General features: G+C 43.9%; 1 protein-coding gene across 1 annotated transcript; it reads left to right on the top strand.

Annotated features, from left to right (window-relative positions):
- Positions 1 to 1,536: 1,536 nt before the first annotated feature.
- LOC122930585 (oocyte zinc finger protein XlCOF7.1-like) lies at positions 1,537 to 32,859 on the top strand. The gene is made up of 7 exons (XM_044284075.1): positions 1,537 to 1,664; positions 6,073 to 6,215; positions 6,299 to 6,451; positions 6,534 to 6,657; positions 6,741 to 6,829; positions 21,733 to 21,835; positions 31,661 to 32,859. Exons 2-7 carry the CDS (start codon positions 6,144 to 6,146, stop codon positions 32,314 to 32,316), a joined length of 1,197 nt encoding a protein of 398 aa, XP_044140010.1. The 5' UTR covers positions 1,537 to 1,664; positions 6,073 to 6,143; the 3' UTR covers positions 32,317 to 32,859.
- Positions 32,860 to 50,541: the final 17,682 nt, after the last annotated feature.

Here is a 50,541-nt window from a genome sequence, read left to right as displayed (position 1 = left end):
ATGCTACGTCCGCTGCTTGAAAAGTTACGAGCGAACAACCTCCAATATGCCTAGCTGTTTCCATTTGGGATCTCGATACTGAAAAATGTTAAACGGGTCATCATAAAAACCTCAGCTGACCTAGAAACCGCGTGGTCCATTCTGGGTATAGAGCCTGTAGAGGTCCCGTCCTGGTCACCGGCAGCGGACTTAGTACGATTACCTCCTTTACCTCAGCAAGAGGACTGGCATACTTTTTCTCGTCCGAAACCACAGAGAACCAAGCGATCATCCTCATCTCATACCAAGTCACCACCTCGCTGATCTCAGGAACTCACTATGTTATGTCTATCCTGAATTGGATTTTGTCGAGTTGAATGCAGCTTAATCGTAGCTGGTGCCGTTCCGGTTTTTATCCACCACGAGTGGGACTGTTCACACTGTTTAGAAGAAGATCTTCTCAGGCGAATTTCCAGATTGCCATTTGTTTGCTTACACTGGATTTGTGTTACCCTTTTCTCCTTTTTCTCTACTCCCCCCCCCCCCCTTAATCTCTCCTTTTGTGTTCTTTTCCAGGTCACAAGCAAGATGTTGCTTACTTCACTATATAGGAGCTCACATGAGCAGGACTCTGAACCAGATTGAGGAATGTTAGAATTTGAGTATATGGATATCCCTTATTATTAGGTCAAAGCAGAGTATTTGGATGTAAAGGGGTTTCGTCTGCCCCATCCCCCCCCCCCCCACGTGTATGCTTAGAACCATTGAGAGCCACCTGCAATATATGTGGTCATAGCTGGTAGATATGAGATGGATGGCTTTAGGATCACGTTTATAATTCCCTTTGGATGGTGCAGACGAAATGTCATGATTATGTCACTCTTAAGTGGGAGATACTGTCTCTTTTTCTGTCTCAGATATCCACTCCCCCCCTCCCCATATCCTACTTTGTTTGCTATGCATTGGTCTCCCCGGTAGCTATACTCATCTGCTTCAGTAACGGATTCGATAGACGATTTTCTAGTTAGTTGATTGCAAGTCTCTAGACAGGTTAATGTATGTGTTTGCAAAAATGTGATGGTTATATGCATATATTATTCTAAACTGGAGGCAAGGCGTTCAAACCACCCCCTCCCCAGCCTCCATTCTCTTCTTACAAGAGACCCATTTTAAGAAAAATAAAATTCCCAAGTTACCATCCAAATACTTCACGAACTGGTATCATTCCTGACATGGCACCTCAGCTTCCAAGGGAGTGTCTATAGCAGTACACAAATCCATTCCTATCAAAATTCTGAAACAGTACACTGACCTAGATGGCAGAATACTGTTTTTGAGAGCTCAGATTACTTACTTTAGCAAATTTGTATGCTCCTAACCACGGCCAGGTTTTCTGGCTTCTAGACACCTTGGACAAACTAAAATTGTTTGCAGACGGGCCGATAATTTTGGGTGGAGACTTGAATGTAACTCTAAACCCCTTGCTAGATTCCTCTACCAATAAGTCTGGCGTGCACTAGCTAGACTATGTTCTAAATTCTCTGAACTTTCTCTTTCAGACATCTGGCGGCTACAGAATCCCTCCGCTCGGGACTACTCCTATTTCTCTTCAGTTCATAATTCGCATCAAAGGTTGGATTACTTGATGGTCCACGCTTCTCTGTTACCATGGGTAACGACCACAGGTATCTCGGTTATAACTATCTCAGATCATGCGCCGGTCCATTTCTCCCTTACCTTAGCTGATGTTGTGCCCACAACATGGAGATGGCGCCTCAATGAGCAGATTTTAGAAAATACTAAAGCATTTCTAGATATACAATCGCAACTTAAGGTTTTCTTCGAATTAAACAAAAATTCAGGCCCAAAGAGTCAAATAATATGGGAATCTCATAAGGCTTTTGTTAGGGGCATATTTATCTCCTGGGGATCTAAATTAAAAAAGGAAATGCAAAAAGTCACAGATGATCTCTTAGAACAGATATCTACCCTAGAGAAAGAAGATAAAAATTCTTGCTCACGTGATACGCAAGAGAAACTGAGGGTTCTAAGAGAAAAGCTCATCACTCATCTACAAAATAAATCTGCCAAGGCTTATCTACATTTTAGACATAAGTTATATGCACATGGAAACAAAGGAGGGAAGCTTATGTCGGCCTTGCTTAAGAAGGAGAGAGCCAAGCAACATATTCATAAAATCAGAGACCACATGGGTAGGACAACTTCGTCTCTCCCAGAGATGGCAGAAGCGTTCCATAAGTATTATTCAGCACTATACAATATAGATAAGGCTGACAATGTACACAGTGAGCAACAGAGGAAAATTCTAACAGATAACTTCCTACAAGACGTCTCCTTGCCAAAACTAGACCAAGCAATGATTAACTCCCTTCTCGCTCCTATCACACGAAAGGAAGTATCTGTGGTCCTCGCCTCCTTCCCCCCGGGCAGAAGCCCGGACCGGATGGACTCCCATTGCTTTATTACAAAAAATTCCAAGATGTACTCATGCCTCACCTTTTAGATCTCTGCTCCTCATTGTTTGGAGGTGATCCATTGCCGAAGCAGACCCAAGAAGCTCATATAACCCTTATAGCAAAGGAAGGGAAGAATCCAGAAGAATGTGGGAGTTATAGACCTATATCACTTCTAAATTTAGATTTGAAAATTTGGGCTAAGCTTCTGTCCCTAAGAATAAAGAAATTGGGTTTTGTCCCGGGGAGGGAGGGGAGGACCAATACGATTAAACTTCTCACCGCGATACATCAAGCACATGCAGAATCTAAATCATTGGTCCTTCTCGGAGTAGATGCCAAGAAGGCCTTTGATAGAGTTAATTGGTTGTTTATGCGCTCTACCCTAATGAAGTTTGGCTTCCCAAATGCCTTCATAGAAGCGATATTTTCGCTATACTCTCAACAATCGGCCTCTCTGCTGGTCAATGACTATTTGTCGCCTCCCTTCGAGATAGCGAACGGTACCAGGCAGGGCTGTCCTCTTTCCCCCACTTTATTTGTACTGGTGATGGAGACATTGCTTCAAAGAGTAAGACAACACTCGTGCATTAAGGGCTTTCCTACTCCTGAAGGGGAACTAAAAGCTTTAGCTTTTGCAGACGACTTATTGTTTCTATTGCCTGAGCCAGAGGTGGGACTGCCCTGTCTGGTAGACCTGTTTGAAGTTTTCAGGGAGGTGTCAAATTTCAAAGTGAATGTCACGAAATCGGAGTTGCTAAATATTTCCCTCACCAAACAAAATCTTAGGAGAGTCAAAGACATCTCGCCTTTTGTGTGGGCCTCTTCTTCCCTCAAATACCTAGGTGTACATATCCCCTCGTCCATACACAAACTATACGATATGAACTTTCGTCCGCTCCTTACGGAAATCCAAAAAATCCTCTCAGACTATGATATTCCTCTGATCTCATGGTTTGGCAGGAAAAAATGTCATTCAAACATATATCCTTCCCAGGGTCTTATATAAGATGCAAATGTTACCGATTGCTTTGCCACAAATCTTCTTTGCCAAATTAAGATCACTGTTCTCAAGCTATATATGGAAGCAGAAATGTCCTCAATTGGCACATGAACTCCTAGTTAGACTTCCGGGGAAAAGGAGGGATAGGTTTGCCAGATGTGCAAACACTATATAAAGCGATTCAATTGAGAAGATGGATCAATTTGACTGGCTTCTCTGAACCGCAGAACATATCCAAGTGGTCTGCGAAAGCTTACAAGGGAGATTTATTATGAGATTTGTGGATTCCCTCCAAAGCATGTAAGAAGTTTAACCCACTTGACAATAACCTACTCTTCAAAGGTGCTTCTGATGTCTGGACATCTTTATCACCCTCTCTAGCTCCTAAGATCTCGCCATTATTGCCTCCTAGCTTGATACCTGTGGTCGCTGGTAGGGACTCTTTGACCTTCAAACCCATGTGGGACCAACTAGCTCATGTAACAGTCTCAAAACTATTCCCGAGCGGAGGGACTCCCAGTTGCACAGAACTACAAGAATTGCTTCCAAACTTCACTCTCACATTTCTGCATATTTCACACTTCAACAGATGTTGCGCGGACTTCCTACAAACCAACTATCCCTTTAGAGAACTCACTGACTTTGAATCAGAACTGTCGTCTACGGTTTCCAGGTTTGGTAAGCTTTCTAAAGTGGTATCGGTAGTGAGAGAGGTAAAAAGCCTGAGCAGCCCTGGGTTCATTTCGGCCTGGGAAAAGGAATTGGGTCTATCTTTCACGGAGATGGAAAGAAATCAAATTCTTCAGAATTACCATGGTTACTCTAGATGTGTACGCTTGCAAGAAACACATTACAAGATTTTAGCTCGCTGGTAAGTTTCTTTGAGCACATGGCCTATCTCCCACAAATCAGTGTTGGAGGTGTAACTCTCAGGTTGGTACACATACCCATATATGGTGGGACTGCATGATCATACGCTCCTTTTGGTCTGAAATTGAACATATAATAAAATAAATTTTGGGTACACAACTAACGTTGACTCCGGCCCTGGTTTTACTTGGGTCTCCTCTGTCGGATGCACGCCCACACCCATCAGCCTTGATTAATCATTTTTTGGCAGCTGCTAAATCTTTAATCCCCTTGAAATGGCTAAATACTGTTCCCCCTTACACCAACGAATGGCTCGAAAAAGTACATCAAATATGTAGGTTTGAGGAGATGTCCAGTAGATCATGTCGCACTCATTATAAGTTTCTCAAAACTTGGGATGCTTGGTTGAAATCATCATACTGTGGTGAAACACGAACAAATCTTCCCCCCTAATACCTGAAGGGATGGGTTCCTGAAGTATATTTACTACCCCCCCCCCCCCTTCCCTTTTCTTTTCTTTTCTTTTCTCATTATATGATGTTATCAGGATATGTACCTCAGTATGCTGTAATACTAGTCATATACTGTATCTTTAATGTGTCATGTTATTCATTGTTATTCATAGCCCCGAATGGGGTGTGTTTGTATTTTGTCATGGCATTGGTGGATAACTTTTCTAGCTATCCAAAACAATAAAAACACAGATGATAAAAAAAAATTATAATTGGTGACAGTGGCCACAGGGTCCCCTCCCCTCCTCCTCTTTGGTGGTGCAGTGTCAGTTCCAATCGGAGCCCCAGCAGTGTAATCCTGGGGCTCCGATCGCTTACTATTGCAGCGAGGACGCTACTGAAGCCCTGCCTGCCATAGTCAGCTCCCTGATGCTGTGTGTACTATGCACAGGGTAGCAGGGAGAGTGTGAGGTCCTCTATTAGGGTGAATAGGAGAGGGGATAAAAAGATCCCAGGTTCTTGTCCTTAAGGGGGAAATAGTAAATAAAAAGTAAAATTTTTTTTAAAAAACACACCTAAATATTAAGTATAAATCACCCCCTTTCCCAAATTTACATATAAAATATTTAAACAATAAATAAATAAATAAACATATCACGGCAAGCGCCGTACCAGGAAAAAAATTTAAACTGCGCAATTCGCCATTTTGTTTTCCCATTTTGTCCCCTCAAAAAATAGGATCAGACTGTTCCATTATGGACTGGACGTTCCATAAAATGCGAAATGCACGCAGCTTTTTTTTGGTGTTTTATTTTTTTTCGCGTGGTGTCGAATGGTATCGAGTATCGCAATACTTTTTTATGGTATCGAAACCGAATCAAAATTTTGGTATCGAAACAACCCCATAGTGCTGGTCCCAGCTCCTGTCCTGTCTCCTCGACCGTCATAGTTCTGGTCCCCAGCTCCTGTACTGTCTCCTCCACCGTCAGAGTGCTGGTCCCAGGCCTCCTGCGTCCTGCCTCCTCCACCATCATAGTGCTGTTCCCCGGCCTCCTGTGTCCTGCCTCCTCCACCATCATAGTGCTGATCCCCGTCTCCTGTGTCCTGTCTCCTCCACCATCATAGTGCTGGTCCCTGGCCTCCTGTGCCCTGTCTCCTCCACAATCATAGTGCTGGTCCCCGGCTATAAATGGAGAGAACACAACATCTACTGTCTCCTCTTATTATCTCCAGTAATTGTATTGTATATGGTATTTTGTGTGATTTTACATCTGCTCATCTTCTCTCCATTCAGGTTTCTAGAATATAGGATACGCTCAGTGAATATCTTCTGTATAAGATACTTCTTTTGATTGACCATCAAGGATGAACAGGGACAAGATGGCAGAGAGTATTATAAATCTCACCCTAGAGATCCTCTTCCAGCTTACTGGAGAGGTAACAGATGAACATGACTGGAGAGGTGAGGGACTCTGGAGATGTATGGAGTGATATTTATTACTGTGTCTCTCCATAACCAGGACTACACAGTAGTGAAGAAGACCTCTAGTGAGCGCTGTCAGGTTCCTGTGTCTAAAGGATGGGAAGGAATCCTAAGCCCAATACATAAGGAAATTGATAGTGAAAATATCCTAGAACTCACCAACAAGATGATTGAGCTGCTGACTGGAGAGGTGACACTGCTGGGAATGCTGGGACATTATATAGGAACGCTATGAAGGGATCTAGGTGATCACTGTATCATTGTATTGTCAGGTTCCTATAAGGTGTCAGGATGTCACCGTCCATTTCTCCATGGAGGAGTGGGAGTATTTAGAAGGACATAGAGATCTGTACAAGGAATTCATGATGGAGGGTCACCGGCCTCTCACATCACCAGGTAATAGACATGACTAAATACACACGTCCTCTCATTATCTGTATGTAAGGAATGAATTCAGTCACTGGATTTGTTTCCTACAGTTAAGGAAGAGAGAAGAACACCAGAGAGATGTCCCAGTCCTCTTCTTCCACTGGATGGTTCAGAACATCATTATGTCCCACAAGATCAGGTAGATGGAGATAAGATTTCATGAAATGTGTGAGGATCTTTTGTTCAGTCTTGTTTTATCCGCCAGTATATATGTTTTATCATTGTATGATGGGAAAGGTGGAGATGGCAGGATTACAGCTGACCATGGACATTGCATGTTGTCTGGATCTTCTCAAAATGTTCTGCCTATGGAGAGTTTTAAGATGGCCCCCTCTGTCAACTGCTGTAGATCTTTTGTGGTTGCAGAAGAGTAGGGCAATTGACATCTGTCATCTTTGGAGAGATAAAAGCGGTGCGGAGAGAAAGAAAAAAAGAGAGGAGCCCTTCGCACCCGTTAAAAAGAAATAAGAAACACGTACTAGGCGCCAAATCACTCGGTCATTAGTCGTACTGAGGATATATTTGGTTCTTATTTGTATATAGAAAAATAATAAAAAGACCTTCACCTGGGTCTAGTGAGAAAGCCAAGGGTTTAAAGAGCGGACCACAACCCTATAGTGGTGATATTGACAAATAGAAATTTTAAAATTAAAATAATAAAATCAGATGCACTCACTTCACAGGGGGGGGGGGGGGGCAGTCACTAGGATAAGCGCAAGACACCTGGGACTATCTTTCCCCCTTTCCGGCCCAGAGGCTGCAGAGGAGGAAAATGCAGAAACACCAGTAAAAAAAGAAGTCAAGAGCCCGGAACATGGAGAGCAGTCCCACATAATCCAGTCATCATCCCCAAGTCATCTAGAAAGGTCTAAAGGCATATTTAATCTATACAAGCACATTTTACAACATAAAGAGATAGCACTACTGAGTAGAGGTCTCTCCTTCTGCCCCATGGATACAATAGCTCCATTTGAATTTTTTGTTGATCTAAATCAATTTATGAGAAAACTCACTCTCAAAAGGCATTTTGCAGGTAAGATCCATGTACAAACTAGAGTGGAAGACAAAATAGAACCCTCCACGCAGAGTTGTCCACCCATTCAATGTGATCTTAAGGGTAAATCCTCTTTTTACCCCTTGGAGAGCAGAGGAGCCCATATAGAATGCTTCTATAATATAGTGCTGGAAGATCTAAAGACTGCACTTAGTGAACAAAAAGGAGACAGCAAAAAAGGCCCCTCTGTTCCCTACCTAAAAAGACCCTGAAAAAACCTAAACCCAAATGAACAGAAAGCACTAAAAAGCCTTAAGGCTAATAAAGAAATTGTTATAAAGAGTGCGGACAAAGGAGGAGGGGTAGTAGTTATGAATTCGGAGTACTACCTGGCAGAATCCCTAAGAATTCTGTCAGACTCTGACTACTACAGACCTTTAAAAGAAGATCCAACAAAACCCTTCAAAAAATCCTTATTTGATCTAATAGACTTAGGATATTCCGGGGGAATCATAGACAAAAAACTGAGCTCTTTCTAAAAACTGCACATCCGTCAATATCTAGGTTTTACTTTCTACCCAAAATCCACAAAAATCTCCAAAACCCACCCGGAAGACCTATCATTTCAGGAGTGGGCTGTTTGACTGCCAATCTTTCTGCCTATGTAGATAGTTATTTACAAAAGTATGTACCTCTACTCCCTTCATATATAAGAGATACATCACATCTCATAGATTCCCTAGAATCCTTTCATTGGGAGGAAAATTATACCTGGGTTACCCTTGATGTTTCAGCTCTGTATAGCAACATCCAACATGCTCTAGGTACTGCTGCTATTTCTCAGACCTTACTTCAGGATCCTCATATGCCAGATCATCAGAAAGAATTCCTTCTTAAATAGAATTTATACTTCAACATAACTATTTTACATTCAATGATAAATTCTATATCCAAACACAGGGAACAGCGATGGGCACGAAGTTTGCCCCATCTTATGCCAATCTTTTTATGGGGGTTTTCGAACAGAGATTTGGCTTGCTGACACATCCACAAATTAAGTTCTATCGTCGATTTATAGACGACATTATCTTCATATGGCAAGGAGACAGCAAGGACCGAGTCCAATTTATTGAGCTTATTAATTCCAACCATTGGAATCTCACATTCACTATGGTACACAATCCAGTGGAGGTGGTGTTCCTTGATCTACATTTAAGCATTAAAAATAATAAAATCATTAGTAAAACCCACTTTAAGAATGTGGATGCGAATAGCTTCCTCGACTATAGGAGCTGCCATCATCCCAAATGGAAGTGTAACATCCCCTACAGCCAAATGAAAAGGATCAGGAGAAATTGTACAGATGATCAAACTATGAAGACTCAGGTTAGGGAACTAAAGGAAAGGTTCAAAGAAAAAGGCTATCCAAAGAAACTTTTAATGGAGTCAAGCAAAAGAGTATACCAAATCTCACAAAAGGAGAGTTTGAAACCCAAACCCAAACTCTCCGCATTGGAAAAAGTAAAAAATAATTATAAGTTTCATGGTTCAAGTTTGATTACTCGCTACAATTCCCAACACTCCCTCGTCAGGCAGACCCTAGTAAAAAATTGGCCAATCCTATTAAAGGATCCGATACTGGGAAAACTGATCCCCCCGACACCTATTTTGATATTCAGAAGGGCCAAAACCCTGAAGAACCTGTTAGCCCCATCATGTCCAAAAATAGAAAGAAGTTCTTCCCATTGCATAAGAACTATCCCAAAAAAAACAAAAAAAACTTCAGGAAATTTCAAATGTAACAACATGAGATGCAAATTCTGCAATATGCTAACAAATGGTACAAAAGAAGTAATCACCCCCTCTAGCAAAGAAGTCTTTAATATTAAACAGAGGTTAGACTGTGGGACAACTGGGTCATTTATCTCCTACGCTGTCCTTGCAACCTCCTCTATGTAGGACGTACCACTCAATCTGCACGAGAAAGGATGAATGAACATCGGTCGAACATTGCGAGGAAGGTCACTACTCACAGTGTATCCAGGCACTTTGCGATGTTCCATGAGGGAGATCCATCAGGTCTAACAGTTACACTATTAGAAAAAGACATGAGATCCTATCAATCTCTATGCTGCAGGGAGATGTACTGGATTTTTCACCTTAACACCATTCGGTCTAAATGAGTCACTTGAATATATAAATTACTGAAGATGATATCTTAACTTCAGAATAAAACAAATATCCAGTTCCATTTATCCTATATGGAGCACAACTCCCCACGGTACTTAGAGTTTACATGTCCCCCCTTTTTTATGTGGATGTGTATGGTGTATATATAGATATATATTAATAAATGTATCTATATATTTGTCCATATTTTTAGTATTAGCATATCTATATACATTGATATTAGTGGTACTGCTATCTACCCCTCTCCCCCCTTGAACTGATCATGTTCCTACTTAGATTTATTTCCTATTTATAACTTTCTATAGTATGGCCCAAAAAATTTCTGAATTTGATATTTCATCACTAATTAATATTTTTTCACCTAATTACTTAAGACTTATTCCCCTACCCAATAACTACTTACTTACTTATGTACTAAAGTTTTTCTTCTCTCCCTTTTTTTCTTTTTTGGGGGGTCATACACCCATTATTATAAAGTAAAACATCTTTCATGAAACCCCTAAGAGCTGAGTATTTTGTAGAAACTGTGAAACGCAAGGTGGAATGCACATATCCACCCCCCTGCTACCATACACAGCCAGTCGGTTGCGTTCCAGGGTGGAACGCATCGCACTTGCACCCTCCCACATTACGGCAGTCTGCTTTTAATCCCCTTCCTCCTGCAACCAGAAGTGGATGGCGTTGCGTTCCACAGTGGAACGCATCGGGATCAATAACTGTCCGGCACACCAAGTGCATGGGAGAACGGAGCCATGCACTTTACCCCTAGAATTTTTCTTTACACACATTACTTCTTCTAGGTCACGTTCCCTGGCATTTACTAAACAACCGGAAGTGAATGGCGATGCGTTCCACAGTCTAACGCATCGCGTCCAGAAGTGTATAGTACCCTTCCAAACGATGCCGTCTAATCAAAAAAATATTATGTAGGATCTTCCCATCACATAAGCTATATAGAATGAAAGGTCATAAATGAAATATAAATCAAATAATCCCAATAAAACGATTCAATTTGATTCATACAAACAGGAAGTAGGAGGTTCTATAGATTCTAGTTGAAACACATGTGCAAATCAGGAGGCCACCTATAAATACTCCACCATAACAACCCATCCCAAGGACTCCATACTGGTCTAGGAATCTACTAAAGCACTCCTGAAGGTACAGATCCATTTATTCCACCTTTTTTCTTTTTATTCTTTGAATATATATATTTTTTATTTTTATTTTTTTTATATATTTTATTAATTTATAATGCAAAAGTTCATATCCATATTACAATTATAATATTATAAAATCCTTCAGTCCGTACATTTGTGATCTACAACATAATCAAAAATAATTTCATACAAGAATCCTTGCTTATGGAAACAGCAAGAATACAAATGGAGATCTCACTTGCTGGGGGAAAAGCGGGATACGTCCGCCATCCACAGCCTAATAAGGCAAAGCAAACACACAAAGCATCCCACTTGGCATATTGCTGTCTATACAGGGGAAAAAGTCCGGGGCCCGCAGCCCGGGCGGCCACCAGGGAGCGAGCGCGCACCCCGTGCACTCTCCCCCGAACACGGGTAGGAAAATTGACAGGATTGACAGCCATGTAACCATTCATACGAGCTCACATTGACCGTACGTAGCGGGCCTACTGCAATCTTTGATTGCAAGCATTCCATAAAACAAGTTTGGGGGTCCAGCAGTCTTCTATCGCAGTGGTAAAAGAACCTCTTACATATTTTACTGCCTCATCCCCATGTAGTTAAATTAAAAGTTTAATGCCCGACTTAACCGTACCTCACATATATCCACACTAGTGTCTCATATATAAAGGGACACAACTCGAGTATCGCTCGGTGATCACCGGTGTTTAGGGAAAATGTAAACATGAACACTACCCAAAAACCGGCTCTGTCCCGCTGAGAGAACACCTCTTGGTACCCATACAACGTGTGTCATATCACTGCCTGCAGTCGAGCCACATGTCTGACAGAGAGAGCCGCGTCCTAGGGCACACCCAGTCACCGGGCTGCCCGATATCCCGGGCCCCGGGTCCCCACCCACACCCGACACAGTACTATGGTTTAATTAAAGATTTTAACCATTATTTAATGCCGGAGGGTCCCGCCATCCCCCAGTATTCCTAGAGATACTCCAGTACCCAAATGTAAATCACCTCCTTTACTACTTATAATTCATATAGAAAAAGCCAGACTAGTAGGATCATCCCCATTCCCACCCCACCAAACCTCCCCCCCCACCTTGCAGTAAAAACAAAAAAGAGAGAAGGAAGAGAAAAAAAAAAAAAAATTAACCCAGATTAATTATTTAGGCTTGTCCCAGTCTGCCCACAATTTGCCCCACTTTAGATAGGATCCTCTTTGTTTACACAAAATCCTCTCATAACTTTTCACTTTCTCAACCAAACCCAACCAATGGTTGCAGTCTGGAGCGGAAGAGCAAAACCATAATCTGGAGATGAGAAGCCTGGCCAAGAACATTACCTTGATCAATAGTTGGCGTTTTGTAGGCTGGTAGTTAACCTCTGATAAATCTCCCAGGACCCATATCCTGGGGAGCAGAGGGACAACGATATTAAGTTTACGAGCCAAGTTAATTTGGACCGATCTCCAATAGCTGCTCACCATTGGGCAGTCCCAAAACAAATGTAGATGATCTGCCTCGGAATCGCCACAGCGTGGGCAGTCAGAGGAGGCTCTAAGTCCTCTCCTATATAACCACATAGGTGTCACATATATTTTGTGCAAAATATTGAATTGTACAACAGTGTGATTAAAATTATGTGAAACGAATTTTAAACTTTCCCCTATATTCTCCCAATCTGGAGGACCCATCTCTAAAAGTAAAGAAGACCAGGATCTTTGTCCTGGAGAAAGAACACCCAAAAAAAATTCTTTCATTAAGTGTCTATAACAATGTGATATTTTAATTCTCGTGACAGCTTTTTTACAGAATAAGTCATGTAGAAATTGCGGAGTATCTATAGAAAAAAGGTGACTATTCAAAGTACTAGAAAGTGCTGACCTCAATTGGAAATATGCATACCAAGCCACCTCTCCCAGGTTTGTTCTTTGCCTTAGCTCCGTCAGGGACAGAATTTGTCCGCCACTGACCACCTGATATAAGTACTGAACGTTCCTAGTCCTCCAGTACTGGCGACAACTCAAGTCCCTTAACTCCAAGAGCTTTGAATTATGCCATAGTGGGGTACAAATAAGTGATGCCTTGACTCCACACCAGCTCCTTATAACCAGCCACGTCTTTATAGCCATTCTGCAAAAGGGTATATACCCAATCTGTGGATTTGATAAGTAATCGGACTCCAGTATGGTAAAAAAATCCGAAAAACCTGAGTCTTTCACCACTCTGTTGCAGAAATGGCTACTTTCCCAATCATTAAAAAAACAAAGTTGAGAGGCCACAAAATAGCCCTTAAAATAAGGGAGGTTAAGGCCTCCCTGATTATAGGGCATAGAAAAATAGAGTGCCTTCAGTCTCACGCGCTTCCTCCCCCATAGTAGATCATTAAGCATCCGCTCTATCAGCCTAAAATACTTGTTTGAATATATAAATTAGAAATTTGTCTAGGTTTGTTCATATATGTTTTTTTCTTATGAATATTTTATGTGTATTTTCACAATCCATTTATATTTGTTTTGGCTATACAGTATTTGTTTTCATATCTCTGCACACATGGATATTTATCTTTTACTAAGTGTCTTATCGGATTTTTATTATATCAACTTATTGATTTTATATATTGTATATTATGAGCAGGCCTGATATATACTATATTTTATACATATATTTTTATGATCTATCTTTTGCGCCCAATGAATGATTTGGGGCAAAGTAATAATAATCTTCCCCATTCGGGTGTTGTATAGATGTGTGTGTATCTGTATACCCTTACACATACACATATATATATATATATATATATTTGATGCTTTTTAATTTATTTATTTATTCAAACACTTCTCTGTTGTAACCAAATTCCTTTATTTCTCCTGAAGAAGAGGGCATCAGACCCTCAAAACGCGTTGAGCCATATATTATTATTAAAATGATTGACCAGAAGCCACGTGTGTAGGCGGCGCTCAATTATTTATACTTCTACATGCGATCCTGGCCGGGGGGGGAAAGATAGTCCCAGGTGTCTTGAGCTTATCCTGGTGACTGCCCCCCGCTGTGAAGTGAGTGCATCTGATTTTATTATTTTCATTTTAAAATTTCTATTTGTCAATATCACCACTATAGGGTTGTGGTCCCCTCTTTAAACCCTTGGCTTTCTCACTTGACCCAGGTGAAAGTTTTTTTTATTATTTTTCTATATACAAATAAGAACCAAATATATCTTCAGTACGACTAATGACTGAGTGATTTGGCGCCTAGTACGTGTTTCTTCTTTCTTTTTAACGGGTGCGAAGGGCTCCTCTCTTTTTTTCTTTCTCTCCGCACTGCTTTTATCTCTCCAAAGGAGGGCAAGGGCAATCCTTGACCCACCGAAACACTTGAGCTGCCTATCCTGATCCATAACTGTGGACGAGCATAACTCCTACACATATATATACATATATACATATATATATATATATATATATATATATATTGTTCTCTGCAGAACTCACCTCCACCCTTTGGCGTCTCTGATAACCTCTACTCCAGTTACCTTTCTCGTGATTCCTGGTCCATCCCTAGGACCGGAGAGTTCCAATTGTACCGTAATCCTCTTTTTTTTGTATTACTATATCTGTCATCTTTCCCAGGGCCATGACTCTGTGGAGCACCCTTCGGGCATTTTGAACCCTCTGGTCTTCTTCCTTTGGCTAACCGGCAGTCTCATAGCTGGACCACTTTACTTAGGCTTTCCATCTGTATCTATCTACAGCTCACCAGCAGTTTGGTGGCTTTAGTGGGTTTCTTGGCCAACACTTTGTCATCACGAATTTTCCAGAAGTTTTCTATTTGGTTTCGATCAGGACTCTGGGTTGACCATTTAATTATTTCAATGTTTTCAAGGAACTGTTTTACCCCTTTTAGTTTGTGACAGGGGGCATTGTCCTGCAGGGCTGATTAAGCGATAAACACAAGGAAGGAACTACACGTCGTCGAAGAAGGTTCTGATAAGCATTTGCATTCACTCTGCCATGTAGCTGCATAAGAGGCCCAATTCTTGCTGCCAAAAATATTTCCCAAACCATGACACTCCCCCCCCCATACTTTTAACTGACTTCTGTACACACTTCCCCAGTTTGATAATGAACATAGGGGGAGATTTACCATCTCCTTTGCGCCTGGAAAGTGGGGTTAAAAAGTCACAACTGCAACTTTCTAAAAAGTTGTCGCATCTCCCCATTTTTGACCATTCTCGCCACTTTTCTGAAAGGTTGTGTGGCAAGGGCAGGGAAGGGGGTGTGGCCAGCAGCTCTGATAAATTTATAGTTTCCTGGTGTAAATGAAGCCAGAAATCTACTGCAGCACTTGCAGTGGTTAAAACAAGCTGTGGTCTTTTAATCCATATGACGTCAATGCAAATAAATGCAACGTTTTGGCTACACTCAAAGGGGTATTCCAGTAGGTGCAAGCTATCCACTATCTCCTCATGAGAACGTGGGTCTCGTACCCCCTGCAAGCCTCTTGCATCTCCCCTTTAATTGACAGTAGCGACCGGTCGCACATGCGTGCGGCCTCTCCATTAATTTCTATGGGAGTTCCCGAGATCTGGAGAAAGCACTCGCCTATCTCCGGAATACCCATAGAAATGAATGGAGCGGGGGGCATGTGAGAGGATGCAGCAGAGCACTCTCCCAGACAAGAATCCGCTAAAAAATCCTGATATCCCTGCATAAAACTAACAAAAAGCTCCCTGAAGCGATCCCCACAGTACCTGGACCTCAGCGGAAATGACCCACCACAGCAAATAGGAGAAGGAGGTAAAGGAGAGCGGGCCCGCGAGAAACAAGAAAGCGGGGGAGTGGGAGTGAGAGCTGCAGAGGTGGCGGCGCGACTAGAACAGTTCGCCTGTGTGGAACCCACTTGTACCTTGGCTGCAAGCAGGGACATAGTGACTGCCGCAGAGCATACACAGGGAGATGGCACTGTACACTGGGTCTACTCCCCCATCGCGGCAAGCTGGCAAGACCCAACTGTTCTGGAGGAGGGAGAGGACACCATCATGGCAGAAGCATCTGCACGGTGTGCCACAGAGGCAGCAAGAACTGAGCCTCAAAGGGGCATTACCAGAACCCACCATCTCAGATATCTTGAAAGCAGTTAACTGCAACTCCTTGCTAACGTCCCTCACCATGCAAGTGGGGAATCTAAGTGAAAATGTATCCTTCCTCAGACATGATATGAAGAAAGTATCTGAAAGAATTAAGGTGGTGGAAGACCGTGTTAGCTGTTTAGAGGACACTGTATCTCCTTTAAAGAAAGAAATGGGGACAATCACTCGAGATGTCTCATATTTGTTGGCTAAAGCAGATGATCTAGAAAATAGACTCAGATGGAACAACCTGAGGCTCATAGGTGTAGAGAAAACTGAGGGCACAAATGCTGTGTAATTTCTAGAGAATGAACAAAGTCTGACTCCCACAGACCACCACGGGTGGACGGGTTTCAGTTGTTGGTGTCAGTCTACACTGATCCTGGCAGGTTGGTTATCTCTGGCCTTAGTTGGGTAGGGAAGGAGTTAATCCTTCACTATGCTTGCTGGGTGTGGTCTGCCCGCTACACCCAGGGCTGTGAATATAGGTTTGATGCTCACTGACTGTGGGGCTGATGAAGTGTGGTCTCCTGTCTCACTGCAGTAAGCTGTATGGGAGGCTGATCGCACGGTCGGGCTGAGCTCTGTAGTCCGCTCGTCTAACAAGGACTGCCCAATTTCTGCAGGCTCAGCGAAGGACCAAAAGAAGGGATCCTGTGGCCGGAGCCAATCCCTTGTCCAGGCCGACACGTGGCCTGTCTAACTTGCACGAACTTGGACAAACCCGCCCCACGACAAGGTGTAGTTCTGACCACGGATGTGAGAGACTGTGTGAACAGGCACCAAGACGCCTGCAATGCTTGGGGATCCTTTGTGGGAGGTGGGGTTTATGGACATTGCTGTTGTGTGAATTGCACAGTTTTGATATGATGCACTGGAGTGAATAAAAGGGCATGGTTTGGACACAAAGCCTGTCTCCTGAGCCTCTATACTGCCACCGCTATCATCTGCCTACCAGAGGAAATCCCCACAGGTTATAAATACTGAAAATGTATATGTGGAAACTCCCACAGTGGTAAATAGGGCTAGGTGGACTGAAGTACAACGGATGTATAGAGATCAACTTGCAAATTTGCAAATCGCAAACGATTTCTCTGGAAACAAAAATATTTTGGATGGTGAGTGTGCGGGACACATGTTGGCCATGATTATTTAAGCCCAGCAGGGTCCTTCTTATGTGGGATGCATCCAAGATAGTGCGGGTAGTCGGGTCTCAGATAGTCAGAGTATTCAATGAATATTACCAACAACTGTATACCACCAGACTACAGAGTACTGGAGACGAGGTTAAAACTTTTCTAGAACCCTTGCGTTTACTGGCTTTAACAGCGGAGCAATGGGATAGTCTGGAAACACCTTTGAGCTTGGAAGAACTAGAAGGAGCAGTAAAAGGGCTTCCTAACGAGAAGGCACCCATGGCGGATGGGTCTCATATAGACCTGTATTGCTTTTGTGTACAGATGTCAAGCTGCTGGCTAAAGTTTTGGCCAACAGATATACTGTTATCCTCAGCTTGATTCATGGCGACCAAACAGGTTTTATGCCTGGTAAGTCAACATTAGACGGTTGCAGCTTAACCTGAAGATGTCTAGAGATACGATCGGACACAGGGCAATCATCTCACTCGATGCTGCGAAGGCTTTCAATAGCGTCGAGTGGATGTTTCTATGGAAGGTAATGGAGGCTATATGTTTTGGGCCTAGATATATGAAGTGGGTCCAACTCTTGTACAATCAATCAAGGGCACGGGTGCATACTAATGAATTACTATCAGAACTGTTTGCCATGGAAAGGGGCGCACGTCAGGGCTGCCTGCTGTCACCGCTGCTCTTTTCGTTGGCCATTGAACCTTTGACCCAAATGGTGCGTAGAGACCCTCAGGTTACAGGTCTTTGGTACGGGAATATAGAAGAAAAAATCGCACTGTACGCCGACGACATGTTGCTGTTTCTTGACAATATCTCAAACTCTGTACCATATGTGATTAGGCTGATTAAGAGTTTTGGCTCTTATTCTGGACTCTCTATCAACTGGGATAAATGTGTTATGTTACCCATAGACCCTATATCACAGAATGTAAGGGATAAAATACTGCTCCTGCGTGTGGATACCTGGGGATAAAAATTTCTTATAGGCCACAAGAATATATCGCTTTAAATCTGAACCCATTAATAGATAGAAGTGCACAAAAAATAAATAGCTGGTGCAAACTGCCTCTCTCAATTATAGGTAGGGCCAATTTGGTGAAAACTGTGCTCATGCCGCAGTTCCTGTATGTACTTCATAACAGGCCAATTTGGATACCAATAAAGTATAAAAAAAAAAACAGGGGTTGTTTAGATCTTTAATTTGGAACAAAAAATCTCCCAGAATTAGGTTAGAAACGTTACAAAGGGGTAAAGATAACGGAGGGCTAGCAATCCCCAATCCGTGGATGTATTTTTTGGCATTGCAAGCTCAACAATTCTAATCGTGGGGGAAGGAAGGTGCTTTTAATTTAGTGGGTATTTTAGTCTCACATTTGGTGGGGGGTAAGCCACCAAATTATATTTTGGAGCTCAGCTCAGATACCTGTCCACCAGACAGTCTCCTGGTTATTCTTTTATTTCGTAAAGTCAGGCAAAACTTTAAAGATATCACAAATATCTCAGGTTGCAATGCGCTCACCCCGTTATGGAATCATAATGGTTTACCTGAGCTTAAAAATTTAGTAGGCTTTGGGATGTGGAGAGATAAAGGAGTAATGTGGTTATCTTCTCAAGGAGGAGTTTAATATTGAGAACTCCAGTTTCTATCAATATCTCCAACTGCGTCATGCCCTGTCGGTGCAGGGGAATGTTGCTGACATCACTATAAAAGTTTCTCTCATAGCGGAACAGATCAGAAGAGGAGGGAATCCTAAATGGCTTATTTCCACTTTTTATAAAGCTTTGCTTTTATTTTATCAGGATTGCTTCCCTCTAAAAGTTAAGGATGCATGGGGTGCAGAAAGGCCCTAGGTTATCACTCTGTGAACCTCAAAGATTATCACAACTTTATTTAGTACATAGAGTATATAGGACACCCATGTTTCTTCATAAGGTGGGACTGTGAGACACTTCTCAATGCCCCAAATGTGGTACTCATGACGCATATATCATACATATGTTCTGGGAGTGTATGGCGTGGGGCCCTTTTTGGCGTGATGTTTTAGATATAATCCTTGAAGTGTATAGTATTAGACTCCAGGATAGTCCTTTAGTTTGTATTTTGGGCCTCCTACAAGATGAAGCAGTGGAAGGCAGTAGCTATTGGTATTGGTAGATTACTATATAATGCCAGAAAACTGATTGCAAAATATTGGATTAGTACTGAAGTGCCTACCAAGGTGGAGTTTATTGCACGTACGAACACGTGAATAGAGATGGAGAGAGGAATATATATCAAGCGAGATGCCTTTAAGAAATTTGAATCTATCTGGGGGCTGTGGATTTCAACGCCAGGGTTACCGTCTAGGCGCCTTCTGCTTATGAGTGAGAGAAATAAAATTCAAATATAAGGAGTTCAGAGGAAAGGGGGGAAAAACATAACACGGTTGTCAACGAAGACATACACTTTTATTGTTACAACCACTGGTACAGTAAAATAAGAGAATGATAAAGGTATAATTACTATGTTAGGTGCAGTTTAAAGGGGCGGGGGGAGATTAAGGTTTGTCTACATTTGTATGTAAATGTACAATTATTTTATATTTCTTTTTAATATGTGCATTATCGGATACCCGAACCGGGTTTGTATACCTCTGATTTACTAAGGCATATATTTGTACTATTTATGTCTAAGTACTACAGGTGAAACTCGAAAAATTAGAATATTGTGCAAAGTTCATTTATTTCCGTAATGCAACTTAAAAGGTGAAACTAACATATGAGATAGACTCATTACATGCAAGCGAGAGATTTCAAGCCTTTATTTGTTATAATTTGGATGATTATGGCTTACAGCTTATGAAACCCCAAAGTCACAATTTTGAGGTACCCTTTGCTCAGGGGGTATGGATTAATTAGCTGACTAGAGTCTGACACTTTGAGCTTAGAATATTGAACCTTTTCACAAAATTCTAATTTTAAGCTGCATTAATGTAATTCCTTTTAATTTGCATTAGGCTACTTTCACACTAGCGTTCGTCGGTCCGCTCGTGAGCTCCGTTTGAAGGGGCTCACGAGCGGACCCGAACGCAGCCGTCCAGCCCTGATGCAGTCTGAATGGAGCGGATCCGCTCAGACTGCATCAGTCTGGCGGCGTTCAGCCTCCGCTCCGCTCGCCTCCGCGCGGACAGCTGAACGCTGGTTGCAGTGTTCGGGTGTCCGCCTGGCCGTGCGGAGGCGTGCGGATCCGTCCAGACTTACAATGTAAGTCAATGGGGACGGATCCGTTTGAAGATGCCACAATATGGCTCAATCTTCAGGCGGATCCGTCCCCCATTGACTTTACATTGAAAGTCTGGACGGATCCGTACGAGGCTATTTTCACACTTAGCTGTTATATGCTAAAATAATGCAGACGGATCCGTTCAGAACAGATCCGATCGAACGCTAGTGTGAAAGTAGCCTTACTGAAATAAATGGACTTTTGCAAGATATTCACATTTTGTGAGTTTCTCCTGTATATATGAAAATAATAACAATAAAAAAGATTTGATTTAAAAAAGAAATGAATGGAGCGGCCGCGCCTTTCATTTTAGGGAGGCAGTAAGGGACTTTCTGGGGGTATGAGGCCCCTGTTCTTGTGATCGTGGACAGGGGATAACGTGTATCTACTGGAATACTCCTTTGAGCCTTCATCAAACATGCTATTGTGGACTATTGTGCTGTATTTTTTCAATAGATCAGATTTATACAGGAGACCTGCAGATATTTGGGTCAGATACCTCCTGCTGTCCGGTCATTTTTAGGCATCTGTCACGGACGTTCCCATGGCAGGTATCAGGAGATCGGAGAGACTGGCAAGTTCACTGTGGAGCTTATTGTGTCTGTGTTTTGGTGAAAGCCACAGCCCTTGCTTCAGGTGTTGCTTGTTGGTAATTTACCTTTCCCATAAGTAGCCGCTTCTCACTCTTGGAGGTGCGGTTCATAGATTTTCTTCCTGTCTTCTAACTAGCTGGTCGGTTGTTCTCTGTGGTTGCTAGTTTTCTACTTTCAGATAAGTCTTGTCTTTTCTTATTGTTTTGTGTTTGTTATATTCCTTGTTGTTTGTATCTGGGCCTGAGACAGGTACTTCCATTCATCTATCTGGGGAGGAATGGGTTGTCTCTGGGCCTAGGTATACAGCATATGAATATTCCTATCTTCAAGGTCTATTCATATTGATAGGTAGTTAGGGCCCGGATTAGGGTTGTTTAGGAGGTGACCTGTTCCTTCCCTAGTTTCCAGGCCCAGTTACTGTTCCCCTTCTCTCCTGTGTTTAGTGTTGAGTTTTTCCCCCACACTGATCGTGACAGCATCATTCTAATTACTGATCTTTTCTGGTCACATAACACATTCTACACGACTTCTCCAACCATCTGGTGACTTCTACAATATTTGTTTCACAGCTCGTGAATCCAGGTGATGATCTGAACAATATTAATCCTACAGAGACCTATGTGAGGGGTGATGAGCAGAGTACAGAGGACATTCCTACAGATACCCGCCATGGTGAGTAGTGACCACTAAGTAAAGCAGAGAAGACCCACAGATTCTACTCATTCACTGGATACTACATTTTTAGGTTCTGTCTTCTGTCAGATTTTTAGCATTATATATAAGTCTGATTCAGCTAAAATGTTTATTAAATATGGAAGAAAATGCAATAGCATTATAGGTGATACATTTTCCAAGCCTTTATAATATGGATGTGTAACACCCCCGAGTGGTGTTGCCACTCCTACACCCTGCTACTGTCCTTAATGGTCTAACATAAAGTTATCTATGCATTATGTTCCAGGTCCTCTCCATAATGTGCATCTATAATAATGTTTGTAACTGTTTATAACCTGTAATATGCCTGGTTCACCAGCAGTTGGCAGCAAACCTGGCAGAGCTGTAACTATGTAGAATTGAGCTAACCATTCCATTATAAACCCCCTCTGTAGAGAAGTGGGCTAGTCCTATTTCCTGCAGGAAGGGTGGGGACCAGTTAGAACTGGTTCTAGTGCTAGTGGTAGTGTGTGTGCTGGTAGGGACTCCATGTTGGAGCTCACCAGATTCTACCACATCCCTTGGCTGAACATAAGCCCGACCAAAGAGTGAAGCACAGCATCATGAAGAAAGCAAAGACACTAATTAGGCTTGTCAGGACAGCAAAGTCAGATGTAGCAGAGTTGAGTTTGCCTGGCATTTTAATGCTAAAGCCTGCTGGAACCAAGATGAAGCCTGAAATCTGTTTTGGAAAAACGTCTACCCAAGTAAAGCTGCCATTGAACTTCATCTCAAGTTCTTACTTATTCGCTCAATTATTCTCTTTTATTTACAGTCATCCTACACCGCTCAAAAGAGGGATTCCGCAGGGGCAGTACTTACGTCTCTGCCGTAACTGTTCTGAGAAAACAAATTTATCAAACAAGCTGATGTACTGAGGGAAAGGTTCTTATCTAGGGGTTACCCAGACCATACACTCAGATCGGCCTTTCAGAGAGCCCTCTCCACTGACCGCACCAAACTACTTACCCCTGGTGATAAGAAGAATGGGGATCAGAAAATACACCTCATCACCACGTTTGATGGTGCGTCAGGACATGTAAAAGAGATCCTCAAAAAGCATTGGCCCATCCTGTTAATGGACCCCGACATCAGGGAGGTCATTAATGACTATCCACAAGTTACTTTCAGGAAGGATAACAGCCTACGGGATCTCTTGGTCCAAAGCCATTACACCCCTGCCCCACAAAAAGGCACTTGGTTGGACTGCGAACCTAAAGGATGCTTCAGAGGCAGCTGTTGTGTTGCATGTAACACGATCCAATGTAGTAAAACTTTTTACAGCACTAACCTAATGAAATCCTTTACAATTAAGCATTTTATTAATTGCAGGACTAAGGGGGTTATTTATAAGATCACTTGTGACTGTAAAAAGGAATACATTGGGAAAACGAAAAGGGAGTTTCGCCGACTCATAGGGGAACACCTGGGAGACATTGCTAACAGTAGAGACACTGCAGTGTTCAGACACGTACATGAGTGTCACTAGGGTAACCCTTAATGCATAAAAGCCATAGGCATTGAGGTGGTTCATCCACCCATACGCAGTGGAGACTGGGACTGCATCCTATTACAGCATGAGGCCCGGTGGACCTATCGCCTACAAACTATGTCTCCATCAGGATTAAATGAGCAGCTTAATTATAGTTGCTTCATCTAATCCCTTAACACCCTGATTCCTTACATTCTTTATATTTACGGTTTCTTATAGTGTATATAGGCTGCACGGGTACAGAGTTTCACACGTAAGCTTGACTATTATATACACTATATAATATACGTGCGGTAGCTGCGTCGAGTCTGTGGACTGCCAAACCCTATCTTGAATTTTCCCTCTGCGACCTTGATATGGGCTAACTACTGTTCCTACTTGCTTGATGCCATCAGCTTTAAAATTATTTCCACATAACTTCCTAAATACCATTTCCTCACTGCGGCCGCTCATCTGGTGGATCGCAATACTGACAGCTGCTGGAGACGCGTCCCGGTCACCTGGCAACCACGTTGGTTGAACTGCGCATGTCCAGGCGGGTTCAATACGCGGTGACGTCATCAGTGTTCACCGCGTCCCAGGTAGAGAGCCAAGCCTCGTTTTAGGATGGCGCTCTTTTTAAAAGACCAGTGGCCTCTATGGGTAAGTTAGGCTTATCATCGCCTTCGCATATTAGGCCAATAGTCAGGGTGGATTGTGGCTAGTACCATACGCCACAATACCGCCCCATTCTTGCTTTCTTGAGCTGATTCTATATCCAGATCCAGTTCTAACATTATTTGGGAACCGATGATTGTGGGCCAGCTCATCACGGCTCATACAGTGGATCCCAACTACATTTGTGCTCAGCTCCCCATGTTTCCCAAGATGAGTCCTTCTGAAGGTGAAACGTGCATGTAGGGCTAGATTGGAGCAGGGTGTACTAGGGCTATTTATTTCAGGGCAAGGTTCCTGACAGGGTCATCCTTATCAGGGCGGGTGCTCTGCTGTTAGGCTGCTACATATATCTAGCTAACAGGGCCAGAGCAGTACCCCCCCACCTAGGGCGCAATTAGGGATATCTCCTTTTCCCCGGTCATTTTTCATCACCGCGTCACTGTACCCAGGGATAGATTTCATCTTCTACTTTTAGCTTCTTTCCCGGGATCGTGGAGCTCTGGAACCTTCCAGGTTGTGGTAGGACAACTGGTTACCTATAGGTGCCGCCGTGCACCAACTTTTTCCTACTACAAGTTCTATGTAATGTATTGTACATACATTATATACCATATATTAGTAATATGTATTAAAAGTTATGTTTTAGGTTTTACATACTCCATATGATCGCCTCCTCAGGCTTTTTTGATAAATAATAGGTGATCCAAAACGATTCTCATTTTCTCAATATTTCACCCTTTTATTTATTGCTTCGGAGCCAAAGCCTGGGGTCCAGCGGTATCCAGGTAGGAGCACCGTGACACACATAAAGACACAGATAGGCCACACTATACCACTCGGCATTCCTACACCTGGGACGCACGACATAGAGGGTTCTAGGGGGAGGCGCCCGTTGCAGATGTACAAAGTATACCTGGATTATGGACATGAAATTTACTTATGTGAACAAGGCTTTCATTGAGGGAAAGGTATTTGCCCAGTTTTGGGACTGAGGCTTCATTAGCTCCTTTATGGTCATAGCAAGTTCCATACACTCAAAAAGGAGAATATTTGTTGGAGGCTGTAAGGTCAGAGCTGTAAGTGTCATGGTCACCACCGTCTAGGAGGAGGAGACCTAGATGTTACATAGATTATCATTAACACATAATGAAGCTCATGGCAAGCATGAAGGACATGAAATCACTTCCCAAATTATGTTGTATCATGAGAAGATGTCAGGGTCCCAGCAATCTAATTCTGAAATTTAGAAGGGGATTTATCTACACTCCCTAACATTGAAATTGCATAACCAAGAAGGACAAGCCATGAAGTTATGTAAATTGAGGAAGCAGCAGGTGTCCGTAAGATCTACAGATGATGACATTTTCAAGCACCTGTCTCCAATCTGTAAGGTTTGGAAGGGTCATAAAGACCAGATTGGAAGCAAAGTTTTTTTGTCATATGAACTCTTAAAAATCAGATCGAGTGATGTGGGATGAGTCCTGTTTGTTGACATGCCAGTTATCGCCACTTGTCACAAACTGAGGGACAGACCTTGGTTTATTACTCTGGCAGATCGCTACGCACCTAGGCTGAGATGTCAGCATTGTTCAATGTTGCATGGCCTTGTCGTTGGTAGAACAATGACAAACTGGAATGACAGCAAGAGTTGCACCAAGGAGAACCTCTGAAAAGACAGATCATCTGATTAGTGATCCATTCTGTACTGCAATTGGGAATCACTTTCCAAACCAATGGCAGAAAACAATGTCTTACAAACCATCAGAAGACTACACAACATTGTGCTACAGGCGTTCAACTGACCTCATGCCACCACTCGCAAAGGCTATCATGGTGCACAGCTAGACTGCAATAGAGGCTGAAATAGAGGTCTGTCCTCTTCAGCGAGGAGGCCCACTTTTGTCTTGGATGCAGATATAGCCTGAGACTAGTCTACACACCAAATGGGCAATGCCATGAAGAGGCCTTCACAAGAGAACGTCACACCGGTCCTACTCCAGGGTTTATGGTGTGGGATGGCAAAATGTAAGGTAGCTGAACCCACCTAGTCTTCATTTTAGTTACATTAACAGCTTGACGACAGTGTCCCAGGAGCTGTTTTTCAAAAGGAGAATACCAGGCAGCATGTTGCTTGTTCTACCGTGAGCATCCTGCATTGCCTAAATGTGCTACCGTGACTTACCGCTTCCCAGGACTTGTCTCCCATCGACCACATCTAGGACATCATAGATCAACAATTGCAAGAGGAACTGCCAGCAGCTCTTCATGCACATGCTGTTTTTCATTGGGATATTTCTCCAAAAACTCAATAACTGGGTTGTGGAGAACACTAATATAACAGGGTGAGTGGCGAGAAATTGTCTCATAGTGGATACTTCCTGCTGACAGGATTTGTATATTGATGGTCTATTCTCTGGATAGGCGATCAATATAAGATCAGCAGGATTTGAAACCCTACACCCTCTGCTGATCAGCCATTACCTTATAGCTATTCCTGAGGATAGGCCATCAATATCAAATCTTGGCCAAACCATTCAAGACCAGAAGTGTGAAACCTTGCTAATTTCCTCAGATAAAGTAGCATGGTGGCTCAGTGGTTAGTACTGGTGCCTTGCAGCACTGGGGTCCTAGGTACGAATGTAAAAAGGGTAAAAAAGTGAGGGTTAATCAGATCTTAAGGAATAATTATCCGAAAGATGAGATAAAATAGAGGCGCCAGTGGAGTAGGAGTAAACGTGATTTTGTAGGGACTATCACAAAAGATAGATGAGATGAGAAGTCGCACTTTATAGTATGTGGTAAGGCTGCTATCGGGGTGACAACGTAGATACCGATCCATGTGTGAACACAAGAAAGATAGGAGTGAACGATGGCACTACATAATGGGTTCATAAACTGTACCTGTAATGTATTCGCTTTTTTTCCCCAAGAATGGAGTGCCAAACCTTATTGTGGCACAGGAATAGTGATGAGTGGTAAATAATAGGATGGATAGCCTATTAAGGTTATAGATAGGTTGAAATAGTAATCGATAGGTAGGTCTTAGCGTCGACCGGTGATATAGGTTATAATGATTAGATATATATTATATTAACCTTCTTAGACCAATAACTGGTTTCAGATACATTTTTACAGTGCCATAAAAGGAATATAAAATAAAATAAAGGCTTGACTCACTTCACTGGAGGGTGGTCCATAGGATAAACTAGAGACCCTTACGGGACCCAATACCCCCCCCCCCCCCCCCCTCCCGTAGAATGGTAGATATTGATGTCAGCACAGTCCGTGGTGGCTTCCGATCAATTCCTTTATTCAAAGATTCTGTTCAACACGTTTCGGAGGTTAAATACAGAAATCCCCCTTCATCAGGAGTAATAAAGCAATCATAAAAACAAAAGTACAAGAACAGTGTTACCTGCAAGTAGATTAGGATGGAGGGTTTAAAATAAAAACTTTATGGGCATCCCAGAATATTGTAAAAATATATTGGTGGTAGTGGGGAAGTGTTCCGCATATGTAATTTATATGATTCGGGGGCCCAATAGATAAGAAAATAGACCTCTGGGCTGTAATTCATCGTGGAACGCATTTGAGATTTCCCTACCTCCTGACTTCCTGTCGCACTACTAATGACGTGAGGAGGCGTTCCTGAGTTTTGGCGATCTGCGCATGCGCAAAGCGACAGTTTATGGAAACTCAGCGGAGTTCAGCTTTACACCGGGACACTGCGCATGCGCAGGAGAGCCTCAGTAGGGAAATATTACAGCCCAGTGCGCAAGCACAGCTAACTCTCTCCGGTGCATTCGCAGTGTCCCGGTGGGAAGCTGAACTCCTCTGAGATTTTCCATAAACTGTCGGTTTGCGCATGCGCTACACCGGGCCCAATGAGCAGAAGCGGAAGTGGTAGGTGGAACGCATATGCGCTCCACCTAGTTAGATTATATGGGCAGATCGGAGGTTTATAAAAAGAGAACCTCTTTAATCTATCTATGGGAGTGGAAGAAAGTGATCTAGAGGTAATTTATATGATATGGGAATATACCATAATTACATATACAATATTCTGATGGGAAAATGGTGGTTAAGAATTCATAAAAGTGTTCATATACCATATATATTGATTAATAAATAGTGGTGCCTTTTGATGATTTTTGACGCTAAATAATCCTGATGGGATGTTAAAAAAAACGTTTAAATATTCATAAATATACATACATAACGGTGTATAGAAAATATATAATTAAAATCCATATTGTGAGGCAGTGACAGACCTCATGGCTATTAGGAGAGGTGTGTGGCAGATTTCTCCATTTCTTCCCAGTCAATCAGTAGGTCTGAGGTAGCACCAGGTGCCACAATCATTACTGGGGAGTAAAAGCCCATCCCAGACTGTCATTAGGGGGTGTGGGTACAACCAAAGGCCAAGGGTGGCTCTGGATGTGTGTATACAGCTGGGTTTGGCTGTGAAACCATGAGGCTGAGAAATAACCTGGACTGACCGATTTACAGCCTGGGGGCTGGCATTCGCTTGGCTGAGGAAGCTGGATCTGACACTGTATAGGTGAGTCAGGGATTATCATCTGTATGCCGCAGACACAGAGAGACTTCATTTTAAAATCTAAAGAGTTTCCCTTTTTGACGCTCTAATTGACCATATCCTGGCCTCTACTGACATTTACCCGGAGGTTCTGGTGGATCGTTTCTCAAAAATAGCCCACTTTGTCCCCTTTTCTGCATTGCTTTCTGATAAACTCAGCTAGCTCACGCAAACAAGACTAAGTGGCTGAACTAAGGACACAAACATAGACATTAGGGTGCAGAATTTTTTTTCTAAATGGGAAATATTTGGCTTTACCAGTAGGCAGTTTGTTCAGAATGGCAGTTCAATAACAAGAGTGTGAGGACAACAATGAAGCATGGTGGAGGTTCCGAGCACGTTTAGGAATGCATTTCAGCAAACAGCGTTGAGGATTTGGTCAGGATTAATGGTTTCCTTAATGCTGAAAAATACAGGTAGATATTTATCCATCATGCAATGCCATCCGGGAGGCATCTGATTGGCTCCAAATTTATTCTGCAGCAGGACCATGGCCCCAAACATGTCAGTAAGAACCATCTTCAATGTAATGAAGAAGGTGGAGCCTGGAAGTGATGAAGTGGCCCCCACAGAGCCCTGTTCTCAACATCAGCATGTCTGTCTGGGATTACATTGACAGAATGATACAAGCAAACCTACATCCACATAAGATCTATGATTGGTTCTCCAAGATGTTTGAAAAAACTCCTTACTAATTTCCTTCAAAAAGAGTGTGCAAGTGTACCTAGGAGAACTGATGCTGTTTGGAAGGCAAAGTGTGGTTATGCCAAATATTGATATTGATTTAGATTCATTTGCTTTGCATTTTGTTAATTGCAAAAAAAAACTATTAACACTTTACCAGTTTTAATAGCATTCTTACATGCTATTTTTCCACACCCGCATAGTACTGTGTGTATATATAAATGGATACAGACTGTTGCACTTCACATCAGCTTTTAACCTCTTCCCGACATTGACTGTAAACCTTTTGACCTAAAAAAACGGGAGCGCGCACTCTAGGCCGTGCAAAGGCTTCCCCTAGTGAGGATCATGGGAGCCGCAGTGTGTGTGTGTGGCAACCTCTGTATTCCTCAATGATCTGAGGCTGCTGCACATTGGTTCCTATGGAGAGCCTGCCTGTGGCAGAACTCCATAGGAACATAGTGTACTTCTCAGAGACTCCACTGCTAATGCATCGGAGTCTATAAGAGAGTCAATCTGATAATTGCTTGTAATAGTTCCCTACAAAAAATGTAGTTCCCTACAAAAAAACACCTCCCACAAAAAATGTAATAAAAAGTGATCAAAAAGTCATACACACCCCAAAATGTCATTAAAGGGGTAATCCAATTTCTCAAACAGCCCCCCCCCCATGTGCCACGCCCCTCACAGGTAATATACTTATTCCACTCCCTGCGCTGCTGCTTCTCCCTGTACGCAGATGAAAACATCCAACGTCGGGGGAGGGGGGGGGGGGTGAGCAGCCAATGGCAGGCGGTACGGCACATGGGGGGGCTGTTTGAGAAATTCAATTAATTATTTAATTAAAAGTACAGATTGACCCACAACAAATGAGCCCTCACACAGCCTTGTAGACATTAAAATATTACGTTTTTGGGGCCAGAATATGGTGAGGCAAAGAAAAAAAATAAGTTTTTTCAAAGTTTTGTTTTTTCTCATTATTTAAACACTAAAAAAAGCTATACATATGTGGTATCGTCGTAACCCTACTGACCCGGAGAATGAAAATAACAGGTCAGTTTTTACCGCATAGTTAACGCTATAAAAACAAAACCCATAAAACCCACTGCATACCGTATGCAGTACCATATGAGTACCATTTACAAGTACAACTTGTCCCGCAAAAAATAAGCTTTCATATGGCTATGTGAATGGAAAATTCCAAGTTATGGCTTTAGAAAGGCTGTGAGTAAAAAACAAAACTGGAAAAAAAAACTGAAAATCGCCTGGTCCTAAAAGTGTTAAAGCGACACTACATAAGCCTAATTTACAGCATCACCGTCAGCATGTATGTTTGCAACAAAGGTTATTGAATTGCGCCATTTTTCCAAAAATCTGTTTCTACAAAATTTCTACAGTTAGTAAATATACAAGTAAACGTAATTCCCAGCATCGCCTGCATATTTTGTTGCCTCTTTTTTATTTATTTTTTTTCTTCCAAAAGCCTGTCACAATTTTTCTACAGTTGATGAATGTATTTTACTCCATCACCAGCAGGATATATTTTGGTTGCAAAGGTTGGGCAATTATACCTTCTTTTTTTTTTTAAACCTGTTGCAAAGGTTCCTCATTTATTAAGTGTATCAGAGCGGTGACGTCATTGCTTAGCTAGGCTTCAAAATAAAATATCTGGTAAAGGACAGAGTGGCAATGGGCGGGGTATTCGAAAACAAAAGACTTGTGCCACATCATCCGCAAGTGAGAATGTGGGTGACCGTAGTAGTGCAAGCAGCAGTCACCACCAGCCGTCCGGCGCCTCTTCATAACTTTGGCGATCCACCGCCGGGTATAAGGCTTTATTAAGATTGGTGTCTAAAACGGCGGTTCTAATAAATGTGCCCCTACATTTTTATTTTTATTCATACTATAAGGATTCAACTACTGTAAGGGAGTATAACTACTAAGTGGGATCACAAAGAGGCATTCTACTTTACTGGGCATATGTAAAACCCCCATGTTTTATTTTTATATATTGTTTTGTATATGAATGAGTGGGTGAGGGGTTGTATGGCGAGCATGGGAATTCTTGACTAGACTAAAGTTGTAGGGAAGTTGCTCTGGGTGGGGGGAACTGAACATTCAAGAATTTGCTGCAGAGCCCAGCTTTTTCTAGTTATGACCAAGTCTGCCATTAGATTGTGATCCGCTTTGTCACCACTGTTTAAGTCAATTGATACTTGAATTTTGGTCCATGACTTATAATTTGTGTGGAGTTTGTTTTCTATAAAAAAAAATATTAAAAAAATGTATTCAAAACATTTGTAGAATTTTTAAGGTTAAATAATTAAAAAATAATGTGTTTTATTTTTGGCAGATGACTGTACCAGGAACTCAGAGGAACTTCTCAGATCTTTAGATTTTAAAGTTGATGATAGTGGTATAACACAAGATACATATGAAGAGCATGCCAACATCCAAGATATATCTTCATCCATTCACATCAAAAATTTATCATCTGATTCATCACAGACTGTAACACAAAATAAAAGTCCCAAAATTAGGGAACATCAAACAGCTCATATAAGGGAGAAGCCATTTTCATGTTTAGAATGTAAGAGCTACTATAGCTGTCAATCGGAACTTGACAGACATCTGAGAATTCACACAGGAGAGACGTCATGTTCATATTGTGGAAAAAAATTTAACTGGAAATCAAATCTTGTTAAACATCAGAGAATTCACACAGGGGAGAAGCCGTTTTCATGTTCAGAATGTGGGAAATGTTTTAACCAGAAATCGGCTCTTGTTATACATCACAGAATTCACACAGGAGAGAGACCATTTTTATGTACAGAATGTGGGAAATGTTTTAACAATAAATCAGCTCTTGTTATACATCAGAGAATTCACACAGGGGAGAAACCATATTTATGTTCAGAATGTGGGAAATGTTTTTACCATAAATCACATCTTATTACACATAACAAAACTCACACAGGAGGGAAGTCATCTTTATGTTTTTCCTGTTAGTGACCACCCATACATGTTTTTACAGCCGTCACTAACTGGTTTTCAGCACCTTGCTTTTAGAGGTAGCTGAGGGCTTGAAGTAAAGATCGGGGGCCTCTGTGAAAGGTCCTTGAACACGTATCTCCTGTATTAAATTAATACCAATGATAAGCGGTAAATTACAGTTAAAAGTAAAACTATAATGTTTTTCTTAAAACTCCTCTCAGTAAAATTATTTTGTGAAAGTAGCTAAAAACATAAGAGCAGGTCCCCTTAAATGTCCAACAGTCTTCTTTTGGAGGAGGGCAGATTATAATACACTAAGATATTGGAATATAGTGCAATGCAAAAAAAATTCAACAGTGGTGGGACTTTATATAGCGGTATGATAGTACATTTCATTGATTATATTGGTTTTGGTTGGTGACTGTTGTCAGCTATCAGCACTCCCTAAATCCCCTTGTAACAAACCTGAGGTGCAGATGAGAAATGGTCTGTTCTCAGTTATTGCAATTCAAAACTTGTTGTTGTCAATCACTAATAAACATTTTCTTTTGTTATGTATTTCTTTGTGTTTGGGTCTCTCTTTATTACTTATAAGCTACCATGGATCTCAGACTTTGTAGACATTGTCACTTTAGGTAGGGAACATTGTCCCTACATACTTGGACAATCCATCACAAAAGGCAACCCCCCTGGATGACAGTCCGTAACCTGGCTAAGTGCACAGGACATAAACCAGGGGTGAAGGGGTAGTCACACAGACCAGGTCAGAACCAAATGGGCACAAGAGGGGCCGAATCAGAATCTAAGAGCAAAACCAATAAGCCAAAGTCAAAACCAGAGAGTAACATCAGAGACAAACACAGAGTCAAATGCCAAACAGGGTCAGAAGCAGGAGATAATGTCAGTGGTACAATCGAAAGTCAGAGGTGAAGTCAGAGACAAACCGAAGTTTGGCGCAGAAGCTGAATGTGCTCCTGGCCAAGTTGCTGGTGCTGCAGTTCCTCCCTTTCCAAGTGGTGGACTCTGCACCTTTCAAAGAACTGATGGCTTGTGCCGAGCCAAGGTGGAGAGTCCCAAGCACTCATTTCTTTGCCAAAAAGGCAGTACCAGCGCCGACGTGTAGAGCTGTAACTACGGTCAGGGACAATACATTTAGTTTACGGCCCACTGGGTGAATGTGGTTCCTGCACAGCCACACCAGCAACTTGGCCAGGTGACACCGCTTACGCCTCCACGTTCTCACACCGTTGGTCCTGTGACAATGTCTGCCTCCTCATCCTCCACTGTGTCCTCAGCCTCCACTGCAGGGACAATTCACAGTGCCCCTCCAGCATACCACATGTGCAGGGCACGGCGTTGTCACGCTGTTCTGCACCTTGTTTGACTGCTCCATGTCCTTCATCGAGAAATGAAATACTGGCTTTCTCCGCAACAACTTAAAATCGGAACCATGGTGACCGACAACAGGAAGAACATGGTGTAGATGCTGCGTTAAGGAGGGCTGAGCCATGCTCCCTGCATGGCACACGTGTTTAATCTGGTTGTCAAGCGGTTCCTGAAGTCTTCCACCCATCTGCAAGACATCCTAAAAATGGCCAGGAAACTTTGCATGCACTGCAGTCACTCGTACACTGCAAAGCACACCCTTCATGAGCTGCAGTAGCACAACGGCATCCCCCAACATAGGCTGATATGCGATCTTTCCACCCGTTGGAATTCCACCCTCCATATATTGGACCAACTATACAAAAAAAGAAAGGCCATAAACGATTGATGATCCAAGCGGACAGGAGTACTCCCCTGTGTAACTTTGATGTCAGACAGTGGCAGCTCATGCGTGACACCTGCTCAGGCCTTTTGAGGAGGCCACGTTATTTGTCAGTTGCCAGGACAACGTCATTCCACTGTTTTATGTCCTGGAACAGATGCTGGTAAATCTAGCTGGTCAGGGGACTGGAGACGTGGTGCCTAGATCTCACGGCCACCTAAGCCCTGTGGGGGCTGAACTGGAGGAGGACATTGGAGCACAAGCAATGTGTAGCGAAATTAGTGGTTTTTCTACACAGGTGACAGGAGAGGAGGAGCAGGAGCAGCCATAGGAGCTACAGGGCAATGAGGAAGACGAGACAGAGGACCCAGACACACCGTGGCAGTATGCAGTGAAAATGGAAGCAGTGAGTTCCTCCGAGTCACTTGCACAAATGGCCCACTGCATGCTCACGTGCTTGTGTAGTGAGAGCCGAATTGTCACCATTCGGCAGACGGATGACTTCTGGCTCTCCACCTTGTTGGACCATCGCTACCGGTCCAAAATGGGGGCCTTTTTCACACCGGCTGAGAGGGAGGACAAACTGAACTACTATAGAGACATCCTATGTAGTTAGTTGGCTGCTGCCTATCTGCGCCATCGTCCATCCTCTCGCAGCTCTGACCAGGGGGGCCCTCTGCGCTCACATTTCTCTGCCATGGCTGCTGTGGCAGGGTAGGAACAGTTCCAGATCCATCCACAGCAACTTGAGTCTAAAGTCGCTGATGAGCAGCTTTCTTCTTCAGCTTTCAGCGTAGGGATAGGTTGCGGCTGCGACAGTAGGGCGAGATTAGGCAGATTAACTCCTCCAAAGGACTTGATTAATTGATCGATCTGCTGCTGTGGATCATTGAGCTGCTGATACTCAATTGCTCACTGTTTTTAGGCTGCCCAGACCGTTTGTCAGTCACTTTTTTCTGGGGTGATCGGCGGCCATTTTGTGTCTTGTGGTGTGCCAGCACAAGCTGCGACCAAGTGCATTTAACCCTTAATGGAGTGGTTGTTTTTTGGCTAAAGCCTACATCAGGGTGAAGCTGTCACACCAAGTGCATTTAACCAGCAATAGTCTGTTCATTTTTTGGCCATATACTACATCAGGGGCAAGCTGCGCCTGTCACCAAGTGCATTTAACCCTCAATGGTGTGGTTGTTTTTTGGCTAAAGCCTACATCAGGGTGAAGCTGTCACACCAAGTGCATTTAACCAACAATAGTCTGGTTATTTTTTGGCCATATACTACATCAGGGGCAAGCTGCGCCTGTCACCAAGTGCATTTAACCCTCAATGGTGTGGTTGTTTTTTGGCTAAAGCCTACATCAGGGTGAAGCTGTCACACCAAGTGCATTTAACCAGCAATAGTCTGTTTATTTTTTGGCCATATACTACATCAGGGGCAAGCTGCGCCTGTCACCAAGTGCATTTAACCCTCAGTAGTGTGGTTGGTCAAGCTGTCACACCAAGTGCATTTAACCAGCAATAGTCTGTTTATTTTTTGGCCATATACTACATCAGGGGCAAGCTGCGCCTGTCACCAAGTGCATTTAACCCTCAGTAGTGTGGTTGGTCAAGCTGTCACACCAAGTGCATTTAACCATCAATAGTGTGGTTATTTTTTGGCCATATCCCAGTCTAATTCTGTCAGTAAACGTATACCTGTCACCCAGCGCCTAAATACTAGGTCTCAAGTTTATATCCAGCTAAATCTGTCGTTACTGGTGTGGCTGGTCAAGTTATTTAGTCTCCGTCAAAGCACAGTTTTTGTTCTGGGTTGAAATACAATTCCCAATTTAGCAATTTCCTAATTTAGTGGTTTCTGCTGTATCAGGCCTACTTTAAATTTATCCCTAAAAGGGTATATCAGATTCAAGGTGCACATAGGGTCATTCTGAATAACTTCACACACACGCTACTGTGCATATCCCAGTCTAATTCTGTCCGTAAAACGTATACCTGTCACCCAGCGCCTAAATACTAGGCCTCAAATTTATATCCTGCTAAATCTGTCATTACTGCTGTACTGTTGTGGCTGGGCAAGTTATTTAGTGTCCGTCAAAGCACATTTTTTGTTCTGGGTTGAAATACAATTCCCAATTTAGCAATTTCCTAATTTAGTGGTTTCTGCTGTATCAGAGCTATTTTAAATCTATCCCTTAAAGGGTATATCAGATTCAAGGTGCACATAGGGTCATTCTGAATAACTTCACACACACGCTACTGTGCATTTCCAAGTCTATTTCTGTCAGTAAACCTATACCTGTCACCCAGCGCCTAAATACTAGGCCTCAAATTTATATCCCGCTAAATCTGTCATTACTGCTGTACTGTTGTGGCTGGGCAAGTTATTTAGTGTCCGTCAAAGCACATTTTTTGTTCTGGGTTGAAATACAATTCCCAATTTAGCAATTTCCTAATTTAGTGGTTTCTGCTGTATCAGGCCTACTTTAAATTTATCCCTAAAAGGGTATATCAGATTCAAGGTGCACATAGGGTCATTCTGAATAACTTCACACACGCTACTGTGCATATCCCAGTCTAATTCTGTCTGTAAAACGTATACCTGTCACCCAGCGCCTAAATACTAGGCCTCAAATTTATATCCAGCTAAATCTGTCGTTACTGCTGTACTGTTGTGGCTGGGAAAGTTATTTAGTGTCCGTCAAAGCACATTTTTTGTTCTGGGTTGAAAAACAATTCCCAATTTAGCAATTTCCTAATTTAGTGGTTTCTGCTGTATCAGAGCTATTTTAAATCTATCCCTAAAAGGGTATATCAGATTCAAGGTGCACATAGGGTCATTCTGAATAACTTCACACACACGCTACTGTGCATTTCCAAGTCTAATTCTGTCAGTAAACCTATACCTGTCACCCAGCGCCTAAATACTAGGCCTCAAATTTATATTCAGCTAAATCTGTGGTTACTGCTGTGCCTGTATTAGTGTAATACGGTACCTAAATAGATAGCCAGATAGTGTTAGGTGTCTGTAAAAAAAGTCCTGAATTTGAATTCAATACATTGGGCCAAATAATATTTTTGTTGTTGTGGTGAACGATAACAATGAGGAAAACATCTAGTAAAGGACGCGGACGCGGACATGGTCGTGGTGGTGTTAGTGGACCCTCTGGTGCTGGGAGAGGACGTGGCCGTTCTGCCACAGCCACACATCCTAGTGTACCAACAATCTCAGGTCCCAGTAGCCGCCATAATTTACAGCGATATTTGGTGGGGCCCAATGCCGTTCTAAGGATGGTAAGGCCTGAGCAGGTACAGGCATTAGTCAATTGGGTGGCCGACAGTGGATCCAGCACGTTCACATTATCTCCCACCCAGTCTTCTGCAGAAAGCGCACAGATGGCGCCTGAAAACCAAGCCCATCAGTCTGTCACATCACCCCCATGCATACCAGGGAAACTGTCTGAGCCTCAAGTTATGCAGCAGTCTCTTATGCTGTTTGAAGACTCCGCTGGCAGGGTTTCCCAAGGGCATCCACCCAGCCCTTCCCCAGCGGTGGAAGACATAGAATGCACTGACGCACAACCACTTATGTTTCCTGATGATGAGGACATGGGAATACCACCTCAGCATGTCTCTGATGATGACGAAACACAGGTGCCAACTGCTGCGTCTTTCTGCAGTGTGCAGACTGAACAGGAGGTCAGGGATCAAGACTGGGTGGAAGACGATGCAGGGGACGATGAGGTCCTAGACCCCACATGGAATGAAGGTCGTGCCACTGACTTTCACAGTTCGGAGGAAGAGGCAGTGGTGAGACCGAGCCAACAGCGTAGCAAAAGAGGGAGCAGTGGGCAAAAGCAGAACACCCGCCGCCAAGAGACTCCGCCTGCTACTGACCGCCGCCATCTGGGACCGAGCACCCCAAAGGCAGCTTCAAGGAGTACCCTGGCATGGCACTTCTTCAAATAATGTGCTGACCACAAGACCCGAGTGGTTTGCACGCTGTGCCATCAGAGCCTGAAGCGAGGCATTAACGTTCTGAACCTGAGCACAACCTGCATGACCAGGCACCTGCATGCAAAGCATGAACTGCAGGGGAGTAAACACCTTAAAACCAAGGAAGTCACTCAGGCTCCCCCTGCTACCTCTTCTGCTGCTGCCGCCTCGGCCTCTTCCTCCGCCTCTGGAGGAACGTTGGCACCTGCCACCCAGCAAACAGGGGATGTACCACCAACACCACCACCACCTCCGTCACCAAGCATCTCAACCATGTCACACGGCAGCGTTCAGCTCTCCATCTCACAAACATTTGAGAGAAAGCGTAAATTCCCACCTAGCCACCCTCGATCCCTGGCCCTGAATGCCAGCATTTCTAAACTACTGGCCTATGAAATGCTGTCATTTAGGCTGGTGGACACAGACAGCTTCAAACAGCTCATGTCGCTTGCTGTCCCACAGTATGTTGTTCCCAGCCGGCACTACTTCTCCAAGAGAGCAGTGCCTTCCCTGCACAACCAAGTATCCGATAAAATCAAGTGTGCACTGCGCAACGCCATCTGTGGCAAGGTCCACCTAACCACAGATACGTGGACCAGTAAGCACGGCCAGGGATGCTATATCTCCCTAACTGCACACTGGGTAAATGTAGTGGCAGCTGGGCCCCAGGCGGAGAGCTGTTTGGCGCACGTCCTTCCGCCGCCAAGGATCACAGGGCAACATTCTTTGCCTCCTGTTGCCACCTCCTCCTACTCGGCTTCCTCCTCCTCTTCTTCCACCTGCTCATCCAGTCAGCCAAACACCTTCACCACCAATTTCAGCACAGCCCGGGGTAAACGTCAGCAGGCCATTCTGAAACTCATATGTTTGGGGGACAGGCCCCACACCGCACAGGAGTTGTGGTGGGGTATAGAACAACAGACCGACGAGTGGTTGCTGCCGGTGAGCCTCAAGCCCGGCCTGGTGGTGTGCAATAATGGGCGAAATCTCGTTGCAGCTCTGGGACTAGCCGGTTAGACGCACATCCCTTGCTTGGCGCATGTGCTGAATTTGGTGGTGCAGAAGTTCATTCACAACTACCCCGACATGTCAGAGCTGCTGCATAAAGTGCGGGCCGTCTGGTCGCGCTTCCGGCGTTCACATCCTGCTGCTGCTCGCCTGTCTGCGCTACAGCGTAACTTCGGCCTTCCCGCTCACCGCCTCATATGCGACGTGCCCACCAGGTGGAACTCCACCTTGCACATGCTGGACAGACTGTGCGAGCAGCAGCAGGCCATAGTGGAGTTTCAGCTGCAGCACGCACGGGTCAGTCGCACTACAGAACAGCACCACTTCACCACCAATGACTGGGCCTCCATGCGAGACCTGTGTGCCCTGTTGCGCTGTTTCGAGTACTCCACCAACATGGCCAGTGGCGATGACGCCGTTATCAGCGTTACAATACCACTTCTATGTCTCCTTGAGAAAACACTTAGGGCGATGATGGAAGAGGAGGTGGCCCAGGAGGAGGAGGAGGAGGAAGAGGGGTTATTTTTAATACTTTCAGGCCAGTCTCTTCAAAGTGACTCAGAGGGAGCTTGTCCTTACCCCTGGGCAGCCTGGCACACATGAGCGACTACATGCTGCAGTGCCTGCGCAACGACAGCAGAGTTGCCTACATTTTAACGTGTGCGGACTACTGGGTTGCCACCCTGCTGGATCCACGGTACAAAGACAATGTGCCCACCTTACTTCCTGCACTGGAGCGTGATAGGAAGATGCGCGAGTACAAGCGCACGTTGGTAGACGCGTTACTGAGAGCATTCCCAAATGTCACAGGGGAACAAGTGGAAGCCCAAGGCCAAGGCAGAGGAGGAGCAAGAGGTCGCCAAGGCAGCTGTGTCACGGCCAGCTCCTCTGAGTGCAGGGTTAGCATGGCAGAGATGTGGAAAATTTTGTCAACACGCCACAGCTAACTGCACCACCACCTGATACGCAACGTGTTAGCAGGAGGCAACATCTCACTAACATGGTGGAACAGTACGTGTGCACACCCCTCCACGTACTGACTGATGGTTCGGCCCCATTCAACTTCTGGGTCTCCAAATTGTCCATGTGGCCAGAGCTAGCCTTTTATGCCTTGGAGGTGCTGGCCTGCCCGGCGGCCAGCGTTTTGTCTGAACGTGTATTCAGCACGGCAGGGGGTGTCATTACAGACAAACGCAGCCGCCTGTCTACAGCCAATGTGGACAAGCTGACGTTCATAAAAATGAACCAGGCATGGATCCCACAGGACCTGTCCATCCCTTGTGCAGATTAGACATTAACTACCTCCCCTTAAACATATATTATTGTACTCCAGGGCACTTCCTCATTCAATCCTATTTTTATTTTCATTTTACCATTATATTGCGAGGCTACCCAAAGTTGAATGAACCTCTCCTCTGTCTGGGTGCCGGGGCCTAAATATATGCCAATGGACTGTTCCAATGTTGGGTGACGTGAAGCCTGATTCTCTGCTATGACATGCAGACTGATTCTCTGCTGACATGAAGCCAGATTCTCTGTTACGGGACCTCTCTCCTCTGCCTGGGTGCTGGGCCTAAATATATGCCAATGGACTGTTGCAGTGGTGGCTGACGTGAAGCCTCATTCTCTGCTATGACATGCAGACTGATTCTCTGCTGACATGAAGCCAGATTGTCTGTTACGGGACCTCTCTCCTCTGCCTGGGTGCTGGGCCTAAATATATGCCAATGGACTGTTGCAGTGGTGGCTGACGTGAAGCCTGATTCTCTGCTATGACATGCAGACTGATTCTCTGCTGACATGAAGACAGATTCTCTGTTACGGGACCTCTCTCCTCTGCCTGGGTGCTGGGCCTAAATATATGCCAATGGACTGTTGCAGTGGTGGCTGACGTGAAGCCTGATTCTCTGCTATGACATGCAGACTGATTCTCTGCTGACATGAAGCCAGATTCTCTGTTACGGGACCTCTTTCCTCTGCCTGGGTGCCGGGGCCTAAATATCTGAGAATGGACTGTTCCAGTGGTGGGTGACGTGAAGCCAGATTCTCTGCTATGGGACCTCTCTCCAATTGATATTGGTTAATTTTTATTTATTTTATTTTTATTTTTATTCATCTCCCTATCCACATTTGTTTGCATGGGATTTACCTACATGTTGCTGCCTTTTGCAGCCCTCTAGCCCTTTCCTGGGCTGTTTTACAGCCTTTTTAGTGCCGAAAAGTTCGGGTCCCCATTGACTTCAATGGGGTTCGGGTTCGGGACGAAGTTCGGATCGGGTTCGGATCCCGAACCCGAACATTTCCGGGAAGTTCGGCCGAACTTCTCGAACCCGAACATCCAGGTGTCCGCTCAACTCTACCCAAAACACATTCCCCAACTTCTCCTGAGTACGGCGATACCAGATGTGTGACACTTTTTTGCAGCCAAGGTGGGCAAAGGGGCACATATTCCAAAGTGCACCTTTCGGATTTCGCAGGCCATTTTTTACACATTTTGATTGCAAAGTACTTCTCACACATTTGGGCCCCTAAATTGCCAGGGCAGTATAACTACGCCACAAGTGACCCCATTTTGGAAAGAAGACACCCCAAGGTATTCCGTGAGGGGCACGGCGAGTTCCTAGAATTTTTTATTTTTTGTCACAAGTTAGCGGAAAATGATGATTTCTTTTTTTTCCTTACAAAGTCTCATATTCCACTAACTTGCTACAAAAAATAAAAAATTCTAGGAACTCGCCATGCCCCTCACGGAATAACTTGGGGTGTCTTCTTTCCAAAATGGGGTCATTTGTGGGGTAGTTATACTGCCCTGGCATTCTAGGGGCCCTAATGTGTGGTAAGTAGTTTGCAATCAAAATGTGTAAAAAATGGCCTGCGAAATCCGAAAGGTGCTCTTTGGAATGTGGGCCCCTTTGCCCACCTAGGCTGCAATAAAGTGTCACACATGTGGTATCGCCGTACTCAGGAGAAATTGGGGAATGTGTTTTGGGGTGTCATTTTACATATACCCATGCTGGGTGAGAGAAATATCTTGGCAAAAGACAACTTTTCCAATTTTTTTTATACAAAGTTGGCATTTGACCAAGATATTTATCTCACCCAGCATGGGTATGTGTAAAATTACACCCCAAAACACATTCCCCAACTTCTCCTGAGTACGACGATACCACATGTGTGACACTTTTTTGCAGCCTAGATGCGCAAAGGTGCCCAAATTCCTTTTAGGAGGGCATTTTTAGACATTTGGATCCCAGACTTCTTCTCACGCTTTAGGGCCCCTAAAAAGCCAGGGCAGTATAAATACCCCACATGTGACCCCACTTTGGAAAGAAGACACCCCAAGGTATTCAATGAGGGGCCTGGTGAGTTCATAGAAAAAAATTTTTTGGGCATAAGTTAGGAGGAAATTGATTTTTTTTAGTTTTTTCTCACAAAGTCTCACTTTCCGCTAACTTGGGACAAAAATTTCAATCTTTCATGGACTCAATATGCCCCTCAGCGAATACCTTGGGGTGTCTTCTTTCCAAAATGGGGTCATTTGTGGGGTGTTTGTACTGCCCTGGCATTGGAGGGTCTCCGCAATCATTACATGTATGGCCAGCATTAGGAGTTTCTGCTATTCTCCTTATATTGAGCATACAGGTAATGAGATTTTTTTTTTCCGTTCAGCCTCCGGGCTGAAAGAAAAAAAATGAACGGCACAGATTTCTTCATTCGCATCGATCAATGTGGATGAAAAAATCTCTGCCCAAAAAAAAAAAAGAGGAGGGGAAAGGCGTCTGCCAGGACATAGGATCTCCGCCCAACATTCATACCCACTTAGCTCGTATGCCCTGGCAAACCAGATTTCTCTATTCACATCAATCGATGTGGATGAATAAATCATTGCCGGGATTTATATATTTTTTATATATATACAAAGTGTTTGCCAAAGCATAGGAACACCGCTACCTCCTCAGCTCATATGCCTTGGCAAACGTATCTTTTACTGCAGAGGAGAAATCTCGTCTTGCAGCGCCGCATACACCGACTTGCGTGTAATCTGACAGCAGCGCAATGCTTCTGTCAGAATGCACATCAGTGCTGCAGCTAGTCGATCAGTTGGTCCACCTGGAAGGTAAAAAAAACAAAACAAAAAAGAAAAAACAGGCCGCAACGCAATAAATTTTATTAACTTTATAATAACTTTAGAACAGAACATATAAACTTTATTTAACTTTTGAAACTGAACTTTTTTGCTTACCGGTGATTTTTTTTTTGTTTTGCTTTTTTTACCTTTATAGGACAATGTGCAAAGCGCAAATCGCCCAAAGATGTGGCGAAGTACATTATGCACTTTATCCCAGGTGAAAGGAGAGGTTTGCAGCAGCTGTATGTGAATGGGCCCTAATAGCCCTGTGTACCTGTCCTGGTGAGATGTGATCCCTATGCTAGGTGTACCTGTGTGTGGTACTTCCGAAAACACTCTCCAAAGCATAGGGCAGGGTGGTCAGGACAGTCAGGACAGAAATAGCGGGTGTCACGCCTTATTCCACTCCTGCTACAGACACAGCATTTTTTTCGGGGTGGCGGTCGGTTTGAGGTACCAGCAACGACACTGGGGAAATGTCGCTCGTGTAGACGGCTAACTACACTGGTGGATGGGGCCACGGAACCTCCTGGGTACATCGGCGAATAAGGGACTGCGGTGCGGTGGGCTGGGCGCTAACCGATCACTAAACTACCTAACCAAGGGACCTAAACTATACTAAAACCTATCAGTCAATACCAGTGAAATAAAATAATTGACAGTTTACACTGAACCCATTTTTTTTCTTTTCACTAGTGATTGACAGGGGCAAGAAGGGGTGATCAAGGGGTTATTTGGGGTGCTGGGAGGTGATCTGGGGGCTAAGTGTGGTGTTGGTGGGTACTCACAGTGATGTGTGCTCCTCTGCTGGAACCAACTGACCAAAAGAAGGAGCAGAGGAGCACAGCAGCCATTTAACACATCATATTTACTAAATATTATTTGTTAGCTGGCTTCTGATTCGTTTTTTTGAAAATCAACAACCTGCCAGCCACGATCATTGGCTGGCAGGTTGATGACGAACTTGTCTTTTAAATTTTGCCGGCCCGCGATGCGCATTTGCAGGCCGGCTTTGCCCGAAATCTCGCGTCTCGCGAGAGGACGCACCAGCGCGTCCACCCAGAGAAACAGGACCGCCGCAAAGACGCAATCCTGCGTACGGCGGTCCTGAGCAGGTTAAGTTACAAAAGAGATTAAATAAAATGATATACACACACAAGAAAAACAGGGTATACAATAAAATGATTTGGTAAGATCAAAGAAAAAAGGGTGCTGAAAGTTGGACATATCTGCAATACTGGGCTGCATCTCCTGAGTCTGACCATGTATGTTTTACAGTATTTGATTTTTAAAAGGTCTTAGCTGTGTCTCCTTCACACTCCTCTTAGTCATGTGACAGGAGGCTGGCTAATTACATGTAAAAATGGAAAGTTGTGTTGCATAATCCTAATTTGTGCCAAACTCTTTGTAGCTATCCCCTAGAGACTTAATAGGCCTAGGAAGTTTTACAGTGTATTTTTACCAAACCAAGCATACCAACCACACATATGACAATTATTTTAACCAATATGTAATTATGTGGGTCTCCTAAGGCCGAAAATTATAGAACTTAAGACAAAAGACGCATCTAAGTACTTTAATTATAAAAACATAAGTTAGTTATTCTGTTATTGTCCCTTATAGCATTGACATGTTCCCATTCGTAATCTTTCCTCTGTGTGAACTTGCTCTCACCTGTAAAGAGAATGGGGTGCCAATGGCGATCCTGCCAATTCTGATGTTCGCTAGATAATCCCAATTGAGGTGCATGGTGCTGGGCTGCAAGCTGCAAGGACTGATTGCCTCAAGGGAATAGATGAGTGAATTTCTAACACATCAGTCAAAGGATTCAATTTCGGTACCAATAAACTTGACATGGATCGAAAGTGGTCAGATTGGCCTGAAAAGTTGTTTCTAAAACTCTGAGGTCTCCTAGGACTGTATCCAATCCCTTTCAAGCTCTTTAATGCAATGATAACATTAATAATGTCAGAGTGACAGGGACATATATGGCTATGGATAAACAAATGGTTGGCCTTATTAAAAATCAGTCTTTAGTTTTTAATCACACTGCCAGATACATTATACTTTTTAAAATTAAAAAATGTTCCAGAAATTATCCCTTAACCCCTTTAGGACACAGCCTTATTTCACCTTAAGGACCAGGCCATTTTTTGCAAATCTGACCAGTGTCACTTTAAGTGGTAATAACTTTAAAACGCTTTGACTTATCCAGGCTATTCTGAGATAGTTTTTTCGTCACATATTGTACTTCATGACATTGGTAAAATGAAGTAAAAAAAATAATTTTTATTTATAAAAAAATACAAAATTTACCAAAAATTGGTAAAAAATTGCACATTTCCAAGTTTCAATTTCTCTACTTCTATAATACATAGTAATACCTCCAAGAATAGTTATTACTTTACATTCCCCATATGTCTACTTCATGTTTGGATAATTTTGGGAATGATATTTTATTTTTGGAGGATGTTACAAGGCTTAGACGTTTAGAAGCAAACCTTGAAATTTTTCCGAAATTTTCAAAAACCCAATTTGTAGGGTCCAGTTCAGGTCTGAAGTCACTTTGCGAGGCTTACATAATAGAAACCACCCAAAAATTCCATTCTAGAAACTACACCCCTCAAGGTATTCAAAACTGATTTTGCAAACGTCGTTAACCCTTTAGGTCTTCCACAAGAGTTATTGGCAAATGGAGATAAAATTTCAGAATTTCAATTTTTGGGCAAATTTACTATTTTAATTGATTTTTTCCAGTAACAAAGCAAGGTTTAACAGCCAAACAAAACTCAATATTTATTTCCTGGATTCTGTAGTTTATAGAAACACCTCATATGTGGTTTCAAACTGCTGTACGGGCACATGGCAGGGCGCAGAAGGAAAGGAATGCCATACGGTTTTTGAAAGGCAGATTTTGCTGGACTGTTTTTTTTTTTACACTGTGTCCCATTTGAAGCCCCCCTGATGCACCCCTAGAGTAGAAACTCCATAAAAGTGACCCCATACTAGAAACTACACCCCTCAAGGTATTCAAAACTGATTTTACAAATGTTGTTAACCCTTTAGGTGTTCCACAAGAAATAATGGAAAATAGAGATACAATTTAAAAATTTCACTTTTTTGGCAGATTTTCCATTTTAATATTTTTTTTCCAGTTACAAAGCAAGGGTTAATAGCCAAACAAAATGTTATATTTATGGCCCCGATTCTGTAGTTTACAGAAACACCCCATATGTGGTCGTAAACTGCTGTACGGGCACACGGCAGGGTGCAGAAGGAAAGAAATGCCATACGGTTTTTGGAAGGCAGATTTTGCTGGACTGTTTTTTTTTTTACACCGTGTCCCATTTGAAGCCCCCCTGATGCACCCCTAGAGTAGAAACTCCATAAAAGTGACCCCATACTAGAAACTACACCCCTCAAGGTATTCAAAACTGATTTTACAAATGTTGTTAACCCTTTAGGTGTTCCACAAGAAATAATGGAAAATAGAGATACAATTTCAAAATTTCACTTTTTTGGCAGATTTTCCATTTTAATATTTTTTTTCCAGTTACAAAGCAAGGGTTAATAGCCAAACAAAATGTTATATTTATGGCCCCGATTCTGTAGTTTACAGAAACACCCCATATGTGGTCGTAAACTGCTGTACGGGCACACGGCAGGGTGCGGAAGGAAAGAAATGCCATACGGTTTTTGGAAGGCAGATTTTGCTGGATTGTTTTCTTTTTTACACCATGTCCCATTTGAAGCCCCCCTGATGCACCCCTAGAGTAGAAACTCCAAAAAATGACCCCATTTTAGAAACTATGGGATAAGTTTTGTTGGTACTAGTTTAGGGTACATATGATTTTTGCTCTATATTACACTTTTTTTGAGGCAAGGTAACACGAAATAGCTGTTTTGGCACCGTTTTTATTTTTTGGGCGATACCTAATATGTATACTTTTTTATTTTATTTATGTAAGTGTCACGTACCGGCAGGACAGGTAGTGGATCCTCTGGACCAGAGAGGCGATGGCGCGGGTTGTACTAAAGGACCGGTTCTAAGCAGTTACTGGTCTTCACCAGAGCCCGCCGCAAAGCGGGATGGATTTGCTGCGGCGGTAACTACCAGGTCGTGTCCCCTAGTAACAACTCGACCTCTCTGGCAGCTGATAAGGCGTGGTACACAGGGAGAAGGCAAGTGCGTAGTCGGATGTAGCAGAGGTCAGGGCAGGCGGCAAGGTTCAAAGGCGAGTTGACGGTAGCAACGGGTTCGGCAACAGGCAAGGCAAACTAACACAGTAAGGAAGCTTTCTCTGAGGCACAAGGCACAAAGATCCGGCAGAAAGCTGTGGGATGAGAAGGTATAAATGGGCAGTGCACAGGTGCAGCCTAATTAAGTCAGCACTGCCTCTCACAAACCTTAACCCTTAATAACCCCTTTGGACCAGGCACCAATCACTGGTGCACTGGCCCTTTGAATCTAAGAGTCCAGGCGCGTGCGCGCCCTAGAGAGCGAGGACGCACACGCCAAGACGCTGGAGTGCTGCCTGGGGGCATACGCTGTGAGCGCTCCGAGGCCAGCAGGGGACCCGGAGCGCTCAGCGTAACAGTACCCCCCCCCCTTTGGTCTCCCTCCCTTTTTGGTACCGAAGAACTTGCGGATGAGACTGCGGTCCAGGATGTTCTCCTCTGGCTCCCATGACCTCTCCTCAGGACCGCAGCTCTCCCAGTCGACCAAAAAAAAATCTTTTCCCCCGGGAGATCTTGGTCGCCAAGATCTCCTTGACAGAGAATATATCGGAGGTACCGGCGACAGGGGTGGGAGAAACAAGCTTGGGAGAAAAACGGTTAAAGACAGCAGGTTTAAGAAGGGAGACATGGAAGGAGTTATGGATTCGGAGGGAGGGAGGAAGATGGAGCTGATAAGAAACTTGATTGACACGACTCTTGATTTTATAGGGTCCCAAGAAATTCCGGAGGAGATCTGCGTCTCTTGCTTTATCCTTCATACGGGCGGAAGCCTTGAGGAGAGCAGCGTGGGTTTCTGTAATGACCGGCAACACGCACAGGGAGGAAAACAGGGGAAAGCCCTGCCCAAGGGAGAGGGAAAGGTGGTGACCCCTAACTCACCTTGCAGCTGGCACCTGCCTGCCCTGACGTCCCTAGACGGGTTCCTCACCCGTGCGGCGATCACGTGCCTAAACCCTGGCTTTCCCTGAAATGAGCCCTAGATAATGAACGGGCCGGTGGGATCGCTAGTCCTCACCACTGCACTAAGAGGGAAACACCAGGGAGAGGACAGACAAACACAGACAAACACAAACACCCAGGTGGACGGCAACAATTGTCCACAAAGGTCCAACAGGGATCCGGAGGGTAGCGTTCTAAGGCAACACTCAGAGAACGCAGCAACACAGCTCCAGTGGGTCAGAATAGATGTCCAGGCAGGAAGCTCTATATCTGGCAACCAGAGAAGTGTGAGAGGGGAATATAAGGAGGATTGGGAGTGCTGGACAAGGAACAGCTGAGAGAAGGAGCTACGGATCCCTGAGTGAGCCAAAAGGGTTTGTAAAGCAAACCCAGAAAGCTACAATAAGGAAACTTCCCTATCTGACATAGAGCGTGCAGCCAACCGCTGCGACCTCCTGACCCCGGGTACAACGGAGTCAGGAGTGGCTCTTGACACCCTCGTGACAGTTTCACGCCAGATGGAGGAAAAATCCTGTACAAGACTGTCAACGGCAGGTACAGAAGAAGGAGTGGGAGACTGCGGCAGAGGTGGAAGAGGATGACGGCCAAAAACTACAAAGAAAGGAGACTTGTTAGAGGCAGAGGATTGTTTGTAGTTGTAGGAGAACTCCGCCCAGGGAGGTAGATCAGCCCAGTCGTCATGGCGTGAGGATACAAAGTGACGCAGATAGTCACCCAAAATTTGGTTCACCCGTTCTACTTGGCCGTTAGACTGAGGATGGTACGAAGAAGAAAAGTCCAATTTGATCCCGAGCTGAGCACATAGAGCCCTCCAGAATTTGGAGACGAATTGTACCCCACGATCCGAGACAATATGTTTGGGAAGGCCATGGAGACGGAAGATGTGTTGGAAAAGTTGTTTAGCCAACATGGGTGCAGAGGGTAGCCCGGGCAGGGGTACAAAGTGAGCCATCTTGGAGAAGCGATCCACCACGACCCAAATAACGGACTTGCCATGGGAGGAGGGAAGATCAGTAATAAAGTCCATGGCGATGTGAGACCAGGGAACTTCAGGAACAGGTAGAGGCAAGAGGAGACCCGCTGGTTTCTGGCGAGGCGATTTATCCCGGGCGCAAATCATACAGGCCTGGACGAAGTCCGAGACATCTTTCTCTAGGGAAGGCCACCAGTACCTTTGGGAGATTAGTTGGAGAGACTTTAGCACCCCTGGATGACAGGCAAAAGGGGAGGCATGGCCCCACTTGAGAATTAGCAGCCGCTGATGTGGAGGTACGTAGGATTTGCCAGGAGGAAGAAGGCGCGGGTCCACGGGAGCGACTGTAATAAGGCGTTCTGGAGGGATAATATATCGAGGTGTTAACTCGTCGCCCACCACATCAGAGGAGCGAGACAGAGCATCTGCCCTAATGTTCTTACAAGCCGGACGGAAATGGATCTCAAAATTAAAGCGGGCGAAGAACAGAGACCAACGAGCCTGGCGGGGATTTAATCTCTGAGCAGACTGGAGATAAGCCAGGTTCTTGTGGTCCGTGAAGATGTACACAGGATGTGTGGCGCCCTCGAGTAAATGTCTCCATTCCTCCAGTGCCAATTTAATAGCCAGCAGTTCCCTGTCCCCAATGGAGTAATTTCTCTCTGCGGAAGAGAATGTTTTTGAAAAGAAGCCACAAGTTGAAGTCTTGCCACGGGAAGACTTCTGGGTGAGGACAGCTCCGGCTCTCACCGAGGAGGCATCCACTTCAAGAGAGAAAGGCTTGGTGGAATCAGGTCTAGAGAGAACGGGTGCAGAGGCAAAGGCGGATTTCAGGGACTGGAAGGCTTCCTCGGCTTGGGAAGGCCAGGATTTGGGGTTAGCTCCTTTTCTTGTGAGGGCCACGATAGGAGCTACCAGAGTGGAATAGTGAGAGATGAATTGCCTGTAGTAATTCGCAAAGCCCAGAAATCTTTGTATGGCTCGGACGCCAGAGGGGTGTGGCCAATCCAGAATCGCCGAGAGCTTGGCTGGGTCCATTTGAAGTCCTTGGGCTGAGATAATGTATCCCAGGAAAGGCAGGTAGGTCCATTCAAAAAGACATTTTTCAAGTTTAGCGTACAGGCGATATCTCCTAAGACGAGTAAGAACTTGTTGCACATGGACCCGGTGTTGA

The sequence above is a fragment of the Bufo gargarizans genome, chromosome 3, assembly GCF_014858855.1.
Source record: "Bufo gargarizans isolate SCDJY-AF-19 chromosome 3, ASM1485885v1, whole genome shotgun sequence".
NCBI lineage: Eukaryota > Metazoa > Chordata > Amphibia > Anura > Bufonidae > Bufo > Bufo gargarizans.
This window is presented reverse-complemented; position numbering and strand designations above follow the sequence as displayed.

What these genes read in the sequence shown, in the direction of transcription:
- LOC122930585 (XM_044284075.1), top strand. Translation starts at nt 6,144, where the DNA reads ATGAACAGGGACAAGATGGCAGAGAGTATTATAAATCTCACCCTAGAG. An exon ending in TTGAGCTGCTGACTGGAGAG is followed by an intron (nt 6,452 to 6,533) that starts GTGACACTGCTG and finishes TTGTATTGTCAG; the next exon opens with GTTCCTATAAGGTGTCAGGA. An exon ending in CCGGCCTCTCACATCACCAG is followed by an intron (nt 6,658 to 6,740) that starts GTAATAGACATG and finishes TGTTTCCTACAG; the next exon opens with TTAAGGAAGAGAGAAGAACA.